Source organism: Pelophylax lessonae (assembly GCF_965119305.1).
Source record: "Pelophylax lessonae genome assembly, chromosome: 11".
Taxonomy (NCBI): domain Eukaryota; kingdom Metazoa; phylum Chordata; class Amphibia; order Anura; family Ranidae; genus Pelophylax; species Pelophylax lessonae.
In genome coordinates, this window is record NC_138778.1 from 68160971 (window position 1) to 68233059 (window position 72089).

General features: G+C 47.4%; 1 protein-coding gene across 1 annotated transcript; it reads left to right on the top strand.

The window, feature by feature from the left end:
- Window positions 1-15674: 15674 nt before the first annotated feature.
- On the top strand, window positions 15675-36402 carry SUMO2 (small ubiquitin like modifier 2). The gene is made up of 4 exons (XM_082272963.1): window positions 15675-15837; window positions 20488-20619; window positions 29909-29980; window positions 36236-36402. Exons 1-4 carry the CDS (start codon window positions 15817-15819, stop codon window positions 36296-36298), a joined length of 288 nt encoding a protein of 95 aa, XP_082129089.1. The 5' UTR covers window positions 15675-15816; the 3' UTR covers window positions 36299-36402.
- The last annotated feature ends 35687 nt before the right edge of the window (window positions 36403-72089 follow it).

The window sequence follows — 72089 nt, forward strand, 5'->3', positions numbered from 1 at the left end:
ATGAGACGTTTTTGATATTTGGACGAGCCAGGGATAGGCATGTTGAGTAGAGCAACTTGTGGGGACTGCGCGAGGGACAATCCTGTAACTTTTCTGATAATATGGAGCACTTTATTCCAGAAGCTCCTTATTTTGGGACATTCCCACCAAATGTAAATAACAGAGCCTAGAAGAGAGCATCCCCTAAAGCAGAGCGGGAAAGATGCTGGGTAAAATTTATGAATCTTCTCAGGGACAAGATACCATCTGGTGGGGACTTTGACATCTGCCTCGATGAGGGAGACATTCAGTACTCCTCTGTAAGCCGCAGTGATGGCAGAAAACCATGACTGCGCCTCCCATTCCTGTGAGAGGTCTCTCTCCCAGGCTCTGGCATAACTAGGCTTCTTAATGTTATCAGCAAGTGACCCGTAGATGGCAGAGATGCCACCCCTCTGCTCCATGAAATTGCCACACCAAGCCTCATAGGGTGTCACCCTGGGAGGAATGGGTTTGGATTTCCCAATTGAATTAAGGAAATGGGAAATTTGTTGAAAACGAAAGTGTTCAGCAGCCGGCATTTTGAGTTTAGATTTACAGTGCGAAAGGGAGATCGGGCCCGATCCAGTGAAGAAGTCTTATTCTATACAACCCCTTATCTAGCTACCATTTAAACAAGGTAATGTTCAGTCCAGGAGGGAAATGGGGGTTTTGGAACAAGAGAGCAAGAGGGCGTATGGGGGAAGTGATTTAGGGTCTACCCTGTAGCCTGTCCCAGAGAGAGAATGAGTGTGAGAGAGTAGGTGCTAAAGTTGCTGGGCGATACTTCGAGTGACACCACAGAAGGTAGTCTAGTGTATGGAGAGGGGCCGCTTGACGTTCAATGGTGACCCAGTCTGGTTTTACCCCACGAGAGTAAATAACTGATATTTGCGCAAACTGTGCCGCCTGATAATACCATCATAGGTTAGGAAGTCCCAGACCTCCATGCGATATAGTTCTAAATAAGATGTCCCTAGAAAATCTGTAGCCTTTCGAGCCCCAAATGAACTTGAGTATTCGAGACTGGAACTTGCGAAGATGAGTGCCATTGATGGGAATGGGGAGTAACCTGAAATAATACAGGATACGGGGTAACAGTGTCATTTTGACGGTGTGTACCCTACCTATCCAAGAGATTGGTAAGTGTGACCAGGTTCGGAGGTTCGATTCCAGTTTAGAGTAGAGTGGTGCATAGTTAGCCTTATAAAGGAGTTTCTCTTTTCTTTTTTAGAGTGACCCCTAAATAGAGTAGGGACTGTTCGCTCCACGAGAATGGGAAGTGACCTTTGAGATTTGCTATCACGGAGGTGGGAATGTTTATGTTCAGAGCCATCGATTTGGCCATATTAACCTGTAATCCGGAAACTTCTCCGAAAGTTGTTAAGAGCTTGCAAACATTGGGAAGGGATATCAGCGGGGACGTGATAAATAGGACAAAATCATCCGCGAACAAGGCACATTTGTGACTCCATTAATGTTAGTGTAATTTCCGATTGCTAAGGCTAGTGTTTCAATTGCGATCGCAAATAGGAGGGGGGAAAGAGGACATCACTGGCGGGTACCTCTAGAAGTCTGTAAAGATTCTGAGTAACAGCCCTGGAATCTGACTTTAGCATTGGGGGTTGGAGTATAATGCTTTCAATATATTAATGAACCGTGCGCCAAAGCCCCAAGTATCCAATAGGGAAAACAGGTACGACCAAGAAATAGAGTCAAAGGCCTTCTGTAGATCGATAGAGAGGAGGATGCCCTCCTGGGAAGGTCCCCCGTCTCACCCTGATTGTAATAAAGAGATCACGTCTATAGCGCGTCTAATTTAGTCGGGGCCTTGTCTGCCTGGGATGAATCCTACTTGGTCTTTATGAATGTATTGGCCAATGAAGGAAGAGAGTCTATTAGCCAAGATCTTAGTTAGTATTTTGAGGTCATTGTTTATAAGCGAAATTGGCCTATAATTACTAACCTCACTAGAATCTTTTCCAGGCTTGGGTATTACAGTAATATATGCCGCATTAAGAGAACTATCTAGTTGTGGGTTTGTACGAAGTTTGTTAAATAACCTCCTCAGGTAGGGGGCCAGAATCGAACTAAAGGATTTATAGTATGGAACCAAAAAGCCATCTGGACCAGGGGCAGAGCTACCCCTAATGTCCTTGATGACTAGTTAAATTTCTTCCGCCGATATGGGATCATCTAATAAAGAGCAATGGTCGTCGGTCAGTTTAGGGAGAGGAATAGAGGCTAGAAATGAATGGAGTTGAGAGTGGGGAGAGCCAGGGTAATGCTGTAGAGGTCAATGTAAAAGTCTTTAAAGGCCTTCGTTATATTCTGGGGATTGCGCGTTCCGGTACCGTTCGGGAGTTTCACTAGAGGGGGAGCCTGTAGTCGCGGTTTGGGTGAGAGGGTGGACCTCTTGGTCTTGGGTGTCTGCCAGAGGGGTGTCAGTGGCTGGTCGGCATCTGGCGCTTCGCTGCTGTATTAGGCGACTCAGGCGGTGATGAGGAGGGGGTCCTGGAGATGAGTCCTAAGTCCAGAAGCAATCGTTCGTCCTCTGGGAGGGTAGCAAAAGAAGAGTTCTTGAAAAAAACTTCAGTTTAAACAGAATCAGCCACCAGTATTTGATTTCTTTCTGGGTCAGAACAGAGAGAAGGGGTTTCAAAGCTCTGCGTATTTGTATCGTGTAGGATGAAAGGTCTGCAAATATTTGAATGGGTTGTTCCTGGAATGTAAGATTGGAAGAGACTCTGGCTCTTTTCATACTTCCTCTTTCACTGAATAATAATGTGGTTTGACCACTGTGTCTCTGGGAAGCCCGTCAGATCTGGGAGGCCCGAGAGCCCTGTGAGCTCTGTCCAGTTCCAGCTTATGCTGAGGTAAATCTGGAATCAGGTTTTTGATGAGAGAGTGCACTATCTCTGTGGTATCAGTGAATTTTTCAGGGATCCCCCTTTTTCTAAAGTTATAGCGTCGTGTTCTGTTCTCCAAATCATCAATTTTTGACATTGCAGAGTCCAGCTGATCATGCAGAGTTTGGATAAGATCAGTATTTTGGGTGGTCCTTTGATCAAGTTTGGATTCAATTGCTTCAATCCTGGAGCCTATATTATTCAAATCAGCCTTGATCTCCCCTGTAATCTTTGCAGCTGTGATAGAGAGCCCCCTATCTAGCAGTTCTGGAAATTTGGCAAATAGAGTGGCTGTGTCAAGCTGAGCTGTGGGCATAGGTTCCCTGAGGGTATTGAAATTTGTCGGGTGCCTCAAACCCAGGGATTGGGACTTTAAGGGCAAGGTGACACAATTTGTCAAAAAATACTTTATTTTAACTATTTTCATTATAGTACAATTATTTACAGTGATTATGGGATTTGACCCATACGTTTTATAGTGTTATGGGTTTAGGGCCCACAGTGCTTTGTGAAAGAAGAAAGTATAGAAGGTAGTGACAGGTGAAAAAGAGTGACTTGTCAGACTTTTGTACTCTCTGTCATTCCGTAAGTTGGGAACTGTATTCAGAAAGTGGCCTGTTGTATTATTCTACGCGTTTCGGCTAATTATGGCCTTTTTCAAGGATTAGTCACCAATTATCTTATTTAGAGTCCTTTCCATGTATAAAAACACAATATTGCCGTGCTAAAGGAAGCATATAACAGTATAATAAGAGCAAAATGACCTGCCACTAATCACAAGGATAAAGCAGCCACACTAAATCTGGAAAATATCAGATTAAAAACCAATAAAACACTAACTGTGGCGCTAAACCCTAAAAAATCCCAAATGAATGGGAAAGCAGTCCATGATAATATGTCTCCACTTTTGAAGAGGCAAATCCAGAGTTAAAGACCACCACCAGAAAAGCACTCCAACACCACCACTCCTTACCAGATGTTGTTGACCCCCATAACAGAGATCAAATGCACATATGTAAAGGGTATATGGACAGGAGACTTCCCACTCAGATGTCTAATTCGCAGGCTCAGAGGTAGTGTATGTTTGTAAAAGAAAAAAGGGAACATCACATAGGGCAGACTGCTTCTTTATACTTTATTCCCACTCGTAAAATAGGCCACTTACAGAATCCAGAAGATATCTCGCATCCATAATATGAGAGATCCTCCCCGCTATTTCCTGGGCATTCCTGATGTTTACCACTCGATTGATGGCCGCTCTGTCTCCTCCACGCTGCGGCACGCGTCACCAAGCACGCCACCCGACGCACGTTTCGACATGAAAAGTCGTCGTCAAGGGGTGTGGCTGCGAGGTACGCTAGTGCCTTTTAAAGCGGCGGAGGAGAGACAGCCCATCGGAAGTGCGCGATGACCGGAAGACGGATATGCGCTCCACGGTCGGGAACCAACACCCAAACCGGAAGGAAGGGGGGGGGGGAGAGGCGATATGAAAAGATAATGAAATGAATCAGGAATCATTCATTATACTGATATTTCTAACCCTATCCCCACCTCCCAAATGCCCTAAACTTCAGAATGACCTGAATGGGGCAAATAATAAAATACTCGGTGATAAATATATCCACCATAGAGCTTAAAGCCGCAGCCTAGGGAGAAGACAGCGCCACCTACCGGTGCAAACACCAAGAGCACCCAAAGAGCTGGGGAGTTACAATAGTCAATCATACAATGAAAACTGGATACCTAAAATACATTAAAATACATAAAAATACAGATATATACAAAGTATAAGGCATTTTAAAAAAACATTTAAAAAGATAAATAAATATCAGTACCAAAAAATGTCACATATTACACTGAAAGATAGGAACTAAGAATTATTGATATGGGCATTCAAATCCCATTCGATATTAAGGCCTAAGGGGGTATAAGATCTGAGTCTATAAATCCAACTAGTCTCAAGCTTTGAGACCCCCCTTGTCATGTTGCTTCCCCTCCAGTGGCCCGAAAACCTATCTATGCCCAAAAATAGGGTTCCACTGGGATCTCTGTGATGACACTCATCATAATGCCTGGAAAGGCTATGCTTGGGGAAGCCCTTGACTATGTTGGCCACATGCTCCTTGAACCTCACATGAAGCTCTCGGATGGTGCGGTCAACATAGTCAAGGCCGCATGGACACCTCACCAAATAAACCACATATCTTGTATTACATGATATGAATGGCTTAATGGTGAAATCCTGACCAGTGGTCCCGGATTTGAAGGTGTCTACACGCCTCCTCTTTTCCACGTTTAGCTTACAGATAGCACACCTCCTACACCTGTAAAAGCCTCCCACCTGCTGAAAGAATGAGACCTTTTTAGGGGGGTCCCTAATATTAGGAGCTATCTGTAACCTCAAGGGGGAACACCCCGATAAATAACTTGAGGTTGTGGGGGTAAAAGAGGACCCAACACCCCATCATTCTTCAAGATGTGCCAGTGGCGTCGTAAAATATTTTTTACGGAGAAGTGTTGGGTTGAATATGTGGAAAAAAAGGTGAAATCAAAAGACTGTTGTGAATCTCTCTTTTTCGGCTGTAAAAGATCCTCCCTAGGCCTGGAATCAGCCTTAAGCATGGCCTGAGTCAAGAGAGATTCATAGTAGCCCTTTTCCCGAAACTTATCTTTCAAAATGGAAGCCTCATGCAAGAAGTCCTCCCTATGCGAACAATTTCGCTTCAGACGTAAAAACTGACTGACAGGAACGGACTCCAACCACACCTTGTGATGGCAACTCGTGGTATCTATGAATCCATTCCTGTCAGTCGGCTTGAAAAAAGTCGAAGTAACAATTTGACCATCCTCTATTCGGATTTTTAAGTCTAAGAAGTGAATCTCCTTGCTACTCGACTCATAAGTTAAGCTAATGCCTCTTTGGTTACTATTGAGGGTGTCCATAAATTGACTCAAGGACTCCCCCGTGCCATCCCATAGGAAGAGGATGTCGTCTATGTACCTACGCCAGAGCATAAGCTCCGGCCTAGGCACACCCCAGACGACATCCTCCTCCCACTTGGCCATGAACAGGTTGGCCATACTGGGCGCGAATTTCGCGCCCATGGCCACCCCCCTGTTCTGCAAATAGTGAGTACCATTAAACCAAAAATAGTTCCTAGACATTGCATAATCCAGAAGGGAGATGACATAATCCCTCTGGAAGCTCAAAAGGTTCTCAAGCCCCAAATAATGTGACACTGCCTCTCTACCATGTTGGTGCGATATTATGATATACAGTGACGCAACGTCAGCTGTAACCAATATATAGCTCTCTTGCCAGATGATGTTACTGAGCTCATTAATCACCTGCATAGAGTCTCGTAGGTATGAGGGCATTTTGACCACTACAGGCTGCAGTAGTGGCAGCATTTTGACCACTACAGGCTGCATATCCGTCTTCTGGTTATCGCGCACTTCAGATGGGCTGTCTCTCCTCCGCCGCTTTAAAAGGCACTAGCGTACCTCGCAGCCACACCCCTTGACGACGACTTTTCATGTCGAAACGTGCGTCGGGTGGCGTGCTTGATGACGCGTGCCGCAGCGTGGAGGAGACAGAGCGGCCATCAATCGAGTGGTAAACATCAGGAATGCCCAGGAAATAGCGGGGAGGATCTCTCATATTATGGATGCGAGATATCTTCTGGATTCTGTAAGTGGCCTATTTTACGAGTGGGAATAAAGTATAAAGAAGCAGTCTGCGCTATGTGATGTTCCCTTTTTTCTTTTACAAACATACACTACCTCTGAGCCTGCGAATTGGACATCTGAGTGGGAAGTCTCCTGTCCATATACCCTTTACATATGTGCATTTGATCTCTGTTATGGGGGTCAACAACATCTGGTAAGGAGTGGTGGTGTTGGAGTGCTTTTCTGGTGGTGGTCTTCAACTCTGGATTTGCCTCTTCAAAAGTGGAGACATATTATCATGGACTGCTTTCCCATTCATTTGGGATTTTTTAGGGTTTAGCGCCACAGTTAGTGTTTTATTGGTTTTTAATCTGATATTTTCCAGATTTAGTGTGGCTGCTTTATCCTTGTGATTAGTGGCAGGTCATTTTGCTCTTATTATACTGTTATATGCTTCCTTTAGCGCGGCAATATTGTGTTTTTATGTCTTTTTAGAATTTAAAGGTGCTGCTGCTTTGGGATTAGACTTTGGGTCTATATTTTATCTTTGTATTTTTTATTATAAATAATTTTACAAATGGATATATTTGAATTCCGCACATCACATACCATTAACACAGAAGGAATTTTTTTCCACTGTGGATCCAGCCTCAGATGACTTAGGGGGACTGTTCTTAAGGTTGAAAAATCTGATGATGGCGGAGCTCCATGCCAGGTGGGATGTGGCTTTCTTTGAGAAGTACATTGCAGACGGCATGGTGCCCAGGAGCCTCAGGTGGGAGGTTTTTCCCCAAAGTGATGTGGCGGATTTGAGTGAATGGTCCCTGTTCTTCAATAAGGCAGGGTTGAGTCTTCTTAATTTTATGGTCTCCAAGAAAAGGCTCAAAATGATTAAATTGGATGAGGACATCAATGCAATTAAGGAGAAACTTACCTCTTTTAAAAATAAGGAGGAATACAAGACTAAGTCTGAGGCACTTAAAAAGCATCTGGAGAGGGAGGATGCCGAACAAAGGGTGAAAAAACGTAAAAAGTATGCCAGGGATTTAGGAGATTATAACTCACAAAAAATCTTCAAATGGCAATCCATTAAAACCGCTTTGGTGCCCACTAGTGACTCAGACAATGAAATGGAGGTGTCTTCTATCCCCAATCCCATTGTTGCTTGCCCTTCAAGGGTGGAGGTGAGTCGTCCCTTTTCTCCCCTTCCCCAGCCGCCCCAATGGAACCATCAGGGCAGAGGAAGAGGCAGGGGAAGAGGTAGAGGTAGGGGTAGAGGTCGCTCCTCTTACCCTCAACGCTCAGGAGGGAACGTGCCTGTAATGAACAGGTTCACCCCCTTGGCCAATGAGATCAGGGAGCCTGAGCGTTACATGACCACTCACCCCCAGGGTGGGGGAGCACCCTCAAACCGACAGGGTGGTTGGTCAGGTAACTCAGGTGCACATTCCTCACAGCAACAAGATCAATACTCTAGAGGTGGGGAAAGACAATACCAGAATGTACCTTATGATACCCCTAATCAACGTTTTTTTCCTGGGGTCACTCCCAAGACAAAAAGACGAAAAAACGTAAAAAAAGGGGGACAAGAGGGGGGAGGAGACTCCGCAAGAAAAAGGAGGTGTCTTTAAAGGATGGAGGTCTCTTCAATCTTAGCTCTGCCCCAATTTCCAATGATGAGAAGTGCGTTCTCAATAGGGGTTTGAAATATGCACCCCCAAAACAGTTGGATAAATTCGGTACATTCATTGACCTCCAAAAATATGTGAGAAAGGTCAATAGCAAGAGGTATTTCACCACTAACTCTACAAAATCTAAGTCTGAGTATAATATGGGTATCAAAAGCACCAATTTTTTCCAATGCCTCAACATTCAATCCCCCTGGCCCAGTGGCACCTGCTGTGGCTGTTTTCAGAGATCTGGTCGCTAAAGATATTGATCAGCTTCAACTGAATAAATGTGAGATGGATTCTGCCTTTAAAAGAGGCTTGAAGTCTCTTAAAGAGCGGAAGGATATCGTTGTGAGGCCTGCGGACAAGGGCGGCGGGATTGTCATTATGGACACCGCCGACTATGACGCAGAAATGCTCAGACTTTTATCGGATAGGGAGACGTATTTACCTCTGAGGGGGGATCCTCCACTCAGGTACAAGAAGGAGCTGGTCAATTTGGTAAAGGAGGGTTTTGATAGAAAACTCCTTACCAAGAAGGAAAAGGCATTTCTGGTGCCCTCCGCTCCAAGAGTACCTGTCATGTATTTTTTGCCCAAAATACATAAGGATCCGATTTGCCCACCCGGGAGGCCTATAGTTAGCGGTATAGATTCCGTTACCTCCCGGGTGGGCAAATATATTGATCATTTTTTGCAGCCTGTAGTGGTCAAAATGCCCTCATACCTATGAGACTCTATGCAGGTGATTAATGAGCTCAGTAACATCATCTGGCAAGAGAGCTATATATTGTTTACAGCTGACGTTGCGTCACTGTATACCATAATATCGCACCAACATGGTAGAGAGGCAGTGTCACATTATTTGGGGCTTGAGAACCTTTTGATCTTCCAGAGGGATTATGTCATCTCCCTTCTGGATTATGCAATGTCTAGGAACTATTTTTGGTTTAATGGTACTTACTATTTGCAGAACAGGGGGGTGGCCATGTGAGGCTCAAGGAGCATGTGGCCAACATAGTCAAGGGCTTCCCCAAGCATAGCCTTTTGAGGCATAATGATGAGTGTCATCACAGAGATCCCAGTGGAACCCTATTTTTGGGCATAGATAGGTTTTCGGGCCACTGGAGGGGAAGCAACATGACAAGGGGGGTCTCAAAGCTTGAGACTAGTTGGATTTATAGACTCAGATCTTATACCCCCTTAGGCCTTAATATCGAATGGGATTTGAATGCCCATATCAATAATTCTTAGTTCCTATCTTTCAGTGTAATATGTGACATTTTTTGGTGCTGATATTTATTTATCTTTTTAAATGTTTTTTAAAATACCTTTTAACATTGTCATATATTTGCCTTATACTTTGTATATATCTGTATTTTTATGTATTTTAATGTACTTTAGGTATCCAGTTTTCATTGTATGATTGACTATTGTAACTCCCCAGCTCTTTGGGTGCTCTTGGTGTTTGCACCGGTAGGTGGCGCTGTCTCCCCGGGCTGCGGCTTTAAGCTCTATGGTGGATATATTTATCACCGAGTATTTTATTATTTGCCCCATTCAGGTCATTCTGAAGTTTAGGGCATTTGGGAGGTGGGGATAGGGTTAGAAATATCAGTATAATGAATGATTCCTGATTCATTTCATTATCTTTTCATATCGCCCCCCCCCCCCCTTCCTTCCGGTTTGGGTGTTGGTTCCCGACCGTGGAGCGCATATCCGTCTTCCGGTTATCGCGCACTTCCGATGGGCTGTCTCTCCTCCGCTGCTTTAAAAGGCACTAGTGTACCTCGCAGCCACACCCCTTGATGACGACTTTTCATGTCGAAACGTGCGTCGGGTGGCGTGCTTGGTGACGCGTGCCGCAGCGTGGAGGAGACAGAGCGGCCATCAATCGAGTGGTAAACATCAGGAATGCCCAGGAAATAGCGGGGAGGATCTCTCATATTATGGATGCGAGATATCTTCTGGATTCTGTAAGTGGCCTATTTTACGAGTGGGAATAAAGTATAAAGAAGCAGTCCCCCAGTCCTGTCCTCTCTGTCGCTGGAGCCGGACAGTCCTATGGAGGACAGGACTGGGAGAAAGAGCTGCAGTTTACCCATACGGATTGGACCTTGTGACCGCAAAACCTTCACAAATAACTCCCCCTGGATACACAACAGGAGGGGACATCCTGTTGATTGAAACATCCCTTACAACTAAAGAACCAACTGTTGTAAACAAAGAGGCCTAAGAACACACCTATAACCACACGATCCGCATGGGAGCAGCCAGAGTTTCTGTTGCAAGCTAGTACTATTGGGAAAAGGCATGCAAACATACATGGAAAGGACTCTAAATAAGATAATTGGTGACTTATCCTTGAAAAAGGCCATAATTGGCCGAAACGCATAGAATAATACAACAGACCGCTTTCTGAATACAGTTCCCAACTTAAGGAACGACAGAGAGTATAAAAGTCTGACAAGTCACTCTTTTTCACCTGTCACTAACTTCTATACTTTCTTCTTTCACAAAGCACTGTGGGCCCTAAACCCATATCACTGTAAAACGTATGGGTCAAATCCCATATTCACTGTAAATAATTGTACTATAATGTAAATAGTTAAAATAAAGTATTTTTTGACAAATTGTGTCACCTTGCCCTTAAAGTCCCAATCCCTGGGTTTGAGGCACCCGACAAACTTCAATATCGTATCTAGGGACGGTGGCAAACAACGGCTACTGGGCCATACAGAGACAAAAACCCCCCCTTCTCCATAGGTTCCCTGAGGGAACAATGAGGATTGCCGGTCTCCATAGGGGATAGGAGGAGGTCATCCAGAGTGTGACCAATTAATGACTCTGTGGATGCTGGGACGGTTGAGGGGAAGAGAAAGTGTCCCCTGGGGGTCCCTGTGTAGTAGGGGAAAGGCTGGGGGTCCATTTGATACTGTAAGGAGCCCTGATGGATATCGGATGGCCGGCGGGGCCCATTCTGGGCGGGTAGGCCTCGAAAATTAAAAAGTTCTGGCCGGGCCGATCCGAGCAGCGATTTCAGTACGTTGGGGATCCGGGTGATGGCCGGGATGGATATCAAGCTTCCGGTCTGTGTGGCGGTGCTGGATGGCTGCGGATGCCGCTGGATGGGCGCGATGCAGCCGGATCAGGCGTCCATGTCTAATCGGTCTAAGCGTCCATGATAAAGCTCCGCGCATGCGCATCTTGGATTCTTGTCTGTTCCGAGATAAGGGTTAAATACCTGGTGCACTGGAAGGGTTATGGTCCTGAGGAGTGCTCCTGGGTTCCCTCCGCTGATGTTCATGCTTCCGCCCCTCTCCGCGCTTTCCATGCTCGCTTTCCTTTTTGCTTCGGGGAGGAGGGGCTGTTGAGGAGAAGGTACTGTCAAGGTTTTGTTTTTTCGCTGCCGGCCCATTTTGGAACCTTTTCCCACAGCTCCCGGGTCAGACGTCTCAGGCGGCTACCGGTGCGAGTTCGGCATACAGCATCCTGCATTTTTGTGAGTATTGATCCTTTAGTCTGATTCCCACATTCCAATCTACCTGATACATTTCCATGTTCATTAATATGCTATAGATTTTTTAATCATTTTACTTTATATGTTATGTCAATGCCACAACCCCTGAAGAGGGAGACCGAACTCACGAAACCCGTCAGATCACCACAGCTGCCATGACACATTTACTATGTACTATTTTGATTACTGTATGTACCAATGTAATGGATTTGTATACTTCGGCCAACTGTTTTGCATTATGACACCTTTTCCCAGTTTCATTGTTGGCATTTATTTAATAAACTTGTACTATCTTCTTTATTACTGGTTGTGTGGCGCTTCATCTAAAGTCCCAATGGGCAAAACTCTGCAATTGTAGGTACAATAGGGATGGAGGCGCTGCAAAGGGTACTACCAACCATATTTTGTCTCTAAGCGATTATTAGGTGGAAAACACCTGCTGCCCACTTTTGGTTGGCTGTACCCGATATTTCAGTCCTTTCATTAGGACATTACTATATTCATGTCTGCTTTGCACCATGTGGAATTACTCGCTTGCAGTTGTGCTGTGTATCTGGCTCCTCTGGTAGCTGTGCCAGTTATCTCTTTCCCGGGAGCTATGATGCCGAACCTTCATTCACTGTCCCCACTTGTCTCATCCTGGATGGGTGGCACAAGTGAGATACATCGACATTGGGTACAGAGTCCGGCGCATGGCAGCGGCCTAGCTGAAATGTCATGGCGCCGGATCACATGACGTTTGTCACGTGAGGCTATGGAGAGACTTTCCTGCATTGTCCATTACCTTATGGCGACCAGGGATGGTGGGGTTAATTTCTGCTCCGCCCTCCCCATTGGCATACACCCAGCGTTGGGAGGGATCCTGTGATGGGCCTGCCCTCCTGCTGGCAGCCATCTTGGGCATGTGCAGACTGCTGCCTCTTATAAACGCTGATTGCATCATCACTTGCCTGCTGCCTGGGTGTCGCACAGTGATGATGCTGCACACCTGCAAACACACTTGCATTTGTGCTCCAAGGCGCATCTCTGCTAGCAGTCTTCTGTTCTCCATGTTCCTCCGTGCATGACCTGACTTGACTGATGACTCCCCTGGCTCTCGACCCCACATCGGCAGACTACTTTCTTCTGGACTCGACCCTGCCTTGGATGACTACCCACTCCTGGACTTGACCTCAGCTTGTTCCTCATCTCACTTCCCACTCTTGCTGTGCGTTTATAGTTGTTTGCTCCAATAAACTGCTTTATTTTATCTGCATCCCAGTGTGGTCTGGTTTCCTGGCACCCGGACACAATCTGGTTCATTTACTTTGTTTTATATATTAATTTTAGTATTGTTTCTTTCACAGGCAAAAATTGTATCCATAGCATGGATATTGTTTTTGATGTTTTATATTATCAGACCCCTATGTCTCCCCTGCCCTCCAAAGTAAATAACTGAGCACAGATCTACTCAACTGCTTCCCAATGACAGCTATGAAACCGGAAATGACTAAATCATTGTTGCTTCTGGCATTATTCACTGCAGAGGAGGTTGAGGAATGCATGTTCCTCGGTCTCTTCCTGTTTTTCATCCTGGACTGGGGGATAATGAAGTGGACTGGAGGAACAGCAGAGTGGACAGGGGGGCACAGGGGAGGACTGGGGGTCAGCGGAGTTGACTGGGGGGGGGGCAACGGAGTGGACTGGAGGAACAACAGAGTGGACATTGGGTCAGCGGGGTGGACTGGGGGGGGGGGGGGGCAGCGGGATGAACAGAGGAGCATTAGAGTTAACTTGGGGACAGTGGATTGGACTGGGGGACAGTGGGGTGGACGAGGGACAGTAGCAAGGTGTATAGTGAGGAAACAGTGGTGCTCAGTGATGGACTGCATACCTGTCTCCTGCTGTCCCTTTCTAGACTGTAGGCTTCTCCCAAGTGAGCGGCTGCACATGCTGCTCATTCTGCTTGGCTCCTGTGAAGCTGGGTGATCCTGTAAACACAGGAGCCACACCGACAGGGAGAAAAGGGGTCCTTTAACTGCTGGTGGTCTATCCTGAGAGGTGCCTGATGTTTTTGGCCACTTAAAGCCTTGATGCTTAAACTCCAGTGGTGTATTTCGGTTTTGTGCTGCCCTAGGCCTGACTAAACTTGTGCACCCCCTTCCTGTTTATGACCCGCACTTTCATCTGTAAACCACAGACCACAACCACAGAGTATCAGTGCCCATCAGCGTAGCCTCATCAGTTCCCATAAGTTCAGCCTCATCAGTGCAGCTTTATCAGTGCCATCACATTACTGCCCATCAGTGCAGCATATCAGTGTAGCCCCATCAGTGGCCACCAGTGCAGCCTATCAGTGCCCATTAGTGCAGCCTAAGATATTTGGACTTGTGTTTGCTGCCACTGATTGTAATTATAGGAATATTTCACTTATTTGTATAATGACTAGGAAGTCCAGAGTCATTATACAAATAAGTGAAATAATCAGTGGCAGCAAACACAAGTCCAAATATCTTACAAGATTGGAGTAATCTTACTAATCCAGTAACATATTGCGATAGCACATATGGGGTAAGCAGGTCCAAAATATTATTGCCATCATATACAATTAAAAGTCTTAATTGTATATGATGCAAATCGATATGCTCATTCAAAGACAAGAATGTTTAAAGAAATGAAATTATATTATTGACATGATGCCTGCCATACCTGGGGGGGGGGGGGGGCAGGGGAGGGTAGGCGGAGCATTAGGTTGCAGTGCCACACTTATTAGCATTGGGGCCGTCGAGCCAGTTGTATTAGGTGTGGTCGTCGGCCTGCGGTCTGTCCTCACCCGCCGGTAATATAATACCAGCAGGTAGCAGTGTGACCGCTTTATGAGGGTGCCTGACTGATTTGCCTCCTGGACCCTGCTCTCTGGCCAAATTCACCCTATAAGATTGGCACTATACTAAAAGTGTAGTGCAAGCCGGCGGGGACCCTTTTAATGCAGGAGCCAGGAGGAGCTTTGTGCGGGGTGCAGCTTTTTTGCTGCCCCCCCCCCCCCCGGCAAAGTGCCGCCCTAGGCCTTGTTGGCCTAGGCCGAGATACAGCACTGGTAAACTCTGAAAATTAGTGAGGGAGACAGACACCAATAGTAGTAAACAGAGAAGGGTGTGTGGTCACTGGACTGGGGACAGATAGAGATGAGGGGAAGATACATTGGTGGCGGGCACTGGGGACATCTCACTGGCAAACATGCTGTCTAAATATTGTGTCCAGGTGTCTAAAAACCAGACACATTATGCAAAAATTAGACTGTCCTGGTGAATCCTGGACAGATGGCAACCATATGAAGCCCTCAGAGGTGGTCCCTGGAAGAGCCCGGGATTGCAGTGGATAGCGCATGGCCCACACTGTAAAAGTGATCGGCTGGCTATATAGGCCGTCCTGTTTCCAACTGCCGCAGATGGACTTGTAGAATAGAAGTACACTGATCACCACACTCATTGTCCATTGACACTTCCTTCAGTGGAACGCCCACACCTCTGTACATACAGGAAGCTGTAGGAAGAGTTTTCAGGACTCTGGTATTGCACTCACACACAATACAATGCTTTGCAGGTTGATTTGGAAACAAGAAATAATCAATAACATTTTTTTTTTCTTCCTGCAAATGCATGCTCATCTGCTACCTGTTAGTAAAAGGAGGATATCTGTGTGCATGAGCCCTTTATTGGGCAGAAACTGCAATAACAATTAGCGCCGAAATAACAGCCAATCAGAGCTCGAGAATCTGCAATTGTTAACCCCCTCCTCCATCCCTACACGCAGGTCACATGATCCCAGCCCGCACACAACAATCGCAGGACGAGCCCCCTCCGCCACGTGCTGCACAGCGCGGGCTTCCTCTTAGTGTTGGGGGCGTGTCTAAGGCGGGACCGCGCACGCACAGCGCGCTTTATAAGCATTTCTGCGTGCGCGCTCCCGCCACACGAACCGCGCGGGTTCAGGCTCTTTGTGAAGAGGAGGCGGCACCGACAACACTACCGGTTACCGGCACAGGAGCGACCATGGCAGACGACAAACCAAAGGTACCGTGCGAGGGACGGTGTAGAGGCAGAGCTGGAGCAGTGGGGGTGTGTGTGGGACAAGGCTGGAGTGTAGGAGCGGGGATGGAGGCCTGAGTACAGGGTGAAGGGGAGGCCGGCCTCGGGGACTCCATGTGTGGTGAGGGATATAGGGCTGTACATGTATGGGAGAGTACGGGTCGGCCCAGAGTTGCAGGAGCCATTTATGTATTCCCACACTGTGAAGGTGAATTGGATGTGCTGTCCGGCTCTTCCTCTCCATGTGTATGCAAGGCTGGGGGTCCCAGCAGCGACCAACCACAGGCTGATAAATGATGGGACCCCCAGCCATGATCTGCTGGTGGGACCCCCAGCCATGATCTGCTGGTGGGACCCCCAGCCATGATCTGCTGGTGGGACCCCCAGCCATGATCTGCTGGTGGGACCCCCAGCCATGATCTGCCTGTGGTTGGCCGCTGGTGGGACCCCCATCGTGGATCTGCCTGTGGTTGGCCGCTGGTGGGACCCCCATCGTGGATCTGCCTGTGGTTGGCAACCAAGTCCCTCATTTACCAGTGATTGGCCCCTGTTGGGATCCCCATTTGTATGCCTGTGGTTGGCCCCTGCTGGGATCCCCATCACTTGCCTGTGGCTACCACTGGGCCCCCATCATTTGTCTACCAGTGATTAACTGCTGCTGAGACACCCCCCCAAAAAAAGAAAATTTGCTTGTGATTGGCTGCTACCAGGTTCCTTGTTTACCTGTTATGGTATCCCTATCATTTGTCTGCCTGTGATTACTTGCCACCGACCCTCCATCATTTGCCTGTTAGGCACCCCCATCATTTGTTTACCTATGGCTTGTCACCACTGGGACCCCTATCATTTGTCTGCCTGGGATAGGCTGCTGCTGGGACCCCCGTTTGGCAACACTGCCTTCCACTGAGACCCCGAAGCCAATCAGTTGGTTGCCTGTGATTGGCTTCTGAAAGGACCCTTTCCCTTTTGAGTGCACAGGACTGTGGTTTAACTTCACCATTGTCTGGATTGATACAATGTTCTATGACTACATGAGACACAGTTCATCCAGAACGTTCTTGTAGAATAGCAGGTTTCCTGTTACTTTATATAGTTTGGGCCATTAGCCCCGTGTATTGTAGTAGCATTGCTATATAGAGTGCTCTGCGTTCTGGAAGCAGTATAGGCGCCTTCTCATCTGCTGCCAGAAATGGGAGGCAGGCTGAGTGCTTCTCCATTCCATAGAAGCCTTGATAAAAGTACAAGGCTTCTCCAGGATGATGATGCACTCATTCCAACTCTTGATTCCAGTGGCAGGCAAGGAGTCAGGCCTGTATTACTCTTGGGAACGCTGAGCAAATTAACTGTAGCTAATGCTACTACAGTACAGCACATGTATAATCAAGTTTGGCCCCAAATGAATTAATGTAAAACTAAACTTGAAATTTAAAGTGATACTGTACTCCACTTCGAAAGTAAAAAGTCTTTAATTCGGAAGGCTGAAGGGTTTTTTTTTCCCCCTTTAATGCATTAGGGTAAAAAAAAACCCTTCTGTGTGCAGATTGAAGAAGCCGGCTTGGGAACAAGCCTGCTCGAGTGCCCCCATACCAAGAGGCTTGCCACTGGGGTACTCAGCAGGGGGAGGAGCAAAGACCACCGGTGGGGGATTAAAAAAGGATTGGGGCTGATAACTTTTTTTTTTTTAAACCTTTAGAATCAATTTAATGCTGAACTATACTCACCATTGTGGTATTCCAAAGCTCCCCGTCTGATAATATTTGCAACCAGTTGTATGCTGGTGTGAATGAATCCAACAGATAATCCCACTAAAGAGTCTTCCTGGGGTATTGGATGCCTGGTCCCCTGCTGTGGGCTAAAGTTCCACCCCTCAGCATGACTGATGTGCCCTGTAGAGAATGAGGGCAGTCCTTAAACCAGGGCTTGACAAATTTTGGTTTGAATCTAGGAGCCAGCTAAAGTTAGGAGCCCATTTTTTTTTTTTTTTTCCGCCTTCCTGGCCAGATCAGGCAGGCGGGATCCCAAACACACCCAAACCCATCTCTAATGGATGGTGTGCTGCACTATGTATACTGACCAGTATGGACGGTGTACTGAACTGTAGGTGCGCTGCACTATGTATACCAACATGTGTGGAGGGTGTAGTGAGCTGTATGTGTGCTGCATTGTGTATACTGACATGTATGGAGGGTAAACTGAGCTGGGTGTGCTGCACTGTATTTCCTGATACTGTATGTAAAAAAAATAATGCATTCTGTATGCAAACCAACTAATCGATTATGAAAATAGTTAACTTTTTTTCATAATTCATTAATTGTCATCGATTAGTTGTTTCAGCCCTAATGCCATGGCACAGAGAATTGGGGAGGAGATCACCCCCCCCCCCCCCCCCCCAACCAGATGATATGAATCAGGTGGTTGCACTCCCAATTCACCCCCCTCCCCCCACATCAGATCTTAACTGGGAGATGAGCCCCCCCTCCCCATCTCCTCTTCCTTTACAGTAGCAGCAGCAATAAGAGATGGAACATTTCCCAACATTACATCTCCCAATCCTCCCCCCAGACATGGGAGCTCAGGTAGTTCCCCTCATAGCATTCATTTTTGTAGAGGTGGGGAATGGTGGATGCGGCAATGAGCTCTCCCCTCCCTTGGCCCATTGGCTCTGATTATCTGAATAGCGTGAACTGCAGCTTTGCTCCAAGTGCCTGCTATCTTTCTGTTCCCTCCGCTTCCTTCTGTGGCTGACTTCTGCCATGCTATGCCACTGGAGTAGGGCGTTCTGATGCTGGGAAACCATGGACTCCGGCACCCCAACGTCCATGAGCCGGGCAACTGACTCCCTCAGCCTGCTCCAGCAATACCTCGAGGGAGACGGCAGCAGCGGGGATGACTGACCGCTGAGGATCCCCCAACTTTACTGGACTCTGCTGGCCATTCGCTCTTCCTACTATCAGCGGCTGCCATACCGCTTTCTTCCTGCTCCATCCTCGGGCCATCTTCATACCTGTTAATCACCTATCACTGACAAAAGCCCAGTATTTATAGTTGCCGTGGTTTTCTGGGTTTGTCGAGCCCTGCCTTAAACTAAAATATCTGCTTGTGCCCCCTCAACTGTATTTGCCAGATTTGCATAATTTCAGAGGTTGCATAATTTCAGAGGTGAACTTTGAAGCAAGTCTGTGTATTATTGGCCTCTTTCCCCAGTAGCGCTTGCTAATCTTTCTCTGTAATTTACAATGTATTACAATTGCATCCTATTGTGTAGATATATTAAAATTAAAACACAAGAGGTGAAATCCAGCTTTTGCCTTGCCCCTTCCTTGCATCCTGGGATTTTGCAGAGCGGCCCTGGGAGTTGTGGCTTTCGGCTGCTAAGCAACCAATGCCCAGGCGTCAAGGTGATATGGACCTGCACAGTTAATAGTCTGTATTTAAAAGCGCTGTCGGGACACAGTTATACTGTTGCGCCCCGTACACACAATGAAAGTATCGGACAGTTGATTTTTTTTTTTTTCTTGCTAGTTTCATATCGAAAAAGATTACCGTAAATTCTGAAAATTATCGTGTGGCAGAATACAATTTAAAGTGATTTAATCTGCTCTTTTGTTTCAGAGCATGCAATGTCTTGGTCTGACTATTTAACGGACAAATACTGTACTAATTAGGCAAAAATCGTTTGTTCTGGTATCTCAAAAGAAATGTTTGTCCCTTTGGATAATTCCACGTAAACTGTCGTGACTGGCTGTACTAATCAGATTATCGGAGGATTGTTCCGGAAATTTTTTTTTTTCTGATTTACTGATGACTTTAGTCATTATATGGTGTCTTCAGTAACATGGCAGTAGGCAGCTCTTTTTAACAGAAAACGATAAACTGCATGTCCATGCACCCAAAATTCTGCAGATGAATCCAGTCTTCTGTCACTGATGTCGCTCAGCAGGACCAGTGGCTCCGGACAAGAATGTAAGCAACTACTGGCACTTAAGAGCTGCTTAAAGGAAAAGATCACCTTTTGGGGAAAAAATAAATGCATTCTTTTTTTTTTGCAGGGAAATATGCCTTTTTTTTTTTTTTTCTTTGGCACCTTTAAAGCATTGCACCAGTGATCAGCAAAACTGGTGCCATGCAGGTCTCCCAACAGTTCTGTGGATGTATCTGCTCTCCTGTAGGGGTAAGCAGCTACAATCTTACAGGAAGCATGAATGCACTACCACAGCGCCAAGGTAGTTAATTGAAAACAACAAGCCGTCAGCCACAAAGGCTGCTGGACCTTGTAGTTTTCCATGCACAGAGCCCTGTCAATCGGTGATGCGGCCGGATGGGCAGAGCCCTGCCCGGGCACGACTGTTTTAAAAATTGACAGGTAGCGGAGAGGGAGAAGCACCCCACTAGCATTCGGGATGGGGGGGCTACTCCATTTGTAGCATGTTGTACCCTAAAAATGGATGTTGCATTCTATGAAATGTGAACTTATTATCCTTTAACCATCTAAGTTAATGTTGTCCCTCCCACTGAATACCAGTGTAAGGTAACCACTTCTACACTGACAACGAATGTAAGGGGTACATTTTTGTTTTTTAACAGCAATTTGCACAGAACGTGTAATCTGATCTTAAATTTTTATTTATGTTGCAGGAAGGTGTTAAGACTGAGAACAATGATCACATCAACCTCAAAGTGGCTGGTCAAGATGGATCAGTGGTGCAATTTAAAATCAAAAGACATACACCGCTTAATAAACTTATGAAGGCTTATTGTGAACGTCAGGTAACAAAAAATTTTTTTTTGTTTTTTTTTACCCCGTTTCCTTTGATAAATCGGACCTCTCATTCTGAAAATGTTCTGTAACTTTAACCGTTTACAGCAATGGAAAACTCTGTAATGGCATGACTAAACGTATCACCACATCAGGATTATTGTAACACCATTGTAGCATTTCAAAAGAGCGAAGCCGTTCTAAAGACAAAGGGCTGACCTTATTCTTTAAGGCTAGGTTCAAATCTTTAAGTTTAGTGTGTTTGCTGAAGCTTAACACATTACATTCCATTTAACATTTTCCTATGGATCCTATTTGCATCTATGCAGTTTCTTGCAGTGTGTGTTTTGGAAAGGTGCATGGACTATTATACATGCAGGAGTGTATTTTTGGTGCTATAAATTTCAGTGGAAGCACATGAAAACGCATGTAGAGGCATTTTTTGGTAGGGTTTTGTTAACCAGTCTCCACCCCCTCCTACAAAAAATGCCAAATGCATCCAAAAGTTTCACCCACACATGCATAGATGTGAACCTAGCCTAATGAAGCATTCTAGGCTTTGGTATTTTTACATGGGTACGTTGGTCCAGCTTGGATGAATATTACTATACATATAGCATACCTTCTGTAATTCACTGTAGTAGACACTGCTACTTCAGTGATCTCAATTAGCATTTGTGTCCTGGCAGCTGTCCTGTGGCATTGTGAATACCGGAGGCATGGTACCTAGAAGTAGCAGTGTTCACTGGAGTTAGCAGTGCCTACTACAGTAATTTCCAGCTTCTAGAGGCATTCCTCAGCTCTTGTATATACATAGTTGCATTGATCCAAGCTGGAGCAATGTAGGGCAGCTCATACATTAGTCAGGTCCGCTTAAATCATTCAACCTGCTGGTTGAAAACACTGATTCCCCCATCCACACATTTGCGGTGGAAGGGGTAATTCTCCTGTTGATGTATTGTATTCTGACAGGGAGACTTCCTCCACCATCAGAATATACTGATCAGCACTGAAGTCTATACCCTACAACTAGGGATGCACCGAAATTTCGGCCACCGACATTATCGAATCTCATTTCGGCCGATAACAGGTTAACATTGCCGAAAATAAATATGGCCGCCGTGGGGAAGGAGGGCGCAGGGCAGGTTTTAAAAGTCCCGCCTCTGGCCGGCGGCACCGCCTCTCAATGACGTCCCTACTACGATCTGTGCATTATGAATGGACATACCAGGTGGGGGGGTGGGGCGAGCGGCCGCTATAGAGAGAACTAATGTGACCCATCCCTGTCAGCTCAGCACGACTATAGTGTGAATGAGAACAGAACTGACCTGACACCGGGCGGGGGGAGCGGCCGCTATTAGCTGTAACTGTGAGAGCTTCACTTCCCTGACAGGCATGCATCTCCGCTGACAAGGAAGTGAAGCTCTCACATAGTTACAGCTAATAGCGGCCGCTCCGCCCGCCCGGTGTCAGGTCAGTTCTGTTCTCATTCACACTATAGTCGTGCTGAGCTGACAGGGATGGATCACATTAGTTCTCTCTATAGCGGCCGCTCGCCGCGCCCCCTCCCCCGCCTGGTATGTCAATTCATAATGCACAGATCGTAGTAGGGACTTCATTGAGAGGCGGTGCCGCCGGCCAGAGGCGGGACTTTTGAATGGACACCCGAGGAGGGGGACGCTGAGGCAGTGGGGGGGGGGGGGGTATGGCAATGGTATTTGTATTATGCAGCATGAGGGGTTAATGTATTGTCACTCATCTATTAGTGACCGACCAGTGGCAGGTAATTAACCCCTTTGTGCTGCATTAGTGCAACCAGTATCAGTGCAACCAGTGTTAATTACCTGCCACTGGTCGGTCACTAATGGATGAGTGACCAGCAGTGACAATACATTAACCCCCTCATGCTGCATAATACTAATACTAGATTGGTAATTAAATTAACCTCTTGCCAACCCATCACAGTACATATACTGTGACAGGGTGGCAGCGACAGGTGTACGTCACTGCCTGTTTTTGGTGTATGCCCCTGTTCTATCCATTTTAAACATTTTTTGGGGAAAAAGTAATTTTCGGTTTTCGGCCAAGGGCATCCTGCATTTTCGGGTTTCGGCCCAAAATTTTCATTTCGGTGCATCCCTACCTACAACGCTGATCCAACAAGGAGGTTGTACAAAAGTTGGATCAGTAGATCAACTTCTGTACAACTACAGTGCTTGTACATAGATCCAATTTTTAGTCCCTGCTCACCTGGACAAATTACGATCCATGTATTGTCAGTTTAAAGACTTAGTGCATGTTTTTACAAAATAAATACACATTTTTGCAGGTAAAACAATGTGCATTTATTAGGAGCCTGGAAAGCTTTGCACCCATGATAAGCAGATCACTATGACTCCAACAGCTGTTCTGTACCTCTGTATGGGCTGATGCAGAGCAGTACACAGCGAGAGTAAACTATAGGTGTACTGACCAGCATGTCTGCAGTTCATTTAAACTAAAAGTACGTCTGCCGTGGTGGCTGACTGTACTTGTATTTTATTAATTCGCAGGAAACTTTGAAAGAATAACCTGGCTGTGTAGGCAGAGCCCTGCAAATCTGTGCAACTTTTAAAGTGTCAGCGGGTGCATGGAGAGTAACTCCTGCCTGCTGTCACAGGGAGGGGATCTGGGGGGGGGGGGGATGCAGGAGCTTGAACATGTTCCACCCACCTTAAAAGGGGTTCCAAGGGTTCAAATTATCCTTACCTGGAATTCTTTAATAGATCCCAAATGCATTGTTACCTTTTTGTTGGTTTGACCACTAGACACTTTTTAGAGCAAAGTCATGCATTCTGTATAGTGACGAGAAACTGAACCTCTTGGCACTAGCTGGTTTTCTGCAATCGTTTGCCATAATCTGTGATCTGATCCTCCATCTAAGTCACAACAATAGACAAACACAATGGGTTTAAACTGATGACACGCAATTAATTTTAGTATCTCATATCTTTGTTGAACACGCACAATAAACCCTAGGTGTTTTATAGCTAGTGGAACTTGCTTTGGAAGCTTCAAGAAAGTGCTTTTGCTAGCGCTTTATCAGATCTGCAGTGTTCAGGAGGAATTTGTGACCATTCCTAGTTAGAGGACTGCTTCATCTCAGGCACATTTTTTTTTTTGGTCCGCCACCCATCCTCCATTCGTCTAGGGCGGCAAATGATGTCCGTTCTGGCGGTGCCTCTTTGACTATTTGATGTACATATTCCAGGAAGCACCTGGGGCCATTCACTAACAGAGGGGGATGGTCCTTGTGGTGCATCATCAGGAGGCTTTCCCAGAACACGGAAAGAGCTGGCGCAGCCTCAAAATGAAGCCACAGGGGAACGTCACAGATTATCTCAACAGAGCAACACTGGTTCTGCTTTCTGGAGAAGTGTCTGAACTGACTGTCCCAGCATCCGCTATGCAGGGGAGAAAAAAATGGGGCTTGCAGGGGTGCCCCCCCCCCCCAGTTTTTAAGGGGCCAATGTTTGCTAAACTAGTGTTCCTCTATCGTTCATTGACAGACGCAGCTTCATATCATCTTAGCCATTGGGTTATGCTCCTCCCATCAAGAATAGGGACACTAGGCAGGAAAAGGCTTCCACCTGGCCTATGGGGCTGTACCTGCAGGCATAACCCCACACACTGCTACAGCCCTCAGTTTTTCTGCCTAGTTTAGAAGTAGGACCTAGTTCCCTGCTGGGACTTCGGTCTTGGCTGTTATTTTTTGGGATCCTTCTCTTGTACTTTTATTCTTTAAGTAGAGTTCCTGGAGAACTACATGCAACAACCGGCTGGGTTTTGGACTGGATATTCTAGATCCTTAAGGCAGGGCTTGACAAATTTGCCTGAAATCTAGGAGCCAGCTAAAAAAGTTAGGAGCCAGTTTTTTCTTTTTTTAAACTAACAACCAAATATGTAAAAAAACTGATACTAAATTTACACATAAATACGACTAGAACCCCACTTCAAGACACCTCCTGCAGGGCACCCCAGGCGCCAGGTAGCTAATTCTAGTCGCCAATGCGACCTGGCACCCGGGGGTTTGTCGAGCCCTCCCTTAAGGTCTCCCAGCCTGGCCAGCGAGCTTGAGCAGGTTATAGTCCAGCACTAGGCCTCGCCACAACAGAGACCCGATGACTGAACGCCCTGAGTCGCAGCATACCCCTTGGCTGGGAGCGCCCCCATAGCGGGTGGGAGGTAGTCCTGCTTGGAGTGGCGCATGTCTGATCCGTGGTATGGTGAGTAAGATCCCCCCCCCCCCCCCATTTCTCTGGCGGTCTCAGGGTGGATGTTGGCCCCCTCCATGAAGTCGGACCCTCCGGTATCCTTTGGTTCCCCTGGCCGCTCGGACATACCAGGCTCCCCCCTTCAGCTGTACCCCCCTCCCCCCTTCCCCCTCCCATTACAGGTTCCTACCTTTGGGGGGGCGGACATATTGCGGCCACTAAGGCTGTTCTGTGGGGCAGAGCACTTTTTTTTTTTTTTTCCTGGTGAGGTCCCCTCTTGGGGACCCTCTAATGCTCGTGCCCCTTCCCCCAGGGGGCCTTGGAGAGCCATGGGGGCCGCCATTTTGCTGTAAACTTGCCCTGCATTAATGTCAATCTCTCATTGTAATGTATGGGCAGCCATTTCCCCATAGGACTGCATAGGGCAGCCATTTTGTTGTGGTCCACGGTGCTGGACAGCATAGACAAGGCATGACCTAGGTGCTTTCACTTCCTGTGTCAGATCGTTTGTCTGCTGTACAGATCGTTCCTGCGAGCCTCCTGATCGGTTTGGTAACGTTTTTTGGGTTCTCTTGTGGGCTTCCTCACACACACTGCTAACAGACTGTTAGGCGGGAACTTGCTATACCGCCAGTGCAGTGATGCAATCGTGTGTTTGCGACTTTTTCAAAGTGACACTACATCTTTTTAAAATTAGTGAACATAGTCACAGGGTGAAATTTTACCTACAGACCCCCTCAGTGCAACTGTGGCACCTTCTGGGTTGCAGCCCCTGTCAGCTCTTACAGCAGTTTTGGAAAGACTAGTGTCAAAGTGGATTTAGTGTAAAACGTAAGCGTCTTTTTTTTCCTTCCTGTTTTTACAGGCCCTGTTGGTAGACTGAGTCTCTGTCCCACCATTTACATGTGATGGGGTGCTCCATATTGAAACCAATTTTGGTGACCACCCTGGTGTAACAGACCGTCACTGAATGGGTGAAGCTACTAAAAGGTGTCTTGGAAACTTAATGGCTCTCCCTGGGGCTGATTGAGCTCTTGGATCAAATGGCTCAAGCCCTTCTGTATATATGCGATGCGTCGCTGGATGTGGCTCCACTGGTAGCCAGAGTGTCCACAGTGGGGATCGCTATTGGATGCATGGTGTGGCTAAAAAGCTGGTCTGCAGACCAGGCTTCGAAAAAGGCTCTTTCTGACCTTCCTTTTATAGAGAGGTTGTTTGGATCCTCCCTGGGTGAGTTGATCAAAGACCTTACGGGTGGGAAGAGTACTCTCTCTCTCTCATCATCTAAGGGCAAGGCACCACGTGCTAGACTGGGGGCCTTTTTTTTACTGCTCTTAGGCAGCTTTTTCGTACCTCCGGATCGCAAGAAAAAGGAAAGCCATTCAGGTCTTTTGGGAATTCCAAGAAGACTTAATCAAGCAACCCGAAGTCAGGCCAATCTGGATCTGCAGACAAGTCCTCGTCTGCATGAAGGAGCACCCTCACCCGATTCTGGGGTGGGAGGATGTCTTTGCTTCTTTCCAGAACCATGGATTTCCTTGTTTCAGGACAAATGGTTTCACAAACTGATCCGATCGGGGTACAAGATCGAATTCCGGTCTCGACCATTGGACAGGTTCTTCCCGTCCATTCTTCCTGTCCAATCTGCGCCTATCTCCGAGAGGCGGCACAAGATCTGCTGTCGCAAGGGGTCATTGTGCCAGACTTTTTGGCCTCCATGGATATCAAGGACGCATATCTACACATCCCTATCTACGCTGGACACCAGCGTTTTCTCCGATTTTGTTATAGGAGAGGAACATTATTAGTTTGCGGCGTAACCCTTTGGTCTCGCCTCTGCCCCAGGGTCTTCACCAATGTGTTGGCATTACTTCGCCAACGGGGGATTTCAGTACTTGGGTACCTGGATAATCTCCTATTGAGGGCGATTTGACCGTCACTGTCCAACACTGCAAGAGTTCAGTTGGAACATCAATGTCAAAATCTGCCCGGATACCTTCAATGAGATTGGATTATCTGGGCCTGACTCTGGACTCCGCTTTGGCGAGGTTCTTTCTTCCCCCGGACAAGTTGCAGAAATTGCAGGGGGCAATCCGGTTGTTAGCAAACAATCTGTCCTCTGTGGACTTGCATACAGGCCTTGGGCCTGATAGTATCAACCTTTCTGATGCGGTTCCGTTTTCTCAGTTCCATACAAGACCCTTACAAAAGGTGATTCTCGTGAAATGGAACAAGGATTCAAAATCCTTGGATACTTTGATTCGGTTGAGTCGCAACACAGTCTGCTCTTCTGTGGTGGCTTCACTCCTCAGCGCTTCGAAAGTCCTTCTTGCCGTTTTGTATTGGCGGGTGGTTGCGACAGATTTCAGCCTGTCAGGCTGGGGAGGAGTGCTGGGGAAACTGTGCCCGGGGGTCTTGGAGCTCAGAGCGATAAAGTTTTGCCTGAGTCATTGGACGGCTCCTCTACAAGGTTGCCCGGGCCAGATTCAATCGGACAATGCCACGGCCTTAGCGTACATCAATCAAGGGGGCACCAGGAGTGTCTTGGCAGCCTGGGTAGGGGGGCTGAGATTCTGGATTTAGCGGAGAAGTTTGTCCCAGCTCTTTCTGCTGTGCACATCGCTGGGGAGGAGCACTGGCAGGCGAATTACCTGAGTTGTCAGGTGTTGGTTTGGGGAATGGTCCCTGCACTCCGAGGTGTTTCACCTCCTGTGTCCGGTGGGGGACACCCGATGTTGACCTGTTTGCTTCTCCTCTCAACAAGAAGGTTCAGAGTTTTGACCAGATCAAGGGATCCTCTGGCAGACTCCAGACTCACTGGTGGCTCCTTGGGGTCAGTATCGGCTGATCTATGCATTTCCTCTGCTGAAACTCCTGCCAAAGCTGCTGCGCAGAATAGAGGTGGAAGGGATTCCGGTTATTGTAATGGCCCCAGACTGGCCTTACCGGTCTTGGTATGCAGACCTGGTAAGGTTGGTCGCTGATGCTCCTTGGAGACTTCCTCTCGGAAGATCTGCTGTCTCAAGGGCCGATCTTCCATCCTGTGTTAGTTGCTGGCTTTAACAGCGTGGCTGTTGAAAGCCAGGTATTAAAGTCTTTCTGACTCTGTGATTCCTACACTGTTGAAGGCCAGGAAGTCTACTTCGAGAAAGATCTACCATTTTTCGTGGTGTGACTCGTTGAAGTGCACCCTCACTTGTTTTTGGTAGCTAGGATTTTGCCTGTTCTTCAAAAAGGGGTTGAACAGCGTTTGGGGGCGTTGAACAGTGTCTGAATTGGGTGCGTTGTCCTGCTGTTCGCCTTATCTGGCGGTCCACAGAGATAGTGGTAATTCGACCTAATCTGTCGTTTCTTCCTAACTAAGGTGGTTTCTGATTTCCATTTGAATTGAAGACATTGTGCTACCTTCACTCTGTCCTAAGCCCAAGCATCCCAAGGGAATTGCTTTGCATTCTTTGGATGTGGTTCGGGCAGTTTCGTTTACCTGGCAGCTACTGAATCTTTCAGGAAATCAGACTTTGTCCTTACTGAAGGACCTTTAAGGATTGGCTGCGTCTGCTGCGACCATATCCAGATGGGATCAGGCAGACGGTGGTTCAGGCTTATTCCCTGAAGGGCCAGGTTCCTCCGTTCCCAGTGAAGGCGTATTCTACTAGAACGCCTTGGGCTTTTCGCCATCAGGCATCAGTGATGCAAGTTTGCAAGGCGGCAACTTGGTAGTCAGTGCACACGTTTACAAAATTTCTACATGGTAGTGTTGGCATCAGATGCCTCTTTTGGCAGCAAGAATTTGCAGACTGCTGTTTTTTAAAAGGATTTTTTTTTTTTTTTTCTTCTAGGTGAGCTTCAGTTTCTGGTTGAGCTCCTTGTTGGCTACGTTTTAGACTTTGAGGAATTGCGTTCTTCATTGCTTGTTTTTCCCCACCCCCTCATGAAAATACTACTTTCAAACTAAGGTCAATTTATTTAGTAATGTAATCCAATAGGATTCCAATATATCAGTGTGTTTTGTGTTTTACTTTTTGAATTTGCTGCCGGTTCCACCCCCCCTGCGACGCTCGCAGGGAACGGAAGCCGGGGCACACAGCATCAGACAGAAGATCCAGCCGCCGTACACTGTCGGAATACATTGCAGGATCCTGGGGACAAGGTAAGTAACCTCCTTCCAGGATCCAGCGACTTCTCCCTGGCGATACCCCGAGTGTGGCTCGAGGTTACCGCTAATGACACTGAAAATCCACCCGAGTCACACTTTGGAATACCGCCAGGGAGGTTAAACACTGCTTGCAACGAAACTGAGGACTGTAGCGGAGTGTGGGTTATGCCTGCAGGGCAACTTTTTTCTTGCCTCTAGTGTCCTATTCCTGATGGGAGGAACATAACTCCGTGGCTAAGATAATGAGGCTGCGTCTGTCAATGAACTTCAGAGAAAAGGATTTTACGATATGTCAAAAATCCAGTTTTTGCATCCATTCTGTGTACTGACCGAAGTCCTAACAAATGTGAACATGCATCTATATGGTAGACTTACCTGTATATCCAGTAAACTCCTATAGACCATTTATGCTAACATTTTATGCTTGACTCACCTCCATCTTCCACCCCATGGAGCCTAGAGGGTAATGCCTTGCTCCTTCTGGCTAGATCATGGGGAATACAGAGCAGCCAAAATGTTGAGAGAAGACCATCTTGCTGTGAACTGGTGTCTTCGTATATCTCTGCATTCCCCAGGAATCAACCTGTAGGGGCACTGGTGCTTCGCTTAATGATGCATACGGCGGGTATGGTGGATATAATTCTTGCGCTTTTCTCTTAAAAAAAATAAATAAATAAAATACACCTATTTAGGTGATTAGTAAAGGAGTAGGGGCCTGGGTAATTTACGCAATTAAATGCAGTAGAAGCTACTATGTGTGTAAAGTGTGTATTTTCTTGGAAATGATGCATCCCTGGAGATATTGTCAATAAACCATGTGAAACAGTGACATTTTTATTGCATTAGTTTGTAGTTTATTCATGGTATGTATTTTTTTATTTATTATTCTAGGGTTTGTCAATGAGGCAAATTAGATTCCGGTTTGATGGTCAGCCAATTAATGAGACGGACACACCAGCACAGGTATATATGGCATATTTGTCTTCAATTCAAATATTTAGGCAAATGTGTGGAATAGTGATAATGTTTTAAGAAATCCTGTCACTTTGTTGCAGTATGTAACATCAGTCAGAAAATGCTTTAACCTGATTGTTTCCAGCTTCTATAATGTATATTAGTGGTGCACCGAAATTACGGCTGAAAATGGGCTTATTCCATTTCGGCCGAAAATGGGTTAAAGATGCCGAAATGATGGGTGCACCGCAGGTTTCAAAAATCCCGCCTCTGGCCGGCGGCCCGCCTTCCGGTGATGTCACTACTACGACTGTGTATTAATGAACTAACACACCGAGCGGCCGCTAATAGCTGTGACTAAGTAAGCCCTACACTTCCCTGTCAGGCGGGTATCTCCGCTGACAGGGAAGTGAAGGGCTCACTTAGTCACAGCTATTAGCGGCCGCTTGCCCGCCTGGTGTCAGTTCATTAATACATAGTCGTAGTAGTGACATCACCAGGAGGCGGGCTGCCGGCCAGAGGTGGGATTTTTGAAAGGAAGGACACAGGAGGAGCGGAGCGTTCGTCTGCCTGTGACATGGAGGTGCGCACAAGTAAGGAGATTGCCTGCCATCATTGGGGTGGGGAGCGCTGAGGCGAGGTTACCAATGGTATTTGTATTATGCAGCATGAGGGGGTTAATGTATTGCCACTGGTCACTGATGCATTAACACTGACACTGCTTGCACTAATGCAGAACAAAGGGGTTAATTAACTGCCACTGGTAGGTCACTAATGCATCAGTGATCAGTGGCAATACATTAACCACCTCATGCTGCATAATACAAATACCATTGGTAATTAAATTAACCACTTGCCAACCCGTCACAATACATATACTGCGACAGGGTGGCAGCTACAGGTGTATGTTGCTGCCTGTTTCTTGTGTATGCCCTTGTTCTATCTATTTTAAAATCATTTGAGGGAAAAAAGTCATTTTCGGCCAAAGGCCTCCTGCATTTTCGGTTTCGGCCCAGAATTTTCATTTCGGTGCATCCCTAATGTATATTAAGCTCTAAGCTGCAACAAACATGCAGCCAGTGAAGTACTGAAACTATAAAATCACCTTACAGCCAGGCAACTAGCATTTTTAGACCTGTACAGTGGTAGTCTAGGGTTTCTCTATTTTAAAGTTTAAATCAACCCCAATGTATATATGGTAGCTGACCTTTGGATGCGGTGGCTGTATTTTTTTTTTTTTTTTTGCATCAAAATACCTGTTGATCCTGTCACTTGAATTTCCTGCGCACTAAAGTCTCAGTTATCTACCTTCCAGTTGTTTGTTGTGCAAATCAAGAGCAGCCTGGGTGAACGCTGCTCCATAGAAAAATTGCTAGGAGCATTGTTACCCTAGAACAGGAAGCGTTATTGAAAAGATGAGTAGGAAATATAAAGCCTAAAAAAAGTCCTCACATTTAACAGCTGGTGAGCTGCAAAATATTTCTCTTTAGTTCATTGACTGACACAGCTCATGATCTAGGCTATACTGCCCCTACACGAGTAGGACACTAGCAGAAAGTCTGGCTATGCCTATAGGGTACTCTCCCTCTCTCTGCTAAAGGTACTGTGTTTTTTTTCCCCCCCCTTCCTCCTCTCCCTAGTCAGGAGTAAGGACCTAGTACTTTGCAGGGATCTCTGATCCTGGAAATGTGTTTTGTTTTTTTTTTTTCTCGAGAGCTCTACAATGAACTGCCGGACTGGGCGATGGGCTGGATAATCCTGATCCAATGGTCACCCCAGTCTGGGCTGGCCTGCAAGTTAATTGCGTACGACCGGTCTCGGCCCGAGTTTGAGCACTCCTCCTGGCCAACAGCCCCCCCCATTTCAAATTTCAATGGCGAGGAGGTTCTGTCTAGAGCAGTGCCCGTCTGGTTCCTGGTTTGGTGAGTAGCTCTCCCCCTGGAGGGTTTTGGGGTAAACGTTGGCCCCTCCTTGAAGGCCTGTCTCCCAGGTTCCCCTCCATCCTGTCAGGCATCCCCCAACCCTTCATCTGTCCCTGGGGTTCATCTGGGGGGGGGGTGCGCCACCGGTGACCAGATGACCAGCTGTGGGGGGGGGGGGTGGTACCTGGTTGGGGCTCCTGCCTGGGCCTGTCCTTAAGGCCTAGGGATCCCTCCTGGGTGCCGCACAGGGACACTATTTTGCAGTAGCCTGTGTGCTCTATGCATGGCGGTGTAGTCTGGCAGCCATTTTGCGGTGGTTTGCCATTGGAAATAACAGTGGCCAAGTCAGTGGAGCCCTGTGGGCGGTGATTTCAGTGGTGAGAGCCCTTCCTTATCCCCTGGTGCTGACTACTGGATCTTTTTTACTTCCGGATCGCCGCGCAGATTATCCTTGTGGCTACAGGTGCCTGTTTGTGCTGGTTGGTAAGTCTTGGGGGGGGGGGGGGGGGGGTTCCTCTCTCCATCCCTGCTGAGGATCGCTTGGAGCTTTGTGCTTGGCGACCGGGTGGTGCTGCCAGTGTGGTGGGGTTGTCCCTTTGCAGTGTTAAACTTTTTGTGAGAGTACCCCTGGTGACTCATGGAGTCTTTGGAGCACATCTCCCCACCTGACCCCCCCCCCCTTTCTCTGAGGCTGCAGAGTCCTCTGGGTCCCAACCATCCATCCAATGCACTGAAAGGCGGTCTTGGAGTCCTTTGTGTCCTGGGTGGAGGGGGCTTTTGGGCGCCCCCGCCTTCTCCATCTGTCTCTTAAGATCCTGAATCTGATTCGGCTGCCATGGACATGGCTCTTCCTGCTGGGTCTGCAACCACGCTCCCAGAATCCTCAGGGTTATCAAACCCGTGGACTTCCATGGTACAAGATGAGTGGGTCCACAAAGTCATTCCGTCTGGCTACAAGATCAAGTTTTGCACTTGTCCCCCGGCAAGGTTATTTTCTTCCAAATTGTGCCTGTTCTTCCCCCCCTCCCCCGTTACTTCAAGGGGTGATTTGACCCGGTTCCAACTTTGGAATGTTTTCAGGGTGTTTACTCAAACCTGTGTACAGTTCCCAGGAAGGAAGGCAAGGCGCGTCCAATCTTCAAGGCGCTGAACTGCTTTGTCCATTTGGGCGGTGGTTGCATCCCTGCATCAGGGGGATTTTCTTGCCTCTATTGGCATCAAGGATGCTTACCTTCACATTCCAATATGTGCTGATCACCAGCGCTTCCTCCGCTTTACCGTGGGTGGGGAGCATTTTCAGTTTGTGGCATTACCCTTTGGTCTCACCTCTGCTCCTTGGGTCTTCACAAAAGTGTTAGCCCCCGGTGCTAGCATTGTTAGCCGGGGGGGGGGGGGGGGGATTGTGGTACTGGGCTATACGGATGACCTCCTGCGAGCGAAGGCTTCTGCTGCTCTTGTGGAAATTTGGAAATTGCCATACAAACTGTGAGGGAGTCCGGCTGGATTCTGAATTTTCAGAAGTCTTGTTCTGGTTCTGTCCTCCAAGCTGGACTAATCAGGTTCTGACTCTGGACTAGGCCTTGGCAAGAGTGCTCCTTCCTCTGGACAAACTCCAAAAATTTCAGGCTGCAATTCGTCTCCTGCTGTCCAGCAGATGGTCATCCCTCCGGACTTGCATGCGGGTGCTGGGCCTGATGTCTACCTTCTAGGCGGTTCTGTTTGCACAGTTCCATATGAGGTCCCTAAAAAGGGAGATTCTGGCCAAATGGGACAATTGGGGTGTACCTGGCAGCTATAGATTCTTAGGAAGTCACACTCACTATTTGTGCCCACAGATGGGCCTCGGAAAGGATTATCCAGGGGTCAAGTTTCTCCTCCCCCCCCCCCCCCCCCCACATCAAGGCCCATTCTAATCGGGCACTCAGTACCTCCTGGGCCTTCCATCATCTGGCGTCAGTGACGCAGGTTTGCAAGGCAGCCACCTGGTCGTCATGCACACTTTTACAAAGTTCTCTAAAGTGGATGTGTTAGCATCTGCAGATGCTTCCTTTGGCTGCAGGCTGCTGTTTAGAGGACCTAGTCCTCTTTGAGGGTGTATTGTTTTTAGGTGAGCTCCTGTTTACATTGTTGGCTATAGTTAGCCTTGGGAATTTCCTTTTTGCTGTTCCCACCCCTCATGTTAACACTACTTTGGGATGTCCCAATGGTTAAGAAGTTGAGGAGCTGTGTCCGTCAATGATGGAGAAAATTGAATTTTTGACTTACTGTAAAATCCATTTCTCTGATGTTCATTGAAGGACACAGCACCCACCCCTCTGTGGAGTTGTAATTTTTTACACTGCTTGTAACAAATCTGAGTACCTATAGCAGAGTATACCCCCTGGGTCTGCCCATAGGCGTAGCCAGATTTAAAAAAAAAAATTCTGCCTAGTGTCCTGCTCCTGTAGGCGGCAGTATAACCCAATGGGTATGACGATCAGGAGCTTTCTGTCAACGAACATTGGAGAAATGGGATTTTACAGTAAGTAACTTTTTTTTTTTTCTCTAGATTTTACCTTTATAGATTTTACCTTTAAAGTGGAAGGAAAGTCTAATACTTCTCCCCTGTAATCATTTTAGGTCAGGCGCTCAGCCTTATGTCTCAAAATGGGGGGAGAAATCCCCATTATTTTTGTTTTTTTTGCAGTATCCATTGCCTCACATGGCTTCAATCCCTCTCCCTTCTGAGTCTAAGAGCAGAAAGTGGGTGTGATTACTGAAGGCTAGTGACCCCACTTCCCGAAAGTCACCCTGTTCCGGTTTAGGAGGACTGGGAGCTCCAGTGCAGACTGTATAGCTGTGCAGGGCTTTGAATCAAGACTACCATAGGAGAAGGAAGCTGGACATGGAACTGTCAATGGAGCTGGAAGTGCTCTGTGGTTTTAGCTGAGTCTACAATGATCACTATACACTAACTCCACATGATCCAACATTGTAGTGGGAATGTAATGCATGGCAAACAGAACTCACAGGATTCCAACCAACGTATTGTGTAACACAAAGGCTGCATTATATTGCAGTGTCATGCATTGGTGTATACACTGCAGTGAGCATTAAAGCCTTATAATGACTGCTTTCTCTCTCTGCTTTAAGCCAAAACGAGGCTTAGAGGAGCTGCTCAGTCTGCGTAGCAATGGGGGCGGGTTTACTGAAAGCTAGGCTGAATTTGTCACTTGGAGACCGACAACCTTTTCAGGAAGTGCCCGAGAGCTGCCAAATTCAGCTTGGCAGGCAAATGTCAGTGAACTGGAAGCAGTTGATTGTCTGGCTTAGGTTAGCCTTTTTAAGCTAGACAATCAGCAAACCTGAAAATAAAGATTTATTTTGAAATGCTGCAGGCATCATTCAGATATCCCCACTTAAACCCTGAACATCATATATGGTATGGAAGTGGTTAAATAATTTGTCTACCTTTTTTTTTAGTAAAAAAAAGTTGTTTAAGCATGGAAGCCTTAAAGTACCAGAAGCTGATGTAGAACAGCCATGGCCACTGAATTGAGGGTTTGCAAAGTGCTATATATGCTTAAAATTGCACTGGTTATTGTTTCTGTCCCACTTTCAACTTCTCTCCCAACCTGTTGTCCCCGGGGGGAAAGATCTGCGATTGTGTGGCTGTCAGTGGTCACATGATCAGAAGCCTGTACCACCGGATATTGTTTTCTCAGGATCAAGAGCCCTTAGCAGCTCAGTATTTGTGCTGGGCGTGCGCTCCCAGCACATAAACCTTGCCCACCCAGCAATGCGTATGTGCGGTGTGAGCACTAATAGCTCAGCTTTCTGCTGCCCCCACATATGGATTACTGGGGTGTAAAGGGGTTAAATCACACCATTTTCAGTAGGGTAACTTGACTGCAGCTTTTGCAATTACAGGGGTGGGACACTAGAGCACTTACAACAAAGAGCAGGCATTTTCTTGGTGTCCAGACTGCAGTATCACATAACTGGCTCTGGAACATGTGAACAGAACAGGTGAAAATCCAGTATGTGAATTGGCATTTTGATTCATTTGCTTAAACTGCACTAATGGAAATGCTCCAATTAGTGTTTTTTATTTTCAATTTGTGTAATTTTTGTCCGTATCCTATACATAGGCAGACCTATTTGATCATTGCATTGTTATACTGATTTTCTTTCAAAGAAGCATGCGCATGTTTTTACCTTTACCAAAAATGAACCTAATCCTGCACACTGCTTTCTGTAACGTGCACTTAAAAGTACTATCCTTTTAAATTGCAGGGGAAAAGCAATTTTTGTATGTTAAGTTTTTTACATTGTTGTGACTGAACACTTCTTATTTTTGTAGTTGGAGATGGAGGATGAAGATACAATTGATGTGTTCCAGCAGCAGACGGGAGGAAACTTCTAGAACAAGCTATAATTGCCCAGCTGCTCCCCACTGCCTCCACTTGAACATGTTCATCTCCATCCCTTTTCCCATACTGTATATACATTTAGGGTGGATGTGTATTATTTTAGGGAATGTTTTCCTACTGCCCCCCTCCCCATGTTTTTTTGTTCCCCACTTTAAAGAAAACCAGATGCAAGAATCTGAACACTTAGGCCTGTTATAATACAAACTTGGTAGATCTAAACTTTTTTTTTTTTTTTTTTTTTTCTGTTTACCTATTCTTTGAGCTTTTTAGCTCCCTAAGATGTTGCCTGAACGAACTACATGGGCTAATGCTAACACATGCTGTCCTTCAGCTCCTTAGTATCCATAACAGTAATACACAAAGTCCTTGTAGCTACAGGGCTTTATGTGATACTGCTGTGAATACTAAGAAAATGGCTTTGTATTCAGCTACAGGTCATGCAGCAGATGTCAGAGTTCGGGCAACCTCTGACACTAAAGGGTCAGTTAATCCTCCAAGTAAGCTAAGTATTGGTAAGCCTGCTCATCTGTGATGAGCCTGAATATTCATATTCTTGCATAGGCTTGTGTGACTAATTTTGTCCATAAGTATGGTTTCTTGTATGGATTTTGTGAACTAGTCACCTGTGTGGGCCCAGCCTGTCAGGTCTGATTTATTTTGCAGGATCAGTTGGTTTGCAACTTTATATTCCTTTTCAAAGAATCAATCCATGGAAATATGGTGAACGTGACTTTTGGGGATAGGGAGGCACCAGGATGAGGAGTTCTGAGATTTGTTTGGACTAAGTCTTTTTGGAATTAAAGCAGATATATCTTGGTATAAAAACTCATTCTTCCACTGACCCCAACTTATCTCCTTTTAAAGATATGCCCCCTTTTGGACCAAGTTAACTTGAGATGGTGGGTGCTTTGCACTGTTCAACATAGTTTGGATTTTTTTTTTTTAAATGCTTTCAGCTTATTCCAATAAATTATTTTGCTTTATCCTTTTACAAAGCCATCCAGGGGTTTTGAATAATGTAAGACAGATACTGGGGTGGGTAACTTCTCCATTAGTTTTTCACAGGCACCCTTATTCCAGGTTTATCATATTTAAGGGAGCAAGCCCACCTCTCAGTTGAGTTCATTTTTTTTTATTGTGAAGCCGAAATGATTTTATAACTTTTTGTATGTAGCTGTTACATGTAGCTGGGTGAATAATTAGAAAAGATTGTAAAAAGATTTAAAAAAGTTTAGGTCGATTTTTCTCTTCTGACATCTTGTTGTTTAAATCTTGTTTAAAATAAATTACTTTACTACTTTGTTGGTGAACAGAAATATGAATGTTCTTAGAAACCCAGCAATGTTGAAAGGATAACTAAACCCAAATATAATGTATTGCAGCTTATCAGTTATCCCATGTGAAGAACATCTTCAGCAAGTACAGGAAATCCAACAAACAAAGCTCAGCCAAGCTTGTTGTTTTTTTTCTTACTAATAAAATCAGTCCCTAGATAATGGAGATGAGCAAAAGCAGATGTGTTGCAGTCCAGTCGGGGTGGTAACCATGGCTTGGCCATCCAGCAAAAGATTATTTGAAAGATTACCAGGTGAAAATAAAGGCAGGTGTCGGGGGGGATGCAGCTACCTCATCTAAGGACTAATAAGCTGCAGTATATTAAACTTTTGGCTTTTAGATATGCTTTACTAAGTGACTAACTTCTGAACTAAAGACTTCCACTTCAACTTGTAGTAATTGCTCCCTTTTGCATGGTGTGCGTCAAACAGCTAGCAAAGATTTTATATTGTATTTGAACCCCCCTTTTTATCCTCCCATTTTAAGGATAGTGCTGTACAACTCTGTGGAAGAGTTGGAACAAACCAAAGATTTACATTTCTGTTTGTGCAAAATGTCACTTGAGGTATGGTATTCATATTGGTGGCTTATGAACTAATGCAACTGAGGCATTAACTTTGTCGGCATTAAGAAATAAACAGGGCAGCTAATGCCATAGAGGTGTGAACTTCATATTACGTGGACTTGAGGATGACTGTGGATTTAGGAAATATAGCACAGTGGCCTTCCAAATGTATGCATTTGGAAGACAAGCAACTGTTGAGTTTTGAGTCTCCAAAAGATCAAAAAATCTGTCTATCACCCAGCAGTGATTGATTCACCAACTCCCTCGCAAACATATCTTCATGCTAACTCATTAGTTTGGCACTATAGTACATAGAGGGAGAGGGTATTATCCACATTTAGGGTCATTCATACTCCAAAGCAAATTTACTGCTTGAAAAGGTTTCTATTGGAAGTCCATTCTTTTCTATGATGCTGGTTCACCTCTTTGTGCTGCTGTTTAGTGTTGGGGCCCATTCACACCAATGCGTCCATTACCACATAGCATTGGTGGGAATGGGCTATTATACCACAATACATGTACATGATTTTGTTCCATACCCTGGCTCGTGTTTTCTGTAACTTCAATCAAGTCTTAAAACGCACTGCTTGAGCCTGGTCCCTTCGTTGCATATTAGCATTGGTGCAGCTTCAGAGGCTGTACCCCAGAGTTGTGCTTACCTGTTAAGTAACCCTCATCCCACTATGGACAATCCAGTCATCTGTCTTAAAACAGAAGCCCTTTCAATCAACAAATATTTGTAATGTTTATGCTACTAGCCTTAGAAAATTGGTAGAAAGGTATAGTGTACATTTACTTGTGTTAAGCTTTCTTGGTTCAGCACTCTTGCCTGCATGTCTGACGAAGGGCAGATGGATTCCAGGAAATGCTACATGAATCCTCTGCCCTTGCTAAGGCTAGGTGGTGCTGTCATTGGCCATGTGGTTTCTGCTCCCTCCAATACTTGGTGTACAACTTTCCCTCTGCAGAAGATCTGTTGATAGAGATTGACCTCCTCCTTAGTGCCTTTATATAGGTACTGTCTTATTCAAGCAGGAGTGCCTTGATACATCTGCTTAACCACTTTACCACTGGAGGATTTTGCTGTCTTTCGTCCAGGCCACTTTTTGCGATTTGGCACTGTACGACTTTAACTGACAATTGTGCGGTCATGCAACGCCGTACCCAAACGAAATTTCCGTCCTTTTTTTTTCCCACCAACAGCTTTCTTTTGGTGGTATTTGATCACGTGTGCGTTTTTTTTTTTTTTCACTTTTTGCGCTATAAACAAAAAAGAGCGACAATTTAGAAAAATATTTTTCAATTTTTTTTTCTATATGAAATTACCCCCCCCCCCCCATGTAAAAATTTAAATTTTTTTTATCATTTTAGGCCAATTTGTTTTCTGCTCCATATTTTTGTTAAAAAAAATCGCAATAAGTGTATCTTGATTTACGCAAAAGTTATTGCGTTTACTAACTAAGGGAAAGATTTCTGTCATTTTTGGGGTTTATTTTTTTTTTTTTTTGCGGGACTGCGACATTGCGGCGGACAGATCGGACCCTTGACTGACATTTTTGACACTTGGGGGTACCAGTGACATTGCTACAGGAATCGGGGGTACCAGTGACATTGCTACAGGAATCAGTGCTATAAATATGCACTGTTACTGTAAAAATGACACTGGCAGGGAAGGGGCCAATTTTTATTGGAGAGGGAGGGGTTCATGTATGCCTGGTGCTTACTGACGTGTGTGGGGGGGAGGTGACTGAGTGACACGGGGACAGATCGCAGGTTCAGCTATGCTGAACCCTGCAATCTGACCCTGTCTGTCACTTGGGAGATCCGCCCGCTTGTGTTTACACAAGTGGGCGGATCTCCACACTCGATTCCCCGACGATCGGGGAAGAGCGGCGGTGATTACCGCCGCTCCTCCCCTGGCCCGACTCCCGTTGTAACTGAATACAGCGCGTGCGCCGCCGAGAGAGGGGAATGTCTGGTGACGTAGGTCTACGTCGCCAGACGACGACTAACCACTTTGCCGCAGTACAGTCAATGTGACTGGTCGGCAAGTGGTTAAAGACTCGCACAGATATTCTATGTTGAAAGGCTACCTGTTTTAACTACCTCACTTGTTAGTTGTATCTTAATAGTTTTGATGCTTAGGTTTTCCTCCTTAGCCCCTTGCTTTTCTAAACCCTAAATTTATCTTTAACTGACATTTTCTGTCATTCTTGTACTTTTTTTTTTTTTCTTTTTTTGTGATCCGCTATAATTTTACTATCCCTCTTGCTTCTGCTCTGTTTTGAAGTTCTTTCCCATTATTGGGTTTTAATGCCTTTATGATGTTTCTTTTCAAACCCAACCCTTGTACGGCTTTCCTAACTTCCTAATCTACAGGAATCTATTTCAAACACTTCCTTTTTTGGCACAGAACATAGTTATTCATAGTGCCATTTATTCCCCTCAGTATCAATTGCTGTGTTCCTAACTGAAGCATAGTAAGCGGTTTACTATATTTCAGTTTGTGAATGAGCAGGGAGGCTGTTCCTAGTCATTCTATAGACTGTCTCCAATCACTCTCTCAAAAGTTAGGGCATCAGTTTAGCACCTGATTTTACCACAGCCCCTAACAGGGCTGTTGAGAAAAAAAATTATATAATTAACTGACACCATTCTCTGCCTTACTGACACTGTCCACTTTAAAGTAGGTTAAGTTTATTTATTCTTATATTTTCCATTACGAATATTTTGGTCTTTAATAGTTCATTGAAAAAAAAAGTGCCGACTCTTGGTGCGTCTCAATTTTTAACGTTGTTCGGGTAGATCTCCATGCCTCAAATGTTGCCTACCTCTGCTCTAAAGGCTTTTAAAGTAACTTCTTTGGACAATTTTGGGTATCAAAGTTTGTTGCAGTTTCATGGGCGTGCACAATTTTAGGACAGGACTTGTTTTGGTATCTTATTGTAACTATCTATTTTTTAAAAAAGGAGTAATATTGTTTATACAGTGAAATTGGGTTTAGTGTATTTAAAAAAAAATGTATATATCGTGCACTAATATGTGACCTAAAATTACTACTCCTCCTATTTTTTTGTATTCTTGAGAATTTGTCTGTTTGGAAAATGTACCTAATCTTGAAGCCTAAAATGTTTCTTTTTTTAAAGTTGGGTAATGTTTTGAGATGTCGCATCCAAATACAAGGGAGCAGTGCAATCAGAATAGTAAAAGTACCACCTAAAATGTCCATTTTAATGTGTGGAAAAAAACTTGGCTCTGGTAGACAAATAGTTACGAATAGTTTGTGTCCAAACTTCCTCCAGGTGGAAGTATAACCCACACCCTATAGACCAGGTGTCTTCAAACTAAGGCCCACCAGTTCAGGAACTATGATTCCTATCATGCCTAGTCCTGTCTGTAAATGTTGGAGGTTTACAATGCCTCATGGGATGTATAGTTCTGCAACAGCTGGATGGCTGTAGTTTGAGGATCCCTGATCTAGAATGTTGCTTATCTCTGCTGTCATAAAGCAGACCTAAACTCTTGAGGGGGGATAGAATAATGTGAGCATCCATTTCTCTTCTGGTATAACATAAACTTACCTGCCCCTAGGCAATCTTTAGAAGGTAATCTGATTTGCGCAAGCATGGCTCAGTGCCAAAAAAGTTGCCCTAGCCAAAGCTACTGAACCTGGAAGAAAGTTGGGTGAAAATGCCAGCGAGGAGAAGTGAGCTTCATTCTGTTTTAAATGAACCCTGATGTCCTTGGCTCTGAGTGCTTCTACTTTTGAATCTGAAGAATCCTTGCATGGCAGCCAGGTAATACATAGAAGACTTGACTGTTCCTGATCTGTATGGGCTGGGGACAGGGAAGGCATCTGGGGTCTAAAGTTTTCTGTACACCAGTACAATGTTGGTTAACATTCATATGGAAAGTCAGAAAAGTTATTTGTCAGAGTATTCAATCTTCCCATCATTAAATCAACTCAATGTGATGAATAAAAAACATTGTTAGAAATGTGCTCCTTCATTAAATATTTTCCATCTTCCTTCTTGGATTCCCTATTTTACTGTGGTCAAGGATGAACATTGGTTTGACCACATTAACCATTAGAAAGTTGAATCGCTGCTAGTGTATGTACAGCCTTATAAATCTTTGATGTCTAGAATGAGCACTTCTCATAGCTCAATGGGGCTTCATGGCCCCCTTTTTTTATAATCATGAAATGAAGAAAAAAAGTTACATAAAAATGGCCTACTATAAAATGCATTAGAGTATATTTTCATGCAATGGTCCTTTTTGACTAGTGGACCACCTTCAGGAGCAAGAAACTAGGCAAAAAACACAACTAGCACAGTCTAGGGTTTGCCCCCATCTTCTAGTTACAGCCTGGTGTAAGGACATAAGCTCCCTGATGGGAATTTTGGTTCCTTTTTCTCTCCCAGGAAATTATTTTTTTCCCTTTTAGCCCTTGGGATCTTCAGTTAAAGTGGTCCTAAAGCCCTCCGCCTTTACCTGTATCCTCTGCCTCCCCAGAGTCTGAGGTGGATTTGGCTGCCGCAGACAAGAGTCAGCCCACTCGGTGTGCGTCCACTCACGCTGAGTGCTCTTAATAGTGAGGATGAGTCTTTCTCCACAGAAAAAGTGCTGGTGGAGGCCCTAATTGTGTCAGTGCAGGAAACTTTAAAGTTGGTTCTCCCTGTTCCTTTTCTGTCTTGCCTGTTGTAGTTTCTACAACTAGGTGTAGATCAACATTTTGGCTCTGGGCACCATCAATGGCCAGATTTCCTGCTTTTGGCCATATTTTTCCTAAGGCTGTTGGTGGCGAAATCATTGGTTCACACTTTTGTGCAAGGAGTTTGCCATCTGGTTCTGCCGGTGAGATCTCTGGTGCCTCTGTGGGACCTCAATTTGGTATTATTGGTGCTTCAAAAGCCTTTTGAAAATATTCCGGAACTTCCTCTGCTCACTTTGTCGCAGAAGGTGTCCTCCTTAGTCGCTATTCCGCACGTAGGGTGTCGGAGTTGGCTGCATTGTCCTGTCGGGTCACCTTACCTGGTGATTCATAGGGACAAAGTGGTGTCTCAACCCTGTCAGGCATTCCTTCCTAAAGTTGTCTCGGGGTTTCATTTGATAGAAAGGTGTTACCATCCCTATGTCCTAAGCCGAAACAAGAAAATTGCCCTATATTCCTTAGATGTGGTAAGCGCGATTTCGGGTGTACCTAGCAGTGACTCAACCGATTCGAAAATCAGATTCAGTGTTCTTACGGATGGAGGCAGGCTGCCTCTGCTGCGACCCATTTCCAAGTGGATCAGGCAGATGGTGGTGCAGGCCTATTCCATTAAGGGTCAGATTCCTCCTTTTCCCCTATTAACCGCTTCCATACAGAGCAGTTAGACCCCCTTCCTGCCCAGACCAATTTTCAGCTTTCAGCACTCTCACACTTTGAATGACAATTGCTCAGTCATGCTGCACTGTAACCAAACAAAATTTTTATCATTTTTTTCACACAAATAGAGCTTTCTTTTGGTGGTATTTGATCACAACTGGGGTTTTTTTTTTTGTGATATAAGCAAATAAAGAGCAAAAATTTTGCAAAAAAAACTTTTTTTAGTTTCAAATATAAAATTTTGCAAAAAATTAATTTTTCTTCATACATTTGGGCCAAAATTTATACTGCTACATATCTCTGGTAAAATTAACCCAAATTAGTGTATATTATTTAGTCTGTGTGAAAGTTATTGAGTCTAGAAGCTATGGTACCAATTACTGAAAATTTATCACACCAGATGTACTGATGGCCTATCTCCTTTCTTGAGGCCCTGAAATGTCAGGACAGTACAAATACCCCCCAAATGACCCCTTTTTGTAAAGTAGACAGTCCAAGGTATTTAGTAAGAGGCATGGTGAGTTTTTTGAAGTTATAATTTTTTCCCACAATTCTTGGGAAAATGAAGAAAGCATTTTTTTTTCTTTTTTTTTCCCAAAACGTTGTCAATTTATAAGCTATTTCTAACACATAGCATGTACACAGCAAAAATGACACCCCAAAATTCATTCTGCTACTCCTTCTGAGTATGGTGATACCACATGTGTGAGACTTTTACACAGCCTGGCCACAAAAAGAGACTCCACGTCCAAGTAGCACCATAAGGCGTTTTAGGAGCATAAATACACATAAAACTTTCTTACTACCTATCACACTTTTCAAGGCCCTAGAGCACCAATACAATGGAAAAGTCCACAAAATGACCCCATTTTGGAAAGCAAACACTCCAACGTATATTCTATGAGGCATTATGGGTCCTTTGAACATGTCATTTTTTTCCACAAGTTTTTGGAAAATGTGGGAAAAAAATGAAGAAAAATTTTTTTTACACAAAGTTGTAAATTTATAGAATATTCCTAACACATAGCATGTACATAGCAAAAATGACACCCCAAAATACATTCTGCCACTCCTCCTGAGTATGGCAATACCACATGTGTGAGACTTTTTCACAGCCTAGCCATATAGAGGGGCCTAAACATCCAAGGAGCATCATCATGCATCCTAGCCACTTGCCTAGACCTATTTTTGACATTTAGTGTTTACAAGCTAAAATCAGTTGTTTTTGCTAGAAAACTACTTAGAACCCCAAAATATTATATATTGTTTTTTAGCAGAGACCCTAGAGAATAAAATGGAGATTATTGCAATATTTTTTATCACACCGTATTTGCGCAGCGGTCTTCCAAACGCATTTTTTTAATTAAAAAATAAGAAAACAGTAAAGTTAGCCCAATTGTTTTCCATAATGTGAAAGATAATGTTACGCCGAGTAAATAGATACCCAACATGTCATGCTTCAAAATTGCGCACGCTCACAGAATGGTGACAAACTTTGGTACTTAAAAATCCCCATAGGCGACATTTTAAAAATTTCTACAGGTTGCTATCTTAGAGTTACAGAGGAGGTCTAGGGCTCAAATTATTGCTCTTGCTCTAACGATCGCGACGATACCTCACATGTGTAGTTTGAACACTGTTTACATATGTGGGCGGGGTTTCCGTATGCGTTCGCTTCTGCGCGCGAGCTCGCGGGGACAGGGCGCTTTAATTTTTTTTTTTTTTTTACTATTTATTTTATTTATTATTTTTTATTTTTACACTGTTTTTTAAAAAAAAAAAAAAAATGATCATTTTTATTTCTATTACAAGAAATGTAAACATTACTTGTAATAGAAATAGGCACGACAGGACCTCTTTTTTGTGAGATCTGGGGTCAAAAAGTCCTCAGATCTCACAAGTACACTAAAAGATAGAAAAAATAAAAAAAAAAAAAATTAAATAAAATGAAAAAAAAAAAGGGACCTTTAAACTGGTTGCTAGGCAATGACGTTTGCCGTAGCTCCGGTCCTCCAAGACCATAGAGTCAAGTGAGGGCAAGCTTGCCCTCACTCGACATCCTGTCTGTGAGGATCTGGGACCGGATCGTTTTCCCCGCTGCCGGCGGGTCCGGTAAACGGGGAAAAGGACCAGAATGCAGCGGGAGGGGGGGGGGGCACCTCTTTCGCCACCCCGGAAGGGTGATCCCGCGGCGAATCCGCCGCTGGGACCACCCTTATCGGAAAGCCAACCGTCTACCGTTTAAAATAATACCAGGGTTATGGCAGCTATCTGCTGCCATAACACCGGTATTTAGGTTTAAACGGACGACGTATATAAACCTTTTTGGACTTGGACATGGTGGCTGTATGAAGGGTGATAGGTACTCGGGTACTTTGCTGGGCAGGTGACAGGTACTCTGGTACTGATGAGCAGGTGGCAGGTACTCGAGTACTCCGATAGGCAGGTGACAGGTACTCGGGTACTCTTATGGGCAGGTGACAGGCAGGTGATAGGTACTGATGAGTAGTACTGATACTGATAGGTGGTACTGTACTGATGATGGGTACGGATGATCAGTACTGATACTAATAGGTGATAGGTACTGATGGGTACTGATGAGTAGTGATGGGTAATGATGAGCAGGTGGCAAGTACTCGGGTACTTCAGGTGTCAGGTACTCTGATGAGCAGGTGGAAGGTACTCGGGTACTCTGATGGGTAGGTGACAGGTACTCGGGTACTCCGATGACGGGTACTCAAAGTACCCGAGTACCTGTCGTCAGAGTATCCGAGTACCCATCATCAGAGTATCCGAGTACCCGTCATCAGCGTACCCGAGTACCTGTCATCAGAGTACCCAAGTACCTGTCATCAGAGTACCTGAGTACCCATCATCAGAGTACCCGAGTACCTGTCATCAGCCCATCAGAGTACCCGAGTACCTGTCATCAGAGTACCTGATGGGCTGTTGACAGGTACTCGGGTACTATGATGGGCTAGTGACAGGTGCTCTTTATTGGGGGGGGGGGCAATCAGTGTGTTTGGGGTGCACTGTATTTGGTAACTAGCTGTTACCACAATCTCCTCCTCACACAGGATCAGTGTGTGAGGAGGAGAACACGGTGACAGCTAGTTACCGTGTTCTCTGATGACATTTGTGACCGGCTGTGATTGGACACAGCCGGTCACGTGGTAAAGAGCCAATTTCATTGGCTCTTTACCTAGATCGGGGATCGACTCTGTCCGAGGGACGAGCCTCGTCCCCGATCGCCGCGCTGCGCGCCCCCGGGGGCGCGCATTAAGGAAGGAACGAGCGGCTCGCGCTGGAGCCGCTCATGTGATCGGCTGTGATTGACACAGCCGATCACGTGGTAAACAGCCAATTTCATTGGCTGTTTACCTTGATCGGGGTTGGGCTCAGTCCGAGGGACGAGCCTCACCCCCGATCGTTGCGCGCCCCCGGGGGCGCGCAGTAGCGGGGAGATCCGGGCGCCGTCATATGACGTCCGCCCGGATCGAGAAAGGATTTGTGCCGACGTCATTTGACATGACGCGGTACGGAAGGGGTTAAAGTGCATTCTATGAGGGTGCTTAGTGCTTCCTGGGCCTTCCGTTATCAGGCGTCAGTGGTTCAGGTGGGCAAGGTGGCTACGTAGTTGTCTGTACACACATTCACAAAGTTTTAGAAGATTAATGTACTTGCATCTTCCTGCAAAGTTTTGCAGGCTGCGGTTGCAGAGGCTTCCTGAGGGTGTCATTTTTTCTTCCGGATGGTGAGCTCCAGTTCCTAGTTGAGCTCCTGTTGCCTGGTTGGCTACATTTAGCCTTGTTGGGAATTTTGTGTTTGCTGTGTTTCCCCCCTCCCCCCTCATATTGACACTACTTTGGGATATCCCAATGGTCTAAAGACTTGAAGCTGTGTCCGCCAGTGCCGAAAAACTGGATTTTCTCAAGTCGTATTCCAGGACAGCCCATGAGACCTAGGGCTCCTCCTACCAGGACAGGAAACGCATTCCAATCAAATAAAAGATGTCGCCCTTGTCCTCACCTTCAGTATTAGTGTATCCTCTGGACGGAGGGGTAAAATGTTCCTGAAACTCCTGGTCTCATGGAACTGTCCTAAAAAGACCGGGATTGAAAGAATGCATCTTCTCCTTGCCCAAGTGTGGTACCCTTACTTGTTGCAATGGGGGCTGACAGCTTATCTCGTGGTCCACAGGGGCAGGACCGTTGATGTCAGTGGATCGCAGGGGGCGTTTTCTTCCTTTCGTGGCGGTGTCCTTGGAGAAGCACAGGCTGTGTATCCATGACGCCGCCGATTCAGCAGGGAAACCTGCAAGTTTGAATTTGGCGCCACGAGCGGAGAGGGCGGAACTCCAGCTTTGCACTCTGGCCCTAGGAAGCGGCACAGGTCACTTCTGGCGCAGTGACGCACATCCACGGGGGTGCTGGAAACAGTAGTTCCGATTTCCAAAGGCGCGAACAGGAGATGCTGGGCCGCTGGTGTATGGTGAAGCCCAGCACAGGCTGCGGACAACCAAACAGCAGGATGGATCCCATGACAGCAGCCGCTCACGCGGTAGAGGCAGGCTCTGTCACCGGCACCTCCCAGGTAAGGGATGGGGAATTTTCCCTTCCAGCATATACCTGTGGGGGTCTCCCCCTTTTAACTAAAAAAAAAATAAATCTGGGCGGTAGGAGGTGCTATTTCTTTACCCTGTACACTGTGTGGGAGGGTGAATAATTATAAAAAATAATTATGTTTTTTTTTTGTTATAGACCAAGTCTCAGGACAAGGTCCAAAGACGCAGCCCCCCCAAAAAAGAAATGTGCAGTTTGCGGGACTAGGCTAAGTTCCACATGGAGCAAAAGCGTGCCGCACATGCATTTCATAATCTTGTTTAAGACGACTACTGTATCCATCCAAAAGAATGTTGACCTTTAAGTTAGGTCCCTACATCTGTGTCTAAACCAACACAGAGTATATGGTGACGACACAAGGGAAGAATCGGAGTCCCCTCATTTTTTCAGTTAAAAAGTCTGGATCAGGGGAGGAACTCAGGGAAAGAGTCCTGTGAAGGTTCCAGATTCAAAATTATCCCTTAAAGATGTGTATGTTACACTAGAAATTGAAGAGGAGAAGGTGCAAGCATAATCTTATGTATACAATCCATAAGAAACGTGCTAGAGTTTTTCCCTTTACACAACTCCTTGCTAGAGACAACTCAGGGTGTGTGTGATTACCAATCACTGGCAATCAATCAGCTCCTTGCAAGCTGCCATGTCAAAAATCCTGAAAGGTGGAGGAGGATGAGTGCTGATTACACCAAATCTCCCCCACCACCGATTCAGGGTATGTGTGTGATTACCAATCACTGGCAATCAATCAGCTCCTTGCTAGAATGGGAAAATCCTGAAAGGAAACCATTTTTCTCTAAATTTAAAAACTGAATTTCTCTTACGTCCTCCGACAGTCGCCGCCTCTTCATATTCGTCACATATGGGGTATTAGACTTTGCTCCGAAGGAGTAGCTAGGCAACAGAATATGTTAACAATAAAGCTTTTAACATATCCCACCCTCAAGGGGTGGTCCCCTCAGTCAATACCCTCCTACTTCATGCAACCATATCTCAGTTTTAATGTCTAGCTTGTCAGGAGTGGGCTCTCTCTCTGTGCTGGGACTTTCTGTCCCAGACTCTTTCTTCTTTTTAATATTTTGTTTGAGTTTTTCTCTCTACCTTTATTTAGCTGTTATTTTGTCAGCGTTAGTTAGTTCTTCGGATGAAGAGGATCATGCGGACTGGGTCTCGGGCTGATCCCCCTGGTCGCAGGTCGTGGGTCAGTGGCTTCCCAGTCTGCCATCGAGCGTTCAGCCAGGTAACGCTCCTGGCATAGTGAACGACCCATCCCTGTTCGGTGCAGGGATGATTGGTGAGGTGGCTACCTCACTGGACGCTGTGCGGTTTCTTAACCCCCATTTTGTGCGTCTTGACTTGCGACTCTCCCTGCCTCATGTGCAGCGGCTTGTTCGCCTGTGCGGGTCCCCCACGCCATGTGAGGTAAGTGTATTTATGTGGGGACCTGTCTGTCTGGGGGGGTGTCAGTCTGGGACTGTGTAACCTGCCTCTATTCACACTGCTTGTCTCCCTATCTCTCGGCTGCATGCTGTGGGCTGCAAGGGGGGGGGGGGGGAGCTGTATGACACTGTGTGTGTCAGACTGGTCAGTGTGAGAAGCTGTGTGCTGTGGGGCATGTTTTTTTTTTTGGCATGTTTGGGCATATACAGCGATCGCTGCGGCGATCTGACATGTATTCTGATATTGGAATGTAATGTGTGTTTTAATGCACTGTGGAGCGGCGGTTTCGGCGCCAAACGACGCCATTTTGCCTACACCCGCTCCGGCCGCATGGTTTACATGCATGGCGGCCATTTTCTTGTAGCCTCCATAGGCTTACATAGAGCGCCCTGGCAGCATCACTTCCTCTTTCCAGGAACACCGATCGAGGCAGCAGCAGCGGCGAGGGTCTCCTCAGGTTTTATCCTTCTGTTCTTGCTATCCATTGCCTGTGTTCAGTTTGCATATTCCCTGTGGGGGTCTCATTGTGCTTGAGTGTGGTGCGGTGGGCCGCGCTTGCTTAAAAGGGGCAGTTAACCCTTGGTTGTCTGGCATTACAGGGGCAATGGATTCTCAGGAGGGCAAATTTCCTACAGTATTGGTGGAAAGCCAGGGGACCGCTGTTTCCCCCCCAGGGGAGGATTTAGCCACTATTGTGGCTGGCCTTGCTGCTCAGGTGCAAATGCTGGTGGCTGCTCAATCTACTAAAAGGCCCAGAGTTGCTCTTTCCTCTGATTCTGAGGGTGAAGGTGATGGGGCTGTTATGGCAGGGGCCTCCTTATCGGGGTCCCGCTCCTCTCTTGATCTAGTGGGGTCTGAGGTGGAGGCTGAAGTTGAGGGGGTTGATAATTCTCCCCCTGGCTCGCCTGAAGAGCTTGCAATCATGGATGAGTTGATTGCTTCCATTAAGCAAACGCTGCGTTTGCAGGACGAAGTGTCCCCCCGCTGCCTTGGCGGCTTATGGGACGCAGAGGAAACGCAGGACGCCGCAGGTTTTTCCCTGCAATGCTGATTTTCAGCGCGCTGTTAAGGATCAATGGCGCGATCTGCGCAAACCTTTTGCGGTACCAAGTAAATTCAAGCTGCGTTATCTTTTTTCGCCTGCCACTGATGAAAGGTGGTGTGTGCCTCCACCAGTGGATCATGCAATTGCGGTTTTGAACAAAGCCACTGCGATTCCTGCAGAGGGTTCCCCTGTTTTCCGTGATGCCACGGATAGGAGACTGGAGTCTCTTGCCCGTCATACTTATTCTGTTACGGGTTCTATGCTTAAGGCTCTGTTTGCTTCTCTCATGGCGGCCCAGGCGATCGCAAGTTGGACGCAGATGCTTAGGCGCGTCCTAGTGGCCGATTCGGCCTCGCCGGCGACCCTGGATATGGTGGATCAGATCCACCAGGGTGTCATGTATCTGTGTGATGCGGACCTGGACCTGATTCCGTTGGCTGCACGTGTGCACAGCGTGGCGGTGTTGTCTCGCCGCCTGGTTTGGTTAAAATGTTGGTCGGTGGACCAATCTTCACGTAAGACCTTAGCCAATCTGCCTTATGATGGGTCTCGCCTTTTTGGGGAGTCCCTGGATGTGTTGATTAAGGGGATCACCGGGGGTAAGAGCACTCTCTTGCCCCATTTCCCCAAGGCTAAGGGGGCTTCTGGGAAGAAGCATGCTAATTTTCGGCCCCCTCAGGGGTCCTTTCGTGCCTTTCGGCCGCACTACAAGGGCAAACGGTTCAAAGGTCAAGGCTCTCAGAAGAAGCCCTGGTCTGGTAAACAGAAGTCCGGCCAATCCGGACCTGCAGCCCATAACAGTTCGGCCTGAAGGGGCGCCCTCACCCAGTTTTGGGGTGGGGGGACGCTTGCTCGGTTTTCTTCAGCCCTGGTTGGCCCGTGTGCGGGACAGATGGGTTCTGGAAATCGTTCGATCTGGTTACAAGATCGAGTTTCTCTCTCGGCCGGAGAGCAGATTTTTTCCCTCAAATCTTCAACTGTCTCCAGAGCGCTTGCGGGACCTGCACCTGGCGGTGCGGGACCTGAGGGCTCAGGGAGTGGTGGTTCCGGTGCCTCATCGGGACAGGTTTCGGGGGTTTTATTCCAATCTGTTCACCGTGCCCAGAACGGAGGGCAAGGTTCGTCCGATTCTGGACTTGAAGGCTCTGAACCGCTCTGTGCGGGTTCGCAAGTTCCGCATGGAATCCCTGCGGTCGGTGGTGGCTGCCCTGGTTCCGGGGGAATTCATGGCCTCCATCGATTTGAAGGATGCGTACCTTCACATCCCCATATTCGAGGGTCATCAGAGGTACCTTCGATTTGCCATTGCGGAGGATCACTACCAGTTCGTAGCGTTGCCCTTTGGTCTCGCCTCGGCTCCGCGGGTCTTCACCAAGGTGCTTGCACCGGTTCTGGCATTATTGAGGGCCCAGGGCGTTTCTGTCCTGGGGTATCTGGACGACATTCTGGTTCGGTCTGCGACCAGCCAGGGTCTGGAGGAGGACCTGTCTGTCACGATGCAAACTCTGCAGGAGTTTGGTTGGACGATAAATTTTCCAAAGTCGACACTGAGTCCGTCGGTTCGTCTCCCCTATCTGGGAATGATACTGGACTCGGTGCAGGCGAAGGTCTTCCTGCCGGAAGACAAACTCAGGACTCTCCGGGAGGAAGTCAGGTCCCTCAGGGACGTTCCGAACTCGTCTCTGCGGACGTGTATGAGATGTCTGGGATTGATGGTCTCGGCCTTCGAGGCGATTCCTTTCGCCCAGTTTCACACGCGGGGTCTCCAAGCGGAGATCCTGTCCAGGTGGGACGGGCGACCTCAATCTCTGGATCTTCAAATCTCGTTGAGTCTTCGCACCAGGGAAAACCTTCTGTGGTGGCTCCAGTCCCCGTTGGTGTCCGGGGGCAAGTCGTTTCGTCCGATCTCGTGGACGGTGATCACCACGGATGCCAGCCTGTCGGGCTGGGGTGGTGTTCTGGGCATTCTGTCCGCTCAGGGGACTTGGTCGGAGGGGGAGTCTTCCCTTCCGATCAACATTCTGGAATTGCGTGCGATAAGTCTCTGTCTTCATCGCTGGACGGACCGGCTGCAGGGTTGCCCGGTTCGGGTGCAGACGGACAATGCCACGGCGGTGGCCTACATCAACCACCAAGGGGGCACCAGGAGTGCCCGAGCGGCTCGAGAAGTGGCCGACATTCTGTCTTGGGCCGAGACTCATGTCCCGGCGATAACGGCGGTTCACATTCCGGGTGTGGAGAACTGGCAGGCGGACTATCTGAGTCGCCAGACCCTGGATCAGGGGGAATGGTCTCTCCATCCGGCTGTCTTCCAGATGTTGTGCGCGAAGTGGGGTCTTCCAGATGTGGACCTGTTCGCGTCTCGTCTCAACAACAAGGTGATGAGGTTCGTGGCAAGGACGCGCGACCCTCGGGCAGACGCGTCGGACGCGTTAGTGGCCCCGTGGCATCAGTACAGGCTGATGTACGCGTTTCCACCGATTCAGTTGCTGTCCAGGTTCCTTCGCAGGTTACACTCGGAACGCAACACGGTGATTCTTGTGGCACCGGACTGGCCTCGCCGGTCCTGGTACGCAGACCTCGTGAATCTGGCGGTCGACGCCCCGTGGCGTCTGCCTCTTCGAGACGATCTACTGTCTCAAGGACCGATATACCATCCTGCTTTACAGTCGCTGGCTTTGACGGCCTGGCTGTTGAGACCGAGGTCCTGAAGGAGAGGGGTCTCTCTCCGGAGGTCGTTCATACTTTAATCAACGCGAGGAAGTCTTCCTCGGGGAAGGTTTATTACCGTACTTGGAAGGCCTATTTTGCCTGGTGTGAGTCCAGGGGGTTTTCTCCCCGCACGTACTCGGTGTCCCGTGTGCTGTCTTTCCTTCAAACGGGTGTTGATCAGCGTTTGGCGCTGGCTACGATAAAGGGTCAGGTGTCTGCTCTGGCCGTTCTGTTTCAACGTCCCGTGGCTTCCAACCCATTGGTTGGCACCTTTGTTCAGGGTGTGCGGCATCTGGTTCCCCCGAGGCGGGATCCTCTGCCCCCTTGGGACTTGAATCTCGTTCTATCTGTGTTACAACGTGCTCCTTTTGAACAGATCAGGGAGATCTCGTTGTCTATGTTGTCCAAAAAGGTCGCCTTTTTGGTGGCGATCACTTCGGCTCGCAGAGTGTCGGAGCTGGCGGCTTTGTCCTGCAAGTCTCCGTACCTGGTTATTCATTTGGATAAGGTGGTCTTGCGACCTAATCCTTCTTCTTTTTTTCCGAAACGAGTTTCGGAATTCCATCTTAAATGAGGATATTGTCTTGCCTTCGTTGTGCACGAAGCCTAAACATCCAAAGGAGGTGAGATTGCACTCTCTGGATGTTGTTCGGGCGATTAGGGTTTACCTTAAATCGACTTGAGTCTTTTCGAAAGACGGACTCCTTGTTTGTTCTTCCAGAGGGTCCTCGGAAGGGCATGGCGGCTTCGGCCTCTACCATCGCCAAATAGATCAGGCAGACCATTGAACAGGCCTATGCTTTGCAGGGGAAGGTTCCCCCTGTGCCTGTGAAGGCGCACTCTACTAGATCTCTGAGTACGTCTTGGGCCTGTCGTCATGGGGCTTCTGTAGCCCGGGTGTGTAAGGCGGCGACTTGGTCGACCGTGCACACTTTCACAAAATTCTACAAAGTAGATGTTCAGGCATCGGCGGATGCTTCCTTTGGCCGCAAGGTTCTTAGTGCGGCTGTTCCCTAGGGTCCCTTGTTGGGGACTCCTGGCTGTTGGGATAAGTTTTGTATCCCCTGGTTTTTTGTCTTTTCCTGGGTTGTTGCTCCTGTTGAGCACTTGTTTTTTGCTGTTGCCCAGCTGGTTTCCTACCTTTGGTAAGGTTCCTTCTTTGATGCGGAGACTGCGTTGCCTTTCGGCGCGGATGCGTTTCCCACCCCTCATGTTTGCACTGCTTTGGGACGTCCCCATATGTGACGAATATGAAGAGGCGGCGACTGTCGGAGGACGTAAGAGAAAACGGAATTTTTGTAAAATCTTACCTGTAAAATTCCTTTCTCTGAGTCCTCCGACAGTCGCCGCCCCCGCCCCTCTTTTGGGGTTTGATTGTATACTCTACTGCTATTCCACTAAAACTGAGATATGGTTGCAGGAAGTAGGAGGGTATTGACTGAGGGGACCACCCCTTGAGGGTGGGATATGTTAAAAGCTTTATTGTTAACATATTCTGTTGCCTAGCTACTCCTTCGGAGCAAAGTCTAATACCCCATATGTGACGAATATGAAGAGGCGGCGACTGTCGGAGGACTCAGAGAAAGGAATTTTACAGGTAAGATTTTACAAAAATTCAAAAATTCATAAAATTCCTTTCTCTGAGTTCTCCGACAGTCGCCGCCCACTCATACAGTCTTCACCAATGGGGGTATTGACTTCCTCTCCTTAGGAGTAGCTAGGCAGAAGACTTATTAAAACAAAAGCATTACCATAGACACACCTATGGGGGCTGTCCCACTGGTCCAATACCCCTCCTGCAATAGCAATCCCAACTCAGTTTGGTATCAAAGCAGTTAAGTGTATAAGAACCCCAAAAGAGGGGCGGGGTGGCGACTGTCGGAGGACTTTTACGGTAAGATTTTACAAAAATTCAGTTTCTCTTACGTCCTCCGACAGCCGCCGCCCATTCACTATTGCTTCCTCTCCACAGGAGTTTCTAGGCATAAGACTTGTAAAAGAACAATACATCTACATTGCACACCCATGGGGGCTGTCCTAGTCCAATACCCCCCTGCAATAGCCATCCCAATTCAGTTTGTCTTCTGCCTAGCTTAGGAGTGGATAGGCTTCCCTAGGCTGAGGCTACAGTCTCAGCCTTCCTCTTTCTTTTATGATTTTATTTTCTAAAGATGTCATTTTTCTTTACTTTGCTAGCTGTTTATTTTTATCAGCGCTAGTTAGTTGGATCTTCGGATGAAGACGGCGTTTGCGGAGCCGGGAATCGGACTGACCATCCTGGTTCTCCAGGACAGAGGGTCAGATGGAATCCCAGCCCGGCATCGAGCGTTTCGCAGGTTATGTGTTCGCCCTGGCCACGTAAATGACCCATCCCTGTCCATCAGGGATGCAGCCATGTGAGGTGGCTACCTCACTGGACACAGCATAGGTTCGTCCGTGCACTACTAGTGTCCTGCGTTCTGGCTGGCGGCACTCCCCTGCCATCTGAGGGTGGGCAGTTTCCCGCTTGATATGAGGCACCCCACTCCCCATCGGGTACAGGTAAGTACATTCTGTGTGGGGCCTCTGTCTGGGGTCGTCAGTCCTGTGTGTCTGTGGTGTCCCCTATGTCTGCGTTTTTGGGCTCCCTGATCCCGGTCCCTGCGGGGGATTTATTCTCTCACAGCAGCGCTGTGTGGGGTTTTAGGGGTCCCTCTCCTAAGGTCACTTTAGGGTGCTTGGAGGTGCAGACACATGCGGCGACCGCTGCGGGGTTAAAAACCGCCGGTCCCCCATTTTAAGTGTGGGCAGCATGTCTGGCTTCATTATGGGCGTTTATACAGCATGCTATGTAGTGATTTTGGTGCCTTGCGGCGTCATCTTGCGTGTGGCATTTGATCGTTCAGAGCACATGTCGGCGGCCATCTTGCCGAAGCCTCCCATTAGTTTCAATAGGCATCCATTTTCCCTTGGCCTGAAGCCTAAGTTCAGCCTCCAGCAGTGACATCACTTCCTTCTTTCTCACAGAGCCGACCGAAGGAGCTGGTAACACACTGTGGGGTTCTGTCCTGTTCTTTTCCTGTCCTACTTTGTTTAATCTTCCTGGTCAGTTTTTGTCCCTGCGGGGGGTCTGTGTCTCAGTCTCTATAGTGGTGTGCTGCGGGGGTCTGCGGCGCTTTTAAAGGGCCAGTTCAAAAAAAAAAACGTTATTTCTGTTATGGAATCCCAGGACAGCAAATTCCCTCCAGCTTTGGTGGGGGATTCAGGGTCCTCTGAATCCTCTACCGTCACTAATTTTGGCTGCTGTTGTGGCAACTTTGGTGTCAAAAATGGATGTGCTGATGTCTGAACGTGCTGCTAGGAAAAGGCCTAAAATTTCCTTTTTCTTCGGATTCTGAGTGTGACATGGTTGCTGTAGGTAGTGTAGCCCTTTCGGGTCTCGCTCTTCTTCTCAGGACCCGTAAGAGTCTGAGGGGGAGGCGGAGGTTTCAGGGGTGGATGAAAGCCCCCCCCCCCCCCCCCCCCTGGGTCGCCCGAGGAACGCGCAGCTATGGATGAGTTGATCCTTGCAGTAAAGGAAACACTACATTTGAAGGATGAGCCCACTCCTCCGGGCGTTGTGTCCTTTTGGTACACACAGGACCCGCAAGACGGCGCAGGTTTTTCCTTGCCCCGCAGAGTTTCACCATAAGGTGAATGAGCTATGGTGTAGTTTAAAACACACACCTTCGTGGTGCCTAGGAAGTTTCAACTTCTCTACGCTTTTGTGGCTACTATGGTTGCGCGCTGGTGTGTGCCTCCTCAAGTGGATCACACCGTGGCCAGATTGAACAAAGCTACCCTGGTCCCCACCGAGGACTCTCTGGTGTTTTAGGGACCCTACTGATAGGAGGCTGGAATCTCTTGCCCGACATTCCTACATGGTGGCGGGTTCCATGCTCAAGCCTATTTTTGCCTCTGTAATGGTGGCTCAGGCTGTGGCGGATTGGACCAAGGTGCTCAAACGCACTCTCGTGGCCGACTCTGCCCCTCCCACTACAGTAGAGATGGTGGATCAGATCTACTGAGGGGTCATGTATTTTGTGCGATGCGGCTCTCAATGAGGCCCTTTTGGCGATACGCCTGTCCAGTGTCGTCGTGGTTAGATAGCTGGTCGGCTGACCAAAAATCCAGGAAGACGGTGGCTGACATCCCCCTATGCGGGGTCTCGCCTTTTGGGGAATCCCTGGAAGAATTGGTTAAAGGAGTCACTGGGGGTAAGGGCACTTTGCTGCCCCAGAATCCTAAGGGAAAATGTTTCCGCGGTAAGCGGGCCCCCTCCTTTAAACCTACTCAGGGGTCCTTTCGTGCCTTCAAGGTGCAGAACAAGGGAAAACCCTTCAAGGGCCAAGGTGGCCAGAAAAAGCCCTGGTTCGGCAAACAAAAATCTGGCCAGGCTGGGACGGCGGCTCAGTCCGCCTCTGCCTGAAGGGGGCGCCTTCACCTGTTTCAGGGGTGGGGGGATGTTTGCGCATTTTCCTCCAACCTTGGCTGCTCCGGATCACGGACAGGTGGGTTCAGGAAATCATTCGGTCAGGGTACAAGATCAAATTTCTTTCACGGCCGGCGGACAGATTCTTTCCCTCAAATCTTCATTTGACCCCCAGGACGGTTACAGGACCTACATCAGGCGGTGCAGGATCTTCTCGTCCAGGGGGTTGTCGTCCCGGTACCTCATCGGGACAGGTTTTGGGGGTCCTATTTGAATCTGTTCACTGTGCCCAGAAAGGAGGGCAAAGTGCGTCCGATTCTGGACTTACAAGCGCTGAACCGCTTTGTGCGCGTTTGAAAATTCCGCATGGAATCCCCCCGCTTGGTGGTGGCCTCCCTGAATCCGGGGGGAGTTCCTGGCTTCTATAGACCTGAAGGATGCGTATCTACACATCCCCGATTTTCGAGGGTCATCAGAGGTACCTCCGTTTTGCTATCGCAGAGGAACATTACCAGTTTGGGGTGTTACCTTTCGGTCTCGCTTTGGCTCCAAGGGTCTTTACCAAAGTGTTGGTGCCTGTTCTGGGTCTGTTGCGGGCACAGGGCATTGCGGTCTTGGTATATCTGGACGATCTGTTAAGATCAAGTGTGCCAGTCAGAGCCTGCTGCGCGATCTGTCCACTACGGTCCAGACACTTCAGGAGTTTGGTTGGACAATCAACATTCAGAAGTCGACCTTGTCGCCTTCGGTTCGTCTCCCGTATCTGGGAATGGTTCTGGACTCTGCTCAAGCAAAGGTGTTCTTACCGGAGGACAAACTCCGGACATTACAGAACGAGGTCAGGTCCCTCGGGGACAACAAATCCTCGTCACTCAGGACCTGTATGCGGTTCCTGGGGTTGATGGTGTCACCCTTCGAGGCGATACCATTTGCACAATTTCACACGCGATCTCTCCAAGCGGAGATCCTGGCCAGGTGGGACAGACTACCTCAGTCCTTGGACCTGAGAGTGTATCTGAGCCGCCAAACCAGAATGGATCTCTTGTGGTGGCTTCAGTCCCCGGCGGTGTTGGACGGAAAATCCTTCCGGCCAATTCTGTGGACAGTGATTACCACGGATGCCAGCTTGTCGGGCTGGGGTGGCGTTCTGGGCAACCTGTCTGCCCAGGGCACTTGGTTGGAGGAGGAATCCTCCCTCCCGATAAACTTTTGGAATTAAGAGCGATGAGGCTGTGCTTGATTCATTGGTCGGATCGTCTTCAGGGCCATCCTGTACAGGTGCAGACGGACAATGCCACTGCGGTGGAGGTATTTCACATGCTGTGAGCGAAGTGGGGATCCCCGGATGTGGATCTTTTCCTTATCTCGGCTAAACCACAAGGTGGAAAGGTTCGTGGCAAGAACGCGCGATCCTCTGGCAGACGCCTCAGACGCGTTGGTGGTGCCTTGGCATCAGTATCGTCTGATTTATGCCTTTCCTCCAATTCAGTTGCTGTCCAGGTTCCTTCGCAGGTTGGCCTCGGAACAATCACTGGTGATTCTGGTAGCGCCAGACTGGCCTCGCTGGTCCTGGTACGTGGACATCGTTCACCTGGCCGTAGAGCCTCTGTGGCGGCTGCCAATGCAGGAAGATCTGCTGTCTCAGGGACCGATCTTCCATCCTGCTTTACAGTCGCTGGCTTTAACGGCATGGCTGTTGAGAGACAGGGGTCTCTCCTCAGAGGTCATTCCTACTTTGATGAAGGCTAGAAAAGCCTCTTCTAGTAAGGTTTATTACCGTACATGGAAAGCGTATTTTGCCTGGTGTGAGTCCAGGGGGTTTCTCTCCTTGTTCCTACTCTGTGGCGAGGGTGTTGGCTTTCCTCCAGACTGGTGTGGACCAGCGCCTTGCGTTGGCCACGATTAAGGGCCAGGTATCTGCACTGGCTGTTCTTTTCCAGCGCCCTGTGGCGTCTAATTCTTTGATTCACACTTTTATTCAAGGTGTGCGTCACTTGGCCCCTCCTGGGAGGGACCTTGGAAGCCTCTGCCTCCATGGGACTTGAACTTGGTTCTGTCCGTGTTACAACGTTCCCCGTTTGAAAACATCAGGGAAATCTCGTTACCTCTGCTGTCTAAAAAGGTTGCCTTTCTGGTGGCGATCACTTCGGCTCGCAGAGTGTTGGAGTTTGCGGCGTTGTCTTGCCGTTCCCCTTACTTGGTGGTTCATAGGAATAAGGTGGTCTTGCAACCTAATCCGTCCTTTCTGCCAAAGGTGGTTTCGGATTTTCACCTCAATGAGGACATTGTTTTGCCTTTGCTTTGTGCGAACCCTAAGCATCCAAAAGAGGTTGCCTTGCATTCTCTGGATGTTGTCAGGGTGGTCAGGGTTTACTTGTCGTTGACTGAATCCTTTCGGAAATCGGATTCTCTCTTTGTACTTCCTGAGGGTCCTCGGAAGGGTATGGCTGCGTCTGCGGCAACCATTGCCAAATGGATCAGACAGACCATTGTACAGGCCTATTCGTTGCGGGAATGGGTTTCTCCCTTCCCTGTCAAGGCGCACTCTACCAGATCGGTGAGTACGTCCTGGGCCCTCCGGCATCAGGCTTCGGTGGCCCAGGTGTGCAAGGCTGCGACTTGGTCGTCGGTGCACACCTTTTCCAAATTCTATAAAATTGATGTTCTGGTGTCAGCTGATGCCTCCTTTGGCCGCAAAGTTCTCTGTGCGGCAGTGCCATAGGGAACCCTGGTTTGTACGGGTCCCTGGCTGTAGGGGTTGTTTTTTCCCCTTGGTTATTTGTTTTCCTGGGTTGTTGCTCATGTTGAACCCTTTTTTTGTTGCCCATAAGGTTACCTTTCTTTGCATGTAAGGTTCCTTTCTCTGATGTGGGTACTGCTTTGCTTTTCTGGCGGTTGCGTTGCCCACCCCTCATGTCTACACTGCTTTGGGACATCCCCATTAGTGAAGACTGTGTGAATGGGCGGCGACTGTTGTAGGACGTAAGAGAACTGAGTTTTTGTAAAATCTTAACGTAAAATTCCTTTCTCTGAGTCCTCCGACAGTCGCCGCCCCCGCCCCTCTTTTGGGGCTCTTTTTATACACAATCACGGCTTGCTACCAAACTGAATTGGGATGGCTATTGCAGGGGGGTATTGGACTAGGACAGCCCCCATGGGTGTGACTATGTAGATGTATTGTTCTTTTACAAGTCTTATGCCTAGGAACTCCTGTGGAGAGGAAGAAATACCCCATTAGTGAAGACTGTGAATGGGCGGTGACTGTGGGAGGACTCGGAGAGGAATTTTACGGTAAGATTTTACAAAAATTCATTTTTTTCTCTTACGTCCTCCGACGGTCACTGCCCCCTCATACAGTCTTACATAGTAGGTGAGGTTAAATAAAGACACTAGTCCATCCAGTTCAACCTGTGTAGGTGTGTGTGGCTGTAATCATCTCACATAGCCCTGAATGTTCTGATCCTTGAGAGAGATGTATGTCTAAGAGTCTTTTGAAAGCCACCATACTACCCGCAGAAACCACCTCTTGTGGTAGAGAATTCCACAATCTTGTAGCCCTAACAGTAAAGAACCCCCCACGTTGCCTGAGGTTAAAACGCTTCTCCTCTAATCGCATTGTATGCCCTCGAGTCCTCATGCAATCCCTTTGACTGAACAGCTTTTTTTCTAAGCTGAGATCCCCATTGAGATATTTAAAAATTGCTATCATGTCCCCCCTCAGGCGTTTCTTCTCCAGGGAGAATAAAGCAAGCGATTGCAGAAGCTCTTCATAATTAAGGTCCTCCAATCCCCTAATTAGTTTAGTTGCCCTTCTCTGGACTCTCTCCAGCTCCAACACATCCCTCCTGAGTATGTATTGTATAAGTCGCGCTGAATTGAAAAAACAAACAAATAAATGTCCAACTGTTTAAAGTCCCAAGTGACTAGTGATGTATGAGAATCTTGTGCAGCTTCCAAAAGATCCCGTAGGAATTGTGCTTACCAGAACGACAATTTTAAATTGCAGAGTTCGTGTGATGAGATGAGTTCTGGTGCCCAGGTGATCCAATGAAATTCTAGCACAAGGAACTCCCAATAAGATGGTCGTGTATCATGTGAAGGAAAAATAATAATCCATAGCGTGATACCGTACAAAAATGTCAATCAAACTGTGTAGGACTACAAATACTGTGAAATCCTTCACCAATTGTGCAGCCGCTTACCAAAAAAACAAGTAAATGTGCGTGTAAATCATAATAAAGGAAGAAAAGACAGCCACCAAACGTAGAGCCTCTTACCAGATAGATCTGCAAACGTATATTCTATCCATCTGGTAAGAGGCTCTACGTTTGGTGGCGGTCTTTTCTTCCTTTATTATGATTTACACACACATTTACTTGTTTTTTTGGTAAGCGGCTGCACAATTGGTGAAGGATTTCACAGTATTTGTAGTCCTACACAGTTTGATTATTGACATTTTTGTACGGTATCACGTACGGATTGTATCACGCTATGGATTATTATTTTTCCTTCACATGATACACGACCATCTTATTGGGAGTTCCTTGTGCTAGAATTTCATTGGAGCACCTGGGCACGTGAACTCATCTCATCACACGAACTCTGCAATTTAAAATTGTCGTTCTGGTAAGCACAATTCCTACGGGATCTTTTGGAAGCTGCACAAGATTCTCATACATCACTAGTCACTTGGGACTTTAAACAGTTGGACATTTATTTGTTTGTTTTTTCAATTCAGCGCGACTTGTACAATGCATAATTTTTAGGGGTGTGGTCACACTTGAAGTCGCAGCTCACTACCTGTCACCTTTAGCGCGGTTAACCTCCTTTACATCCCTCCTGAGGACTGGTGACCAGAACTGGACAAGAATACTCCAGATGCGGTCGGACCAGAGTTTTATAAAGTGGAAGGATTATAGACTTATCTCTGGAATACATACCTTTCTTTATGCATGCTAATATTCTGCCGGCTTTGGCAGCTGCCGCTTGACATTGCATGCTATTGCCTAGTCTATCATCAACCAAGACTCCCAGATCTTTCTCCATTTTTGTTTCCCCCAAGGGTTCCCCTCCTAATGTGTATTGTGCTTTTGTTTCCAGTCCCCAAGTGCAAAACCTTACACTTCTCCACGTTATCCCTCATTTGCCAAGTCGTTGCTCATTCCATTATTTTGTCCAGGTCATCCTGTAGGATATCTGCTTCGCGCTGTGCAGTTATTGCCCTGCCCAATTTTGTGTCATCTGCAAAAACTGATATTGAACTACTGATCCCGTCCTCAATGCTGTTTATGAATAAATTGAACAAGGTTGGTCCCAGGACTGAGCCTTGGGGCACCCCGCTTGCACCCCAGACCAGTCTGAGTATGTGCTGTTTATTACCACCCTTTGGACATGCCCTTTTAGCCAGTTCCGTATCCAAGAGCAAACCCTGCTGTCGATACCGGCAGACCTTATTTTATAAATTAAGTGCTTATGGGGAACTGTATCAAACGCCTTAGCGAAATCTAAGTGCACCACATCCACTGGTCTGCCCCTATCTAGCTCACAGCTCACCTCCTCGTAGAATGTTAGGAGATTGGTTTGACAAGAACACCCATTTGTAAACCGTGCTGGTTACTGCTGATGATACTGTTGTCTTTAGCAAACTCTACGATATAGTCCCTTATCATCCCCTCCAGAAGTTTACACACTATTGATGTCAAACTGACAGGCCTATAATTTCCCGGTATATGCCTCTGACTCTCTTTGAATATCGGAATCACGTTTGCTTTCCTCCACACCCCTGGTACATCTCCTGTCCTAATACTGTCAGCAAAGATCAGGAACAATGGTCTAGATATAACCATACTGAGTTCCTTGAGTACTCTCGGATGTACGCCATCCGGGCCTGGTGATTTGTTTGTGTTAAGTTTATCCAGACTTTCCCTGATTTCACCCTCTGTAAGCCATAGTGGCAAGTCCTGTGTATTACTCCTAACCATACAGTCATGGTCAGTGTACCCCCTCCGTTTCCTGTGTAAATACTGACGAGAAAAAAGCATTCAGCACGGTTGCTTTTTCAGTGTCCTCTGTAACCATCCTCCCATCATCGTTGATTATGTGTGCAATATGCTCTGCCCTAGTTTTTTTGCTGTTGATATATTTAAAGAATTTGTTGGGGTTTTTTTTTAACTATCCTCTGCTATTTGTCTCTCAAAGTTGATTTTAGCCATCTTGATTTCGTGTTTACTTTTCTTATTTGCCTCCTTGTATTGCTCGAAAGCCGATACTGTGCCCTCTGATTTATTTTCCTGAAGGCCAATTTTTTTCCCCTAATAAGTTTTTTTAACACTATGGTTTAGCCAGCCAGGTTTGGCTTTATCTCTTCTAAATTTTTTTCCCATAGGAATGCACTGCAAGATGCATTTGCTTAATATGTTCCTAAAACATTCACATTTTTCCTCTGTGGTCAGGGATCCCAGGTTTTGGTCCCAGTTTACCAATGGGGATGTCCCAAAGCAGTGTAGACATGAGGGGTGGGAAACGCAACCATCAGAAAAGGCAATGCAGTACCCGTATCAGAGAAAGGAACCTTACAAGAGCAGCAAGGGAACCTTCTGGGCAACAACCCAGGAAAGCAAATAACCAAGGGGTAAACAACCCCAACAGCCAGGGACCTGCAATAAAATCTGGGTCCCCTACTGGACTGCCGCACAGAGAACTTTGCGGCCAAAGGAGGCATCGGCTGATGCTATAACAAAAATTTTGTATAATTTGGAAAAAGTGTGCACTGACTACCAAGTCGCAGCCTTGCACACCTGGGCCACCGAGGCCTGATGCCGGAAAGCCCAGGACGCACTTCCCGACCTAGTAGAGTGCGCCTTGACAGGGAAGGGTGGTACCCGTTCCCTCAACGAATAGGCCTGAACAATTGTCTGTCTGATCCATTTTGCAATGGTCGCCGCAAACGCAGCCATACCCTTCCGAGGTCCCTCAGGAAGGACGAAGAGGGAATCCGATTTCCGAAAGGATTCAGTCGACAGGTAAACCCTGATCGCCCTGACAACATCCAAAGAATGCAACGCAATCTCCTTAGGATGCTTAGGATTCGCACAAAGAGCAAAGGTAAGACAATGTCCTCATTGAGGTGAAAATCCGAGACCACCTTTGGAAGAAAGGACAGGTTTGGTCGCAAGACCACCTTATCCCTATGAACCACCAGGTAAGGGGAGTGGCAGGACAAGGCCGCCAATTCCAACACTCTGCGAGCAGAAGTGATTGCCACCAGAAAGGCAACCTTTTTAGACAGCAGAGGTAACGAGATTTCCCTGATGTTTTCAAACGGGGAACATTGTAACACAGACAGAACCAAGTTCAAGTCCCATGGAGGCAGAGGCTCCCTTCTAGGAGGGGCCAAGTGACGTACACCTTGAATGAAGGTGCGAATCAAAGAATTAGACGCCACAGGGCGCTGAAAAAGAACAGCCAGTGCAGAAACCTGGCCCTTAATCGTAGCCAACGCAAGGCGCTGGTCCACACCAGATTGAAGGAAAGCCAACGCTCTCGCCACCGAGTATGAACGAGGAGAGAAGCCCCTGGACTCACACCAGGCAAAATACAGTAAGCTTTCCAAGATCGGTAATCTTACCCGAGGAGACTTTTCTAGCCTTGATTAAAGTAGGAATTACCTCTGAGGAGAGACCCCTGTCTCTCAGGACCTGGCTTTCAACAGCCGTTAAAGCCAGCGACTGTAAAGCAGGATGGAAGATCGGACCCTGAGACAGCAGATCTTCCCGCATTGGCAGCCGCCAAGGAGGCTCGACGGCCAGGTGAACGATGTCCACGTACAAGGACCGACGTGGCCAGTCCGGCGCCACCAGAATCACCAGTGTTTGTTCCGAGGCCAACCTGCGAAGGAACCTGGACAACAACTGAATCGGAGGAAAGGCATAGATCAGACGATACTGATGCCAAGGCACCACCAGCGCATCCGAGGTGTCTGCCAGAGGATTGCGCGTTCTTGCCACAAACCTTTCCACCTTGTGGTTTAGCTGAGACGCGAACAGATCCACATCTGGGGATCCCCACTTCACACACAGCATCTGAAATACCTCTGGGTGCAGGGACCATTCCCCCTGGTCCAGGGTCTGGCGGCTCAGATAATCGGTCTGCCAATTCTCCACACCCGGAATGTGAACTGCCGAGATCGCCGGGACATGTCTCACTTCCAGGGCCGCCCGGGCACTCCTGGTGCCCCCTTGGTGGTTGCTGTATGCCACCGCAGTGGCATTGTCCGTCTGCACCCGCACAGACGGCCCTGAAGACGATCCGACCAATGGAGCAGGCACAGCCTGATCGCTCTCAATTCCAAAATGTTGATCGGAAGGGAGGATTCCTCCTCCGACCAAGTGCCCTGGGCAGATAGGTTGCCCAGGACGCAACCCCAACCTGATAGGCTGGCATCCGTGGTAATCACCATCCATAGTAACGGCCGGAAGGATTTTCCTTCCGACACAGCCGGGGACTGAAGCCACCACAAGAGATCCGTTCTGGTTTGGCGACTCAGAGACACTCTTACGTTCAAGGACTGAGGTAGTCTGTCCCACCTGGCCAGAATCTCCGCTTGGAGAGACCGCGTGTGAAACTGTGCAAATGGTATTGCCTCGAAGGCCGACACCAGAGACTGCATACAGGTCCTGAGTGACGAGGCTTCGTTGTCCCTGAGGGACCTGACCTCGAATTTCAGGGTCCGGAGTTTGTCCTCCGGTAAGAACACCTTTGCTTGAGCAAGTTCAGAACCATTCCCAAATACGGGAGACGAGCCGAAGGAGACAAGGTCGACTTCGGAACGTTGATCGTCCAACCAAACTCCTGAGAGTGTCTGGACCGTAGTGGACAGATCGCGCAGCAGGCTCTTACTGGCACTCGATCTTAACCGGAGATCGTCCAGATAACCCAAGACCGCAATGCCCTGCGCCCGCAGCAGTCCCAGAAGAGGCGCCAACACTTTGGTAAAGACCCTTGGAGCTGGAGCGAGACCAAAGGGTAACGCCACAAACTGATAGTGTTCTTCCGCGATAGCGAACCGGAGGTACCTCTGATGGGCCTCGAACATGGGGATGTGTAGATACACATCCTTCAGGTCGATAGAGGCCAGGAATTCTCCCGGGCTCAGAGAGGCCACCACCGAGCAGAGCGATTCCATGCGGAATTTGCGAACGCGCCCAAAGCGGAGCTTTCAAGTCCAGAATCGGACGCCCTTTGCCCTTTTTTCTGGGCACAGTGAACAAATTTGAGTAAAACCCCCGAAACCTGTCCCCTCATCGGGACAATTACCCCCTGAGCGAGGAGATCCTGCACCGCTTGATGCAGGTCTTGTAACCGCCCTGGGGTCAAATGAAGATTTGAGGGAAAGAATCTGTCCGCCGGCCGTGAAAGAAATTCGATCTTGTACCCTGATTGAACGATTTCCTGAACCCACCTGTCCTGAACTCGGAGCAGCCAAGGTTGGAGGAAACCGCACAAACGTCCCCCCATCCCAGAAATGGGTGAGGGCGCCCCTTCAGGCAGAGGCGGACTGAGCCGCCGCACCAGCTTGGCCGGATTTCTGTTTTCGGGCCCAAGGCTTTCTCTGGCCACCCTGACCCTTGAAGGGTTTCCCCTTGCACTGTGACTTGAAGGTACGAAAGGAATCCTGATTAGGTTTAAAGGCGGGACCCCGCTTGCCGCTGAAAAACTTGCCCTTAGGATTCTGGGGCAGCAGAGTGCTCTTGCCCGCAGTGACTCCCTTAACCAATTCATCCAGGGATTCCCCAAAAAGGCAAGACCCCGCATAGGGAATGTTAGCCACCGCCTTCCTAGATTTCTGGTCAGCCGACCAGCTCTTAAACCATATCAGCCGACGGTTAAGCACCGCGACACTGGACAGGCGCGCAGCTAAAGGGGCCTCATTTAAGGCTGCATCGCTCAAATACATGACCCCTTGATACTGTAAATCTGGTCCACCATCTCCACGGTAGTGGGTGGTGCAGAATCGGCCACGAGCGTGTGTCTGAGCACCTTGGTCCAGTCTGCCTGAGCCGCCGCGACAGAGGTGAAAATAGGCCTGAGCATGGAACCCGCCACCACATAGGTGTGGCGGGCAAGCAATTCCAGCCTCCTATCCGTAGGATCCCTAAATACCGGAGAATCCTCGGTAGGAACCAGTGTAGCCTTGTTCAATCTGGCTACCGTGTGATCCACTTGAGGAGCCACACAGCAGCGTGCAACCGTAGTCGACGCAAAAGGATAGAGAAGTTGAAACCTCTTAGGCACCGTGAAGGTGTGTTTTAAATTGCGCCATTGTTCATTCACAGTGTGATGAAACTCAGCGGGGCAGGGAAAAACCTTCTCCGTCTTACGGGTCCTGTGTGTACCAAAAGATGACACAATGCCCGGAGGATTGGGCTCATTCTCTAAATGTAGTGTTTCTTTAATGGCAGAAATCAGCAGGTCCATAGCCGTGCGTTCCTCCGGCATCCCAGGGGGGGAATCGACCACCCCTGTAACCTCCCCCTCAGACTCTTGCGGGTCCTGAGAAGGGCGAGACCCTGAAAGGGGCACGCTACCTACAGCAACCATGTCACATTCAGAATCAGAAGAAAAATAAATCCTAGGCCTTTTTCTAGCAGCGCGTTCAGATAGCAGCACATCCATTTTGGACACCAAAGTCGCCACAACAGCAGCCAAATTAGTCAGAGCAGAGGATTCAGAAGAACTCGAATCCCCTACCAAAGCTGGAGGAAATTTGCTGTCCTGGGATTCCATTGCAAACAAAAAGGTGTTTTTTTTTTTTTTTTTGAGGCACTGGCCCTTTAAGAACGCCGCAGACCCCGCAGCACACCGCTACAATGCACTGTGGAACACAGACCCCCCACAGGGACAAACCGAGCTAGGAAGATTGCACAATGGAGGAAAAGAAAGGACAGCAGGACAGAGCCCTCAGAAGTGTGTTACCAGCTCCTACGATCGCTCCTGAGGAAAAGGAAGGAAGTGATGTCACCGCAGAGACTGAACAGAGGCTGCAGGCTAAGGAAACCTGGATGCCTATGCAAAGCAAATGGGAGGCTTTGGCAAAATGGCCGCCGACTTGCCACACACAAGATGGCATGGTAAGGTGCCAAAATACACTACACACAATGCTATACAAGTGCCCACAGTGAAGCCAGACATGCTGCCCACACCTAAAATGGCGGACCGGCAGTTTTTAACCCCGCAGCGGTCGCCACACTAGTCTGTACCTCCAAGCACCTTAGTGACACAGGAGAGGGATCCCCCAAACCCCACACAGTGCAGGCTGTGAGAGAAAACCCCCCGCAGGGACCAGGATCAGGGAGCCCAAAAAAATGCACAGACATAGGGGACACCACAGACACAGAGGACTGCCGACCCCAGACAGAGGCCCCACACAGAGTGTACTTACCTGTACCCGATCGCGTGGGGTGCCTCATAAACGGAAAACCGCCCACCCTCAGATGGCAGGGGAGTGCGGCCAGCCAAAAACGCAGGACACCAGGAGTGCATGGACGAACTGTGCATGTGTCCGGTGGGTCGTTTGTGAGGCCAGGGTGAACACATAGCCTAATAAACGCTCGATGGCGGGCTGGGATTCCATCTGATCCTCTGTCCTGGCTAACCAGGATGACCAGTCTGATTTCCAGCTCCGCAAACTCCATCTTCATCCGAAGATCCGACTAACTAAAAGCTGACAAAATAAACAGCTAGCAATGCAAAGAAAAAAATGACATTTTCAGAAAATAAAAGTATAAAATGGAAGAAGAAGGCTGAGACTGTAGCCCCAGCACAGGGAAACCTGACTACTCCTGAACTAGGCAGAAGACAAACTGAGTTGGGGTGGCTATTGCAGGAGGGGTATTGGACCAGTGGGATGGCCCCCATGGGTTTGTCTATGGTAATGCTTTTGTTTTAACAAGTCTTTTGCCTAGCTACTCCTAAGGAGAGGAAGTCAATACCCCCATTGGTGAAGACTGCATGAGTGGGCGGCGACTGTCGGAGGACGTAAGAGAAAAGAGGTTTTCCTTTGATGACAGCAAAGAACTATGGAATAAAATTCCAAAATAGAGATTGTCAGTGAGGTTTTTCCTTACCTGTTCCTCCTTATGGAAAAACAGAAATGATGAATGGAGGAGGATAAGTGCGAATTACTGATCTCCCCCACCACCCTGAACAGACAACTCAGTGTGTGTGTGTGATCCTGTTACCAATCACTGGCAATCTCTTAGCAGTGAGTTTTTTTTGGCTGATTCATCTGCTGAGGGGGGTTAGAATGACAGCCAGAACCTCTGCTTTGGCAGGAGAAGTTTCTGGCTCAGGTCATGGTCTGGTGACTGTACTTCCAAACTATGCCTCTGTGGTCTCCCCTTTACAGGTGACCATCTCTTCAGGCCCTGGGCTGAAGCTCTGGAATGTACTACTGACAAAAAGAAGGAAATTCCAGAAAAGAAAAAAATCCCCATATACCCGAAAGTTCTTTCAGGGCAACGGCAAACAGCAAGGGCCATGTGAGGTTCAGGTCGTGTCCAAGAAACACTGGACTGGACCCAAAGGTAAGGGTAGGGGGAGCATCCTGTTTAACCCTCCTCAGCACCCCGCCAAACCTCAATGACTCCTTTCACAAAGTGGGCGGAAGATTAAAATTACCAGTCTGCCAAAGGATCAAGCCAAAGCAGCTGCTCTAAATCTCCAGATTGGAGACTTAGTAGATCAGAAGGTTTTGATACCTGTTCCAAAGGAGGAACAGGAAAAAGGGTTTTATTACCACATTTTTGTTATAAGAAAACCCTCGGGGAGTTATCGACTGATTTTTAACCTACGAAAATTAAATCTCTCGATAAGAGAGAACCAGTTGGCTCAGGGAGAATGGTCCCAACAGGAAGCTCAAACCTCGTCAAATCAGAAAGAGCTCATGGCAGTACAAAAAGCTTTAGAGGTTTTTCAGATGAACATAAAGGGGAGTCATCTGCAGATTCAATCCGACAATATAGCTACAGTGGCGTACCTCAACAAACAGTGAGGTACACGGAGTCAAGGGTTACAGAGCATAGCCCAGAAAATTTTCCCCTGGGACGAGCTGAACCTTGCATCCATTTCAGCTATTCATCTGAAGGGGACTAAGAATTTCTTTAGCAGACCACCTCAGCCGCCACCTGGTGTGTCGGGGTCAATGGGTCCCTCAATCCCAAGGACTTTGCAGATATTGCAGCCAAATGGGGCCTTCCAGAAGTGGACCTTTTTGCAGCCCAAACAAACAGCAAAACAAAGGGTTTTTTTTCCCTGAATCAATGGGATCAGTCCCTGAGGGTCGACGCCTTTGTGAACCCCTGGTCTTTCAATTTCTGCTATGCCTTCCCTCCAGTCAGGCTAATATCACAGGTCCTCCGGAAATTCCTCCAAGAGGACACAGATTTGATTCTGATAGCTCCCTTTTGGCCCAAAGGCCATGGTTTTCACGCCTACAGGCCCAAGCCTCCAATAATCTTGCCCTGGAGATAAGACCTGTTGACTCGGGGTGCGGTGACCCATCCACACATCAAATCCTTGAAACTAACAGCTTGGTATCTGAAGAGCAGATACTAAGTTCCCAGTCATTCTCAGACAAATAATTAAGACCTTGATCAATTGTCGAAAACCTGTCAGGAGAGCTATATACTCCAAAGTATGGAGAAAGTTTCACTCTTGGATGGCTGAAAATCACAGGCCATCTCCAGAAGATTCTTCAAGGCAATTGCCCGGGCTAAGCCTCCAGTGGTCAGAACATGTCCAACTTGGAACCTATCTCTGGTCCTTCAAGCTTTAGTAAAGGTCCCTTTTGAAGGACTTAACAGAAAGACTACTCACTCTGAAAGCTTCATTTTTAGTTGCAGTGACGTCAGCTCGAAGAGTTAGTGAACTGCAGGCCCTCACAATTAGGGAGCCCTTTCTTATGATTTCTGAAGACAGAATAGTGTTAAAAAACGATCCAGGGTTTTTACCTAAGGTAGCTACTTCCTTCCATAGAACACAGGATATTGTACTACCTACCTTTTGTAGTTCTCCAAATAATGAAAAAGAGAAGAATTTTAGTTTTTTGTATGTCAGAAGAGCTCTTCTGACCTACTGTACCTGGAGGTGACTAAAACCTTTAGGAAGTGTGATACCCAATTTGTGCTTTTCTCTGGTACACATAGGGGTGAAAAAGCTTCAAAAGCCACCATAGCTAGGTGGATAAAA

Excerpts from the sequence above, each read along its gene's own strand:
- SUMO2 (XM_082272963.1), top strand. The coding sequence starts at position 15,817 with ATGGCAGACGACAAACCAAAG. Across the intron at positions 15,838-20,487 it reads TGGCAGACGACAAACCAAAG|GAAGGTGTTAAGACTGAGAA; the intron begins GTACCGTGCGAG and ends TTTATGTTGCAG. Across the intron at positions 29,981-36,235 it reads AGACGGACACACCAGCACAG|TTGGAGATGGAGGATGAAGA; the intron begins GTATATATGGCA and ends TTATTTTTGTAG.